Genomic DNA, 71,372 nt, shown 5'->3' with positions numbered 1-71,372 from the left:
TTCTCCGCAAGACGTTGGAGAAGGCCGATCGCCGGGCTTCGTTGGCGGAGAAGGAGGCTGTTGCCGAGTGACAGGGGAAGGAGGCGGCTGAAGCTGAGGTTTTGAAAACCATGGAGGATACCATGGTTTTGATTAACTAAAGTTTTGACTTGGCCGTCCGCCAAGCTGAGGTTCTTTACGGAGGCCCTCCGCCCTCTTGTCAATTTGACCAAGAGATGGAGGTTGTTGATGGCCGCTTGGTGCCTGCTGGGGGCGGTCAGCCTACTGAAGAGACCGATCCTTCTACTGCCATTCTGAACATTGAAGATTAAGGCGGTCGGCTGGTATATGTTTTTGTTCCCCTGGGGCCGGGGTGTGGCCCCCACCTTTCTGATTAATATAAGTGTTGTTTCCAATTGTTTCTGCATTTTCTGGACGAACGAGCCTTTACGAGCCGAGTGGCTTGGAGTAATTAATCTTAAATCGTGGTAAAATTAACTAAGTAAAAAGAACTAAGCAACCGGTCGGCGGATGAAATCAACTAAGTGACTTGTGATAATTAAAATCGACCAAGTGAATGTAACGGACTTCGATCAGTCGGTCGTTCTTTAGCGAATTCGATTTAGACGAGTTTTACTGTTTAGGCGAACTTTGGTTCTTGTCGAACGTTAGGTGTGTGCCGGGAGGGTATGCCGGTTAAGGCTGCGCTCTGACCGAGATTGGTACGGGTTCGGGAGGGTATGCCATTTGGGGCTACATCCTGGCCGAACTGTGTGTGTTACGGGAGGGTATGCCGGTTAAGGCTACATCCTGGCCGAACCGTGTGGGTGACGGGAGGGTATGCCGGTTAGGGCTACATCCTGGCCGAATCGTTCGTGTCATTCGTTGTATATACTTATGTACGAAACGCCTCGTTAAAACCTCTCCGACCGATGGATCGGTCAGGCGAGGAAAGAGTGCGTGTATTTTATTCATGTTTAGCTGAAATAAAACTTTAGGTGCGTGGCATTCCACGTTCTAGGTACAATTTTTTTCGATAGATGTTCCAAGTGATAAGCCCCCCCTTCTCCTACTTCTCAGATACGGAACGATCCTTCCCAATTTGATGAGAACTTGTCGTCCGACTTCCTAGCGTTGCTGCGCATTCTCCAGACGAGGTCGCCTTGTTGAAAGCTTCTGAGCTGGACCTTTGAGTTGTATCTCCTTATCGCTCGGAGCTTGCATGCCGCTTCGCGTATCTTGCTTTTATCCCGGAGCTCATTCAAGAGGTCGAGGCCGACCGCCAGGCTTTCCTTGTTGAGGGATACGTCGAAGAGTTGGCGTCGGATGGATGGCTCCCCGACTTCTACTGGTATCATGGCCTTGGTGCAGTACGGGAGGCTGTAGGGGGTTTCTTGTGTGGTGGATTGTGGGGTGCATCGGTATGCCCACAAGACCTCAGGCAGCTCCTCCGTCCATTTCCCCTTGGCAGTGTCGAGCCTCTTCCTTAGTTCGTTCAACAAGACCTTGTTGGCCGCCTCGGCTTGTCCGTTCGTCTGTGGGTGCTCAACAGAGCTTGTGAGGGATTTGATGTCGAGTTCGTTGTAGAAAGTCATGAGGCCTTGGTCGATGAACTGCTGACCGTTATCGGATATTATCTAGTGTGGTATGCCGAATCGGCACACTATGTTTTTCCACACAAAATTTTGGATGTTTCGGGCGGTGATTGTGGCTAGTGGTTTGGCCTCGATCCACTTGGTGAAGTAATCTACCGCGACTAGCAGGTGTTTCGTCTAGCCTTTGCCTGGTGAGAATGGACCGATGATGTCCATTCCCCACATGGCGAACGGCCAGGGTGAGGTCATGCTGTGCAGTTCTTCTGGTTTTCGGTGGTGGAGGGGGCCAAACTCTTGGCATTTTTGGCATTTCTTAACGTAATTAGCGTTATCTCCATGGACGGTCGGCCAGTAGTATCCTGCGCGGATTATCTTGGCCGCCATCGTTCGGGCTCCGGAGTGGCTCCCGCACGCCCCTTCGTGGATTTCTTGTAGCACGTATTGCGATTGTTCCTTGGTGAGGCACTTTAGGAGTGGCGTTGAGTATCCCCTTCGGTATAGGTCTTGATCGATCATGGTGTATCGTGCGCACTGCCGTCTGATGCTCTTCTCTTCGCCCGGTTGGCATGTTCCGTGCTCCAAGTACTGGGTGATCGGGGTCATCCATGTGTGGGTCTCGGTGATTGTCATGCATTCGGCGTTACCTACGCTCGGCTGTGCTAATCGCAACTGGACGACCGATCGGTGGTGGCTTTGTTTTTTCGAAGATGCCAAGCGTGAGAGTGCATCGACACGCTCGTTTTCCTCCCGTGGTATGTGCTGGACCGCCACCGTGTCGAATTTGGCCATGACGTTACGGACGGTGTGGTAATATCGTTGGAGGAGGGGCTCCTTGACATCGAATTCTCCTTTGATTTGACCGACGACCAGTCGGGAGTCGCTCTTGCATGCGTCCTCCCGCGCGCCTAGGTCATTTGCTAAGTTGAGGCCAGCCAGTATGGCCTCGTATTCCGCTTGGTTGTTCGTTGCTTTGAAGGAGAACTGGAGGGCTTGTTCGATCAGCAAGTCCCCAGGCCCCTCGAGGACGACCCCGGCTCCACAGGCCGTTTTGTTGGACGAGCCGTCCACGTAGAGGACCCATTTGGCCGAGGTTTTTGTGTTTCTGGGGAGCTCGGCTGCGAAATCTGCCAAGCATTAGGATTTAATGACACCTCTTGGTTCGTACTTGATGTCGAATTCGGAAAGTTCGATCGACCACTCTATCATCCGTCCTGCAAGGTCGGGCTTAGACAAAATTTTGTATATAGGATAGTTGGTCCTTACCCTAATTTCGTGGTTCTGGAAGTATGGGCGCATTTTCCTCGTTGTCAGCACCAGGGCTAGTGCCACCTTCTCTATCATTTGGTACCTGGTCTCGGCTGCATGGAGCGTCCGGCTAACGAAGTACACGGGGTGTTCTTCGCGGTCCACTTCTTGGACGAGGGCGGCGCTGACCGCTTCCTCTGATACCGCTAGGTAGACCACTATAGGTAGGTCTAGTCGGGGCTTTTTGATGACGGCCGGCAAAGACAGGAATTCTTTGAGCTGGCCGAAGATTTGTTCGCACTCCTCGTTCCAGCTGAATTTCGAAGTTTTGCGGAGCATTGTGGCTATCGGCCAGATCTGTTCGGCGAGGCGGGGTACAAATCTGGAGAGTGCTGTCAGCCGGCCAAGCAGCTGTTGAATTTCCTTCAAGTTTTTCGGGCTTCTCATTTCTGTTATGGCCTTGCATTTGTCGGGGTTCGCCTCGATCCCTCTGTGGGTCAGCATAAAGCCAAGGAACTTGCCACTTTCAACGCTGAACGCACACTTCTCGGGGTTAAGGCGCATGTTGACCCTTCTTAGGGCATCGAAAACTTCTTGTAGGTCTTTTATGTGTTGGCCGCACGAGTTGGACTTCACCACGATGTCATCCACGTACACCTCTACGCTTCTGCCGATCATCCCTTTGAAAATCTTGTCCATGAGTCTCTGGTAGGTAGCCCCGGCGTTCTTTAGGCCGAACGACATTACCTTGTAAAAGTAGTTTGCGCCATCCGTCGTGAAAGCCGTTTTACCTCTATCGCTATAATGCATGCTGATCTGGTTGTAGCCGGAGTAGGCGTCTAAGAAGCTCAATATTTTGTGACCGGCCGCTCCGTTTACGAGCCGATCGATGTTGGGAAGGGGATATGAGTCTTTGGGGCATGCCTTGTTGAGATCTTTATAATCTACGCACATCCGCCATTTGCCGCTTGACTTTTTGACCATCACGACGTTGGCCAGCCAAGTGGAGTATCGTGCCTCGGCTATAAAGCCGGCTTTTAGGAGCTTCTCGGCCTCACTTCGTGCGGCCAGCCGCTTGTCCTCTCCATGGTTTCTTTTCTTTTGTGCTACCGGGCGGGCTTCTTTATACACCAAGAGGCGATGGGTGATGATGTCCGGATAGACGCCTGGTACGTCGGCCTTCGTCCAGGCAAAGAAGTCTACATTCCTCTTGAGAGTTTGGTGAACGAAGTCCGCATCGACGGCGGCCATTGCCGTGCCTGTGCTCGTGTACCGGTCTTCCCCGTCAAGTTCGGCCCGGCGTAGCTCGTCCTTGGCTTCGAGTCTTGGCTCGATTTCCCTGGGGTCCAGATCTGCCATGGTGATGTCCTTCTTTGGTTGGGGGGGAGTGCCGATGGGGGCTTCTCCCACGGTCGGTGATCTTGCGCTTGGGCGAACGGCTGCCGCTGGGCCTCTGTTGTGTAGGCTCGACTCGTAGGCTTTCGGCGTAGCACTCTCGGGCGACCTTTTGATCTACGTGGATGGTCAGGATGTCGCCTGAGAGGGAAGGGAATTTCATTGCTAGGTGGGGCGTGGAGACGATCGCTCCTAGCTTGTTGAGGGACGACCTGCCGAGGAGGATGTTGTAGGATGTGGTGGCGTTTATGACCAGATATCTGATCTTGAGGGTTTTGCTGGCCCCTTCAAGGCCGAACGTTGTGTACAACTCTATGTAACCCCTCGTCCCTACGCGTTCCCCCGAGAAGCCAACCACGTGGTCGTTGTAGGGCATCATTTCCTCCTCCGGGATTCTCATGGCTTTGAAGGTCTTCCAGTATAATATGTCGACCGAGCTCCCTTGATCCACAAGGGTCTTCTTGATCGTAAAGTTATCGATATCGACCGATATCACCATGGGGTCGTCCTGGGTCGGGTCTATCCCCTTGAAATCTTCATCTGTGAACGTGATCGGTGGCATCCTTGGCCGGGCGGAGACGAGGTTTACTTGGTGGACGGCGCGTAGGTGCTTCTTGCGTGCGCTGTTGGTACTGCCTCCGCCACCGAACCCTCCGACTATGGTGTTAATCACCTCTCGGCCTTTGCGAGTTTCGGCTTGTGGGGGGTCGTCTCTTCGTCCCTGTCGGTCTTCCTGCCTGTCACCTTCTCGTGGGCCTGGGGGGGGGGGGGGGTTCGGTCTCTTCTTTTAGGCGTTTGCTCATTGCATAGGGAGCGACGCGTCTCCCGGGTCCCACGCACAAAGCGTCTGAGGTGCCCGGCTTGAATGAGTTCTTCGATTTTGTCCTTCATTGCTTGGCACTCTTCGGTAGAGTGGCCGGTATTCTTATGGTACCGGCACCTTTTGCTGCGGTCGGCGTTTTCTGGGCTCAAGGCCCTTCGGGGCGGTGGTATTAGCTCGGCGCTCAGGGCCTCTTGCAAAATTTTGCTCCTTTCCGCGTTCAGAGGTGTGTAGCAGGAGAAGCGGGGTCCACGATTGTCCCTTTTCTGGTCCCGACCGGTTCGGGACCTTCCTTATCGCTCCCTATCCTCCTTCTTTTCCCCGCTTGCTTCGGCTCAGGCGTTGTTTCTGAATTCACGAAGTTCCTCCAGCTGCATGAATTTCGCCGCTCGGCGTCTAAGATCGTCGAGGTTGGGAGCCAGCTGCATACACAGGCTATCGGCAAATGGGTCGGGTCTGAGGGCGGTCAGCATGTGGTGCATTGCCACCTCGGGGTTGAGGTTGCGAATGCTCATAGCGGTCTTGTTGAACCGGTCAATGAACGTTCTGAGGGACTCTCCCTTCTCTTGACGAATGCCGACCAGTGCTATGGATGTTAGGTGGTGGGGGCGGCTTGTTGCGAACTGGACGTCGAACTTCGCTATCAGGGTTTCGAAACAATCTATAGAGTGTGCTGGGAGCTTGGTGAACCAGCTTAGAGCGCTGCCCTTTAGAGAGGTTGGGAAGATTCGGCAAAACACTGCGTCATCCGTGGTGTACAGGCTCATGTGGGTCGTGTATGCATCCACGTGCTCATCTGGGTCGGTCGTCCCATCGTACCGATCCCTGTTGAAGCCTTTCCACTTGTCCGGCAGGGGGGTTTCCATGACACGGTCGGTGAAGGGATGGCGCCGGTCCGGACCCGCCGAAGCGGTAGTGTTGATTGTCTTGCTGGGATGGGATTCTCCATCCATTTCCAGAGTGAAGTTGTTCTTGGTGTCTTTCTCGGCCTGGAGGCCGGCCCCGGTGGCGTGGGACCTGCCGGCCTGATTGGTCATGGCGAGGGACGGCACCCCCTCGACCAGCTTCTTCATCCGCTTGTTCTCTTCTTGGAGGCTTTTGATTTCCTCCTCGTTCTTCTTAGTGGCTTCCTCGTGCGCCTTCCTCATCTCTGCTAGTTCCCTCTGAAGGGCCATCATTATTGTTGTTTGATCTGCTTTAGTCATGCTTGCCATGCTGCGGGTTGATACCATCTACTGCTGTGGTCTCTGCTGGCTCTCCTCGGCCCCACGGTGGGCGCCAATTGTTCTCGAACTAGGTTGGGGGTTGGGAGAACTATTGTCTTCGGGTGTCACTCGGTCGGTCGTGTCTCACTTCCTCCTTCGGTCCTTCTCGCTGAACGACTCCTCAGGCTGGTGGGGTACCTGCAGATGGCACTCCAACGCTCAAGTCAGTGGGGTATCGTATTCGGCTGGTTAGAATACTGTAGATAATGACGTACCTTCTTCCTTGGAATGCGTGATATTTATATTACCTTGATGGGCCCTTGTTGTTGGGCCGGATTAGGGGGTTGTTTAGCGATTAGGGTTGGATTAGGTCGTTTCCTAACCGTGGGTTGACCTTTGCTAATTAGGTCAACGGTTTGACTTGAGCACCTTATGTCGGTCGGCCACATATGACACGTGGTCGACCTCATACCTTAAAGTAGGGTCTTAATGCTTGGATTGACCGGGTCCATGGACCGGTCGGTCATCCCGGTACAATATGTTATTAAGGTTTTAGCTACCAATTAATTTAAATTTTATAGTTAACTAGATATCAATTTAAAAACTAGTTTAGAAATTTTATTAATAATAAAAACTACTTTATATATTAACAAATTTTTTAATATCTAAAATAATATATAATTTAATTAATATAGTAGTTAATTATTTTTATAAATGTTTACGAAGATATTTGTATTTGAGATCCTCTTAAACTATTCTATCTGCATGCATGCAGAAATACTCATGCACATATTAAAAGTAAGTTACACTACTTAATTCTACTAATATTTTCAAGCCATTACAAAATCTTTATAACATAGAAAAACATCTTACTTTTATCAATCTTTAAACTATTATCAATCTGTTTTATTAAATTGTTAACTTTTTTTCTTCATTTAACTTTTATCTTTAATATCTGATATAATCACTAACTTTCTCTTTTCAATTTTTATTTTTTAATACTTCACACATTAAAAAGTAAAAAAACTAATTAAAATATATTTTTAAAAAGTTATTTTTTTCATAATTTTTTAATTAAAATATTTAATAATAAGTCGAATTATTTTGGTAATAAAGAAAGGCAATTATAGAAGCAAGTGACAGGCAATAAAAGCACTTTCTTTGATAATAAATGTAGAGATATTTTAGAATTAGAAGAACCATCTATTTCTACACATGAAGATTGTGTGTGAGACAAAACAAGTAACTGTTGGCAGAAATAAGCATTAAGCTACCTTACAACAATAATATGTTTATTGCTACATTAATTTGTAGTTAAAATAAAGAAAAGAATACTCTTTTTCTTTTGTAAAACTACTTGTAAAACTATCCAATGGAATCACACAGAAGGGAAAAACTTGTTGAGATTAAAAGGTAGTGAGTAAAACTCCTCACTCCTGGTATCTGTCTTGAAGGATCGGAATTTGTCCCACCACTGCATGCCTCTGTCTTTTCTACTTTGGTTGTCTTTCTTTCTCAGTGTAACATCCAAGACAAGTGCTAAGGTACCAGCAACAAATGCCTCAGATGCAAATGGCACATTCATCATGTCATTGAACTATCAAAATCAAACCACATTATTTAGTCAAATGTGTATTCATTTTGTTGTGTTGCTCACCAATGTCTTTTTTTCAGTGATTGGTCAAACAAAATGATGCTGCATAAAACTTAGATATTGCTTCAAAATTAGAAGAATGAAGGAGTAAAGCTTGATACCCATCTTGCTCTTGTGTGTACAGGACCGTAGCCTTTGAATGCTGTGTACTCATTGAAGTATTGTGGAATGGAGAAGCCCATGAAAATGGAGAATCCTAAGATGAATTTAGTTCTAAAGCTGTTTAAATTGCAAAATTGAAGGAAGCCTAGTCCTGCTGAGCCTGTGTTGTGGGAACAAACAAAAAAGAGAGTAAATGAATCAAGCTGAATGAATTTATATAATTCAGGTCCTGCTTCTCTATGTTCATTGATACTAATACTTACCTACATAGGCAAAGAAAAGACAATATAAAGCTGCAACTATTGGAGCTGGAATTGAAGCAAAAACGGCTCCAAACTTTCCTACACACCTCATAACAAATAATTAGGCTCAAGTTTATGTTCAAAAGGAAACAAAATCACATCAGAAGAATTTTCAGCCTTAGAAAAATCACCAAGAATTGAGAAGAAGATCATGAAGGCAGCTGATATTTGAACAACTCTTCTACTACCTACACGTGTCAAAGCCAGCAGTCCTGCATTCTCTCTGGGAAATGAAAAGCCAATGATGTTATGTTATACAATTTGCACAAGGAGAATAAAAATGTGTCAAATAACATGGAACTATATTGAATTAGGGTCTTACACAGACACTGACGATCCATTTCCTGTGCCAAATATTCCAGACAACAGAATTCCTACTCCCTGATGCATTCAGATAACCATGATTAACTATCATAAAAAATTAGAAAAGTGAAAACATTAAGGAATGTAGTAGTTCTTAGTATCTGTTTTTTACCTGCCAACCAACACCACGGCTAAGAACTGAAGGTGGAATTGGTGTTGCACTTGCGTACCTTGACACAGCAATGAAGGCGCCAGTTGACTGTTGAACAAGTAAATTTTATGTAAGAGAAAAGTACTTAATCAGTGTGCAACACAACAGAAAAGAGAAAGGACATTGCAATAACAATGCATATGGAAATATACAAATAAACTAACCTCTACTAGTGCAACAAATGAAGCAGTCATCATAGCAAAAGCTTCTCCAGCATCAAATGTAGGAGCTCCCCATTGAAAAGGATATGGGATTCTTATCCTGAAAATATGTTTTGACAAATGGAGACCCCATTATTTTGCTATCATCTAAGACAGTCCAAACATGTAGGTAGCAGTGTACAGTACTATTATTGGAAAAATCAAAAGATGGATACCAAGGTGCACCCCCTATAATTCCAGCACGATCAGTCCTGCAAGTAATTTGAGTTTTAGGAGCTGAATTTCTGTAAGCTCCACCTACTGTAAGAAGATGAGCATAAATCCACACAATTGCCACTGAGAATATAACTGCAAAGCGATCAAAGATAGGTTTTTCTCCTTTCATCATATGAGGAATGTACTGCAAAAAAAAGCATGTCAAATTAGTGAAGAAAGGAAAAAAAAAACATAAAAAGTTAATACAGTTTAATCGGATGTGTGTTTGGCACACTTGGTAGTGTTGAAAAAATGTGTATAATGCTTCAATTAACAGAAAAGAGATTAGCTTCAAGAAAGTTATAAATTTATTAATCACCTGTGAAAAAACTACTAGGATGATGATTTCTGGCAGCCCAATCTCCACACACTTTGCAAGCTGGATTCAAAAGCCTCATTCAACACAGTGGGAATCAAACATTATAATTTTTAAAAAATGTAAAGGAAACAAGAACTAGTCCTTTTTGCAGATATGTATACCACAGGAAAACCCAGTTCATACAGCCCAAAGCCTGATAGAGCAACCAAGGGAACAGCAGAGAGAGGACTCAAAAACCTAAAAAATACATAAAAGTTATTCATGAATATGATTTCAAGAGGCCAAGACAAATCAATAACTTTCAGAATGGATAAAATTGTATCTATAATTATAACTGAAAATGAGGTCAGTCTATGATGCTTTTGAATGAAGTAAAATGAAAAAAGGGTTGTTACTAATTGACAAAATGATTATTATCTCTAATTGAGAAGTGGAGAATAGTATATAAGAATTAGCACTAAGTTAAAAGAAAAGTGTGAGAAAAAGTAGCACTAAGTTCAACTATTTTAGACAGGGCAGGTTGAATAACCTCACTACATTGCGCCAAAGGCCACTGAAGCCAAGAACAATTTGTAGGGTTGAGGCAACAATGAGGGCACCCTGTGTTCCGCGCATTATCCTCTCAAATTTCTGCATGTTTGTTGCAATGCAGGTGAACAAAGATGACGAAATAACGACAAAAGAAAAAGAAAACATAAAGAACAACGAGGTTTGTGATGAACCAACCAACCTCCAGAGGATTCACAATGTCACTGTAGCGACCTGCCAGAATGATTGAAATGGTTGTTGGCACAAAGGTGTAGGATCCTCCAATAACTGCAGGCAAACGAGTCCCAAAGAATGTTTGGAAAAAAGTGTTTATGCCAGCCACAAACAGTAGAGTCTGAATCACTTTCGCTTTCTCTTCCTATGGAAGCAAAATTGCAACATCGATAAGATTTATGAGTTAACAGTAATAAAAGTTCCTCCATCTCTCTTTTTGAAACTTAGTGTGTTTGATTTCTATTGTCAAAATGCAATAAACGATATTGCTCAGACAATAAGAAAAAAGATGGTGGAATTGAGAGAAGGAAGAACATGAGAAAATATCTCCCAGTTGTTTTTACTTTGTGGTTGTAAATTGTAACAACATTTGTTTAGGAAAGCATTTTCAAAACTGAACAGGAAATTCTGGACGAGAGAAAGTGATTAAATTGTTTTAGAAAACAGTTTTTGAAGCTAAGAAGTGAGAAGAGCATCCAACAGGTTCTTACATTTCCTCCTCCCATCTGGGGAACAAGAGAGCTGGGAATCAGAACAGTTGTGCCTAGCATCACCAGGTAATGTTGGAAACCAAGTAGGATTGCCTCCGCTTAATTAACACAAGTTCTAAAACTCAATCAACATGTTGAACATGAATGTAACTTATGAAAACATGAATGCAATGAAATCCATAAATGTTAACGCAATTCCACACCAGAGTGGTTATGTGACAAAAAAGAGCAAAAAAGTGTAAGAAAATGGTTCCAATGTAGCAGTGATCTTACGCCAGGGAGGAGGACTTGTAATGCAGAAAGAAACATTTGGTAATTGATCTTTCACTGGATGTGGTTGATGCTCATCCTGCTTGGGTGGTGGTGCAGCTCCTCCTCCTCCTGCCATTCTACTAATCCTACTTCAATTCACTTAATCAACTTCAATGCACCACAGCAACCAGAATCCAATGGCACAAAAATCAAAACTTGTACATCAACTTCTCAACTCAACCTTGTAGTGAGAAGAAGTTATGTGGTGCAACACTGACAGAAACCAACAAAAGCCGGTGGGAAGAAGCTATCACTGTGGGGTACTTTTCCCAATGAGAAATGTGGAATGATGAAAACAGTGGCAATGAGAAGAAAATGCAGGCACCCTCAAAGAAAAATGAATACTTTCTTCCCTTTTGGGAGCTTCACACAAGGAAATGAACAGAACAAGTCCAAGGGAGACAAAACTTGTGAGCAACGTAATGCAATGCAGCTAATGTTGGATGGTTTCTTAGGGCAAGACCCACATGGAGGGCAAGAAAACATGAAAAGCTAGTGTGAAGATGTGGAAGAAAAGGAAAAGGAGGGAGCCAGCTCCTACTAAAGCAAGAAAGAAACCAAATATACAAAAGAATCTCCCAGTTCAATATTGCTTTACAATATTGTAATCCAATATTTAATGCTGTTAAGACCATGCTTTTCTTTTTAGTTTTTATTCAACACGTAAAGATAAAGTTTGAATAAAAGCATCTTGACCTTCACCTTTATTTACCTCAAGTTTAGGATTTAACTATTACCAATATTTGTTGAAAAAGGTTAAATAATCAGAAACGAAGCTACCAATATCATGAACTGCTAAGAAACCTTGTCTTGCTCCTCAATTTCAGTTTAACACAGCAGAAAGATTACCACTTAAACCTTTTACTTGTACTGAGTACTGTTGGCTGCAATGATGGAAAACACTTATGTTTTTTTTACCTCTATTCAGCCTAAAAATTGAAACTAGTAGCTTGGTTGTTAACTGTGACTTTTACTTTGACCCAAAACAATAGATAGAACAAGGATTTTGTTATATTGTTGCACTTTCTGTGTGATAGAAACCTTCACATTGTTTCTGTCTCACTTCTGTCTACTTGGTTCACCGTTTTGCATGACCCTAGAACACTGTGCTCTCTCTCTTGGACTAGTCCTCTACAATCTGAAAACCTCATTCTTTGACAGTGAAAAGTGCTCACCACCAAAATCAGAACTGTGCATGGCCAAAGCACCATGGTAATGAGACTTGGCTATTGTTTCATATGTCAATGCCAATTGGCATCTTAATCCCAAGAATTATGGATCCTCTTTTATGTGGTCCTAAAGTAATCAAATTATTTAATAATTTAAAGTAAATTACACTATTACTTACACTGCACATGATTTTTACTTTTTTTAATCTTTTCAGCAATAAAGTATAATATTTTTTAGTCTATTAAGGAATTAATATAATGCATACATAATAAGGAGGTAATGTAGGAATAGAAAAGAATAGATATTAAAAAAAAGAATTGACAAAATTTTAAAAGAGTGTCCATATAATTTTTCAAACTATTGAATATTCATCGTTTAGTCTTAAAATGTATTTTAGTGAAATTCAGACATAATTTAATTTTTTTTAATATTTAAGAGAATATTTACTACAAATTTAATAGATTACTTAAGTTAGTTTATTTTATTTTCTAATTTAGGATCTACTTAAGAAGTAACACAGAAGTGTTAGTAACACTTCTTAAACTTATTGGTAAAGTTATTTTTATTTAGCGTTAAAGTATTTTTTTGTCTTTATTTTTATTTGAAATTGTTTTTTTTCTTAAACTTTATACCTTCTAAATATTGTAATAAAAAAAATTATTAAAATAAATATTTATTAGTTTTTTTAAATAAAAAATAAGATATTAAAATATTTTATGCTTTCATTGTTTATATAAATATTATAATAATATAATATAATCTATGTTAAAAGTATTATTAGAATAAATATTTATTAATTTTTTATATGACAAATAAGATATTAAAATATTTTATATTAATTCATTATTTAGGTAAATATTATAATATAATTTATGCTGAAAATTTATTTTGCATGTAACAGAAAAAATTGAATTTATTAAAATAATTTTCTTGTTATAAATATAAAAATATTTAAAATTTTAACGAAAAAAAAATTAATTTTGCATAATACAAGAACAATAAAAATATATTTAACCAATTTATTTATAAATAATGAAAGTTGTATATTCATAAGTACAAAACTCATCATGGTCTTGAACGTACAGTAGGGTATAAGTTTGTTTTTTCAGACCAAAAAGCAAATGTTTGACCAACGATAAAACCAGAAATGGTAAATTTTACTATTTTGATCATGATTTCAACGTTCATTGAATATATTTAAATACTACTTATGATAGTTAAAAAATCAGAGAGAATATGAAAATTTTATTTTACTTTTAAAATAACAGTTTGAATTCATACTTAAACAAAATTGATGTATATAAAAATGGAAATGTTGTAGCATAAGTGTTATATGAGTCTCTCAACAAAGTTTGAAATAATTAGTAAATAGTTATCTTCTTTTAATATGCTCACAGAAATCTGATTTATTAGTTATAAGGAAAAACTCCGTTAATTAATTTTAAAAAAAATTATGAAATAAAAACTAATTTTAGAGAAAAAAATAATTAGTTGTTATAATAACTAAATTAAATATTATTTTATAAATTAAAAAAATTGGTTTCTAAATTAGTTTATATTATTATTAAATAGTTTTAAAATTGGTATCCAATTAGGTACCAAAATTTTAACTACCAATTATTTAGATTATAAATTTAGTAACAAAAGCATTGGTTGCTAATTAGATATTAATTTAGAAATCATTCAACAATAATAGAAATTAATTAAAAAAAATTAGTCATTATAACAACTAATTATTTTTTATCTTAAAATATGTTAACAACTCAACTCGTTCTATATTATAATATTATAATATTATAATTGTTAAAAATAAACAAAAATATATATTTTTTATTAAAATGTAAGAACATAATGAAATAGAAAAGTTTTAAAAATTTGTAAAGATATCTTTCATTATACAATTTAACATTTTTTTTAAAAAAATCTCCTTTTAATTTTCAAAGGGTTAATTATGAAGTGAAATTATTACAGTTTATTGTGACACATTATTGAAATTTGTTTATTGCAATCATATGAGCATCTTTCACCTTTGATTTTGAGGGATTTGTAATGTTTTCTGTGTATAATTAATAAACCATACTTCAAAAATTTCACCACAGAATTTAAAAATAAGAAAGTTCAATTGTTTTTTTTTATCCTTTCCTTTAACATGAGGGTTGTTTCATTGCATCCACACTTTGTTCAACCACAACGATGCTTCATGTTGGTAAATTATTTACTTTATAATTTATGTAAATTAAGTTTAAATAAATGGCATACTCTTAATTTGAAGCATTTTTCTTGAATTCATCATGTAGCTTTCTGGATACAATGTTGTAATGTGAAAAGCACATAACTCTCAGCTGAAAAGGTTTTTGCCCACTGAATCATCATTTTTCTTCCACTACCTACTACTTTTTATATTCATCAAATTTATTAAAGAATTTTTTTAATTAATTATTAAAAAGTTAAAGGCAAAATGCACCAGAACAGTAGCTATCAGATTCATACATTTTAGATTCAGATGGACAATTCCGTTTTAAAATTTTGATTAGTGTAATTAATGATTATAGTTTTCATCTTAACTAGGATAAGATCATATAAACATAAATTTAGTAAACCTATTTAGTAGCATGGTGTGATAATCATACTACCTAACTCATTTATTTATTTTTCAACTATCAAGCACCATGCAATGTCTATATATTATCTTATGTGATTAATATAAGTGATTAAGTGAATATTAAATAAATTATTTTTATATATTTTTTCTTTTTATTTCTTTCACTCATTCCCTCTCTTATTCACATGGTATCATGAGTCAACTTTCTTGACTCGTGACTTTGTCTCCAACTTCTTCTAAAGTTCTTTCCTCCCCTTCCAAAATGGCTTATGCTTCTATTAAGCAATTTACAATCTCTATCAGTCTCAAGTTTGACGAAGATAATTTCATTCTATGACATCATCGAGTTTTTGCCACTATTTGTGGTCTTAAGCTCTTGGATTTCTTGAAGAAAACCAAGTTCCACCTCAGTTCGTTAAATTTGAATCCTCTACTTCTAAAACTTCAAATGGTTTTCTTCAATATAACAACAAGATAAGCTTATCATAGACTTCACTAGTGCAAAAAGAAGAAAAGGATACGCTTTATTTAGTGCGGCTTCTGCGCTACCCGCTTTCGTAAAAAACGCGGTGGCATTTTTTAAATTATTTTGATTTACGAATGCGGTTTTACCTTTAGCCGCATTCGTAAATCCTTTTTTACCCTAAATTTTGAAGCGCGCCACACACAATTTCAAACTTTATTTCTCGTCTTTGCCTTCGTTTAGTGTTCACACTCTGAGTTCGTCTCCTTCTGCTGCATCTGCATTCCATTTGTGCAATGTAAGTTTCTTGAACTCTCTTTCTTACTCTTCATCTTCACAAATATATGCATAAATGTTTTTCGTTTTTCTTATATATGTTTTTTTCCTTGCCTTGGTGGTCTCGAAGCACTGTTTCATTGGCTGACATTCGTTTTTCTTACATTGTTTGGTTTCTCGCATTGCTCAGTACTCTTTCATTGTCTTCGTGGTTTCTTGTGGATTTTTTGGTTTGCTCTGTTGCTGCTTCCCTGTCTGTCGTCGCTTCTGCTACCGCCACCGTTGTTGGCGCTCCCATGACTCTTCATCAACGTTGCCTTCACACAAGATTGACGATGTTTTAAATTTTTAATTTTTTTTAATGATTTGGCATATACAAGTGCAGTTAAAGCAAATAACCGCACTTGTAAATGGTATTTATAAATGCGGCTATATAGCCGCATTTATATTTCTTGATTTACAAGTGCGTGTTGATCAAATGCGGCTATAAAGCCGCATTTATAAATTCGAAATAGCCGCATTTGTTTTATGTTTCTGCACTAATGCTTGTTACTTGCTTCAATGACAACACACAAATTCTTACAAACGTTGTGAGTTTAGATACTTCAACATAAATTTGGAAATGTCTTGAAGAACAGTATGCACATCTTATACTCACGCTCAAGCTCAGAAGATAAAGTTTTTGCTAAAGACTCCCAAGAATGATAAAATTGGTTTTGCCTATCTTCATGATATTAAGAAAGTTGTCAACATGCTTGATGCAATTGGTGTCCTAGTGACTACTGAAGATCACATTGAAAGAATTCTTGAAGAGTTACCAGAAGATTACAATGTATTTATAGTTCTTGTCACATCCATTTCTATATCAATGAAATTTTCTCCTCCTTGCCTAAGAAGAACAGTTTCATAGGTATAAACTTAACTAAACCTTGTTTCAAGCTAATGCTACTTCTGTTCAGTCTCAGTATCATAAAACCACACCTTTTCGTTCGTCTTTCAATCAATACTCTTGTATTGTTTTCAGCATAAACACATAAGTCAATATTCAATCTAATGGACACAACCTTTTCAACGTGATTCTTGGAACTCATCTCCTTTTGCATCCTAGAAACTATACAAACTTCGTTGTCAATTATGCTCAAAATATGGACATACTGCCTTTTAATGTTGGCACTAGACTGGTAGGCAAACTCCTCCCACGATAACCACCAATACGACCCAATTTTTACTCTCTCCACTGATGATGGTGAACCTTCCATTCTTGGCACACCCCCCACTATAGAGGACCCTTTTTGGTATCCGAACAGTGGGACATCTCATCATATGACACATGATGAAACCTATTTCATTGATAATTAAACATATAAAGGTTATGTAAATGTTAAGCTTGGTAATGGTCCAGTATGACCATTTCTCACATTGGTCCTGCATCTTGTGTTTCTCTTGTCATCTTTCTTTACACAATATTCTGCATGTTTCTGTGATAAATAAAAACTTGTTAAGTGTTTCCAAATTTGCTCGTGATAACAACATTTTCTTTAAGTTATATCTTAATTCTTGTTATATGAAACATTAGGTGACCAAACAGGTTCTGTTTCAAGGCACTATTAAAGATGGTTTATATTTTTTTTTCTACTCTAAGATCATCACCATTTTGTGCTAAATACACTTATTTTATATCTGAAAAAAAATCTTATCTTGTAAGACTTGTTTGTAATAGTGTTATGTAGAACACTTCAACCATTAAACACGATTGAAACATATACATAATTAAATTAATTTCGACCATATTATTTGTTGTGGTAGAGAAAAAAATCATCTTATAACTGGTCACATTTATAAGTTGAAAATTTTCTTCCTACACCTCCATAGTTTTTTTTTTTTTCATTTCAATAATTATTGTAATTTCAAAAAACTCTTATAAGTTTGTATTTTAAATTTTTTTGTAGAATTCGAAATAATGAATTTCTTTCGAACTACAAATTTAGTTTCCAAATTTTACAATTCAAAAGTCTTTAACTCACTATTTGCTAACCTCACGTCAAACACAACAAAAACGTAAAAAGTTACACTTAATCACTTCTAGCAAGACCACGTCCTTTGATCAAAGATGCAAGTCCTAACATGCATTTAATGCATGTTTGTTTTACCATTTAGTTGCCATTATTGGATTGAAATTATTGCAATTATTATAACTACAAACACGATTTTAATAGCTTAAAAAGTAATATTTAATCTTTATTATCTTTCTAAATAGTTTAGTAACATCTCTTTCTCTAAATTACTTTAGATTTAATATATATTTTTAAAACGATTGAAATTGAGTAACGTTTTCATTTTAATTAAATGTTAATTTTTTCATTTGTTCTAAAACAAATTATATCAAATTTATAACCATACATTTATTGAAAAAGTGGAATTGTTATATGTCATTAATTTTAATCAGTGAAAAAAAAAATCTTGAATTAAAATTAGTTTAGGAAGAAGTATATTAAGTGGGTTTAAATGTAACTTTGTATGTGAAACTTCAATTGTTTTAAAATTATTTTCCAATGTGTTTGATGATAAAAAAAAGAACACTTAACATAACTTCCTATTCATATTGTGTTTATGATCTCACATTTAAGTTTCAATCTAATGTTCCAATTGGTTGAAGAAATAGAGAAAAATAATGAAAAAGAAAGGAAGAGAAAGATACAAGAAATGAATAGAATTGATTTAAATAATAATTTTAATTGTTTATTGTTGTTGTTATTATTATGGAAGGAGAATTTTGAAAATCCAAAAGTTGATAGGTAGAGGTTAAAAATCATGAATGATGAGGTGAGATGCATAAAGCAATTGTCCCCTTACTTTCTTCTCTTTTCTTCACACATCACATAACCAAACCACCATTCATTGTCCATTTCTCTTTTCATCTACAAATCAAACTACCACCAAACTTCAATCCACCACCACCACTATTACCACCAAAAACACAACGTAACAACACTCTTAACAAAGGAAGAACCAACTTTCAAATAAAATAGTAAAGGTAGAAAGGGTACTTTAACAGGTTCTTACATCAGTTCAACTTTCTGGGAATTGACAATTTTTTTTATAATGTTACCATATCTTAATATAATTTATAAAAATCTTTTCTTTCACAATTTTTGTGTCCAACGTGCTGTTATTTAAAAGGATTACACATCCAAAAAATTATCATTTATTATTCAAAAGATCACACACAAACTATTATTTATTTTCATGGTATTTGTGCTGCATTTCCTTAATGTGAATAACAAATGGCATAGCATAATAATGAGAATCAAATCTATTTGTGGTAACTCTCTACAATAACACCATTAGTATAAGAAAATTTGCTGCAATGATCTAACCATCAAAGATTTGCTTCAATATTCATAATCAAATATCTTATAGGATCACATTCATCAAGCCTATAAAAGCACAAAAATATCAACAGAACAATTCTAACCCAGAAATAGGAGTTTATTGAAAATCATCCAAATAAACCTCCTAGCCTAAGTATGGTAATCAGAAGTGATTGGTTGTTCTTATTTTTTTTCTATCAAACATTCTTGTAGTTAGGAATAACACTTAAAAACTACTTGTTGATGTTATAATTGATATCAAGAGATACTAAAGCTTTTCCAAGAATGACATCATATACTCATAAAATAAAAGAAACAAAGAAGAATACTTATTTGTAGTCTAAACCCTAAATCCTAAACCCTAAACAAAGAAGAATCTTTAAGTGTTTATTAAATAAGAACTGAACATAACCCAACAACTAGGTGTGGAATGTAAAGAATGGAGAAGCAGGGAAAGTTGATTTGTGGTTCTTTTATTGCAATAGGCCATAACATGCCCAAGAGAAATGTTGGAAGTTGCATGGTAAGTTGGTAACCCTCCCAATTGTTATTTGGGGAGGAAAGAGAAGGAGAAGCGTATGAAAAGGAACATCTTTGGAAAGTGCATACGGAAGAAACAAAATGAAGAAAAAGAAAAATCTTCTAACTTGTCTTAACCTACTAGCCTCAAGTCAAGAAGAGATAAAAAGAAGGACACCCTTTTTCCACTAGTCTTGAGAAATCATCAGGTATGCTTCTACTTTCTTTTGGATTTAATATCTTAAGAGAGAATTCAATATCATTGGAGCTTAAACCATACTATGATCTCTTTATCTAAACACTTCCATATAAAGAATATTTTGAAAATCAACACCTATCAACTCTTGAACTAACTATAACTATAACTATAACCAACCATGTTACTAATTCTTTCTCAACAAATTCAACTGTAATCTTGATTCCCCCTTGGATTCCCCAAGATGGAAGGTACATACCAGCACTTCCAACTAACTTGGGAGTAATAAAAAAGATCTACTTGGGCAAGAGGCTTAACCACTTGGTACAAGTTACACTAAACGCTATCAAGAACAAATGGGGTGAGACTTTCACACTCAGACAAAAACAAAACAAAAAATATCAATGCCTAATCATCCATTGCAGAAGCCCACATCTAACCACCATGGATAGAAGCTTCCAAGAAAAACACCTTTGATTGCAAACCCACCCTTTAAAAAAGGAACTAAAACTGTCTTCATTGAGGACTAAAAGTCCAACACCAAACTCTGAACACAGCTTTAAAACCAAAAATAATAGAGATCATGCTTAAAATAACCAAAAGAGGCCTTTCACTAATCCTGGAAATAACCAAAAGAGGCCTTTCACTAATCCTGAAGAAATTCAACTTCACCTTCCTATGCCATGTTCACTGCACCACTGAGGATAATACAATACAAAGAGTCTTGTAAGACACCACTCTTCTAAAAAAATCCTATTCGCAACTCGAGTTCCCCTATTAGAACCAATTGGAATAGCTTGGCCTTTGGCCCTTAGCAATGATGACAACTTTTTTAGATGACAGAAGAAGCAGTAGGAAGTGATGAGGCATGCACCAAGTGCAGTAATAAGTATTGATCAAACCAAAACACCAGCAACATGCATGCTTGTAATACCATTTACAACTATAAAGATGATGCATCAAACAAGCACTTGAAGTAGACCAAAACAATATTAATTAGACCTTCATTAAATGATGTTACATTACAAAGTCACAAAATGGAACAGCAAATTAGACCAATGATAACAGTTCATGAAATAACTCTTTTGTCAATCAAGCAATCCCCAGATATCATTAGCCCGAACAATACTACCAAGTAAAGAAATCAAGAGCACAAATAGTGCTAGCTTCACTGAAGCACTGATAAAAGAAAAATGACATCTTAAGCGGAGGATTTTCTGCATCAAATTTCAAGACTGAGAATTTTGTGAAACATGGAGGTGGTGATGTGGCAGACAAGATTAAAACTGCTATCCATATCCATATCTGAGCCATTGTAGGATTGTGATCAGAAAAAAGCAAGGATAACATGTTGCCAAAAATGGGGAAAACAACAAGAACAGATTGAAGAATGACAATAAATTTTGATCACCCTTGTGCCTCTTCCAAAATTGCATTTGATCAAATATGACTGACCTAAACTGGAAAATGCAAAAACTGGAACATTCAAAGGCTCAAACAAAATCTTCAAGAAACAAAGCACTAAGATCCAAGAAACAACCACGATCTCAATGAAAATAAAAAAATTCTCATTGCTGAATCAGAGAAAAAATCCATTGAAGAGTCTGAGCTAAAACCACATCAATATCAGAATCTTGAGTTTTGGAGAAGCGGGGAGGGAAGCGCAATTGTAGTGAAGTGAGGAAGAGAGGACGAAACTGAGCTCATGGAAAGCTCTATGCAGCATAATGAAATCTTCCTTTCCAGTAGATGCCAACACTCTGATTCCAGGTTGGGAGACATAATAGAGCCCAAATGGAGAAGAAAATATTTGTTGAATGAAAAAATGAGGAAAACAATACAATTAGGCATAGATGGGCATCAGATAGAACTAGAGAATCAGCACCTGTCAACTAACTCCAAGTTACCAACCAATTTGAGCTAGTATTTGAAATTGAAACAAAGAACAAAGACCAGACACATCTGGAACAGAGCAGAACCTTCAGGGCGCAAAAGACAACTAAGGCTCCAATCACACCTAAACTCAGGGTGACATCAATTCAAAGACAGTAAAGACACAGTGCAGAAAATGAAGACTGGAACCTCCATATCTAGACGTAGAGGACAAATTCAGAACAAGACAAAGAAAGGTGCAAAACATGAAGTCAAGAATGTATTTCTTATTTGATTAATTTCTATTTGAGGCCCTTCTCAAAAGAAATTGGAAAGCATACTACAAATACCCTGCCCCAAAAAACAGAACAAAATATTTTCCAAGCCTTGTCTCTTTCTTAATGTTTTCCCCTTTGACCCCAAAGTGCAATCAAATATTGCCAAAGATCCATCCAAAGAAGATTAAAATCCAAAAAACAATAGCAATCAAACCTTATCATAGTGGGGACAACCAAATAAAAAAATTAAACAACAAATTTTTAGAAACAAGAAATAAACAAAACTAGAAAGCTTCAGGTAGGAATATCAGCTTGATTTATCCAAAGCATTTGCATTATTAGATAAGGAGCAAATTAGAGTCATTTTGAGTTCATGGTAGCCCGTTGTAATTGGTTAAACTTTCCAACAGCAAACTGACAAATTATATAAACCCAGTCACCTGTTCGGGTTCCAAGTGTAACACACCATACATCATACGCTTCAGCATTCACTCTTAAGAAGAATCCGGAGGAAGTACCTCAAATGAACTCCATAAGCAAGACAGAACTTGAGAGCTCAAGACAGCAGATAATCAAAAGATATCTGAAGTCAGGAATATGCCTTGGAAAACCCTCTTGTATAGGGTTTGTTAAAAGCAACATACCCATCATGTTTACTCCTTGGTGGCACTTTCCTGACCATAAAAGGATGCAAATGTGAAGCTTTACTGACCACCAGAACCGCGAAGTTGCAACCTCTTCCTCTCAAACTCAAGCTACAAACGAGGAAAATGTAAAGTCAATATCACCCAAGTTTTGCATTAAAAAGACTATTACGGTAAATTATTACCAAGAAATAAATTGTATTATTTTCCGTAAACAGTCATTATTAGAAATCACTGAAAGTTGAATGGATGAAATTTAAACTGCACAGTGCAACTGCAATTGAAAACCTTGTTGCCTGTACTTGTCCTAAATTTCTTGCAATTTTTCTATACAGAATACAAACATAGCTTCAACAGTGTGACCACAACCACAATTGAAAATCATGAATTGAGATTTAAACCAATAACCATGTTAGGTAACCCCCAATAACAATGTTAGGCCCATTGAGGACGGGTTTATGTTAGTAGACAAGCAGCTGTCTATAAATAGGAAGAGGGATTGGGAGGGATTCCATCTTGTCATTTGGGAGGATTACTTTGGCATTAGAAGGTGCAGAACCTCAAAGTTCTGCAATCATACTGTAATCTGGGGAATCTTCCCATTTGTCTCCATAAATCTGATCCAGTTCCTACCAACTGGTAATTGAGATCAAATCTAAGAGCTGTGGGGGGAAGTTGTCAAGAAAATGGCTTCAAGATTGATTCCTAAATCTGATGAAAGGAAGATTGGCGGCTGATCAAGGTTGAGCAATATTGAGGCCAAGCAAGTTCATGAAGATATGAAACCATTGTGGGTTGTGGGCATTGGAAGGAGGGGCTCTCGTGCTGGGTGGAGAACAACCAGAATGCAAAAGGTGGACTTTCAGAAAGCAATCTTCAAGAACTGCAACCACGGCAGCAAGATCTAGAAGAAAGAAAGAAACATGAAAAGGTGGAAGAAACCACAGGTAGGAAAGCAAGAAAATGGGCTTAACATTCTGAATCAAGAACCTGAAGACAGAAACAAAGATAAACATTTGAAGGTGGAAAGCATGAACCACTTTGGAGAAGAGGCAAAATTCAGCAAAGAACTATGATAGGTCTCATCAGCCATCACATGCAATAGTTCAGGTTGTGTTATATTTATAGAAATAAGAAACCGATAGTATATAATCAGGAATATTGTTAATTATAGAAATAACAAGTTGATCCTATATAATCAGGAATATCTAGATTATATATGTATTATTAGGAACATGTTTATTTATTCCTATAACATTTTTATATAAAATCTCCTCTATTTCCTTTTTTCTTAATATTAATAAAATACCCATGTCTTCTAGAGTTTAACATGTTATTGGACCTCTCCCAAAACCATGTTGGCCTAGTAGATCCAATGTGTCCAAAGGATTTTTTTTTTCCTATTCTTGTGAACCCTTCTCCCATGTTAGATTTCATTGTTACAGCACCCTCTGCTTAGGGTTTTTTCCTCTAGCCTTTAAGAAAAATGTCTTCCAACACCACATCAACCTCCAATAGATTCTCCCATCTTTTCTAACCATATTGTTAGTGTTGAGAAGATGGACCAATCCAACTGTTCCACTTCCACTGCTAAGTCACCTATTGCTCCTACATAACTAGTTGATCCATCTCTAACAACATTTGAAGGCTTTATCAATTGGTGTGTGATAGATATGTCAATCCACTAGTAACATTGCTTCAGTGCCATACACTAGTCATTCATCTGCTTGTCTCAAAATCAGCTTCTCTTGGTCCCTAAGTTATTGACTCTAGTGCAACTAATCACATATGGTAACCGTTCTCTTTACTATTCCTTTACTAAAGTTGTCAATTTCCTGTTTACAATTGTTGCAGCATTTTTATTACCCAACCCCTCCCGCCACTTACTGTTGATTTTATTCTTCATATCCCGAATTGCCCTTTAAATCTATTGTTCGTTAATCAATTGACCTAATCTCATCATATTATCCTCATCTTCACTGAAAATAATGTTAACTTACAGATCGTATATTGGGTTAGACGATTGACGTCAAATGTGAGTCACATGGCCTTTACTATCTCATCGAGATTGATATGCGCATTGACGATCTCTCAAATGATGATTCATGCTCAATTAGGAAATCTTGCTTAACAAAATTGAAAAGCATGGTGTCAAGTTTAAAACATTTGTCTACTTTGAATTGTGAATCATGTCAATTAGGAAAACATGTTCGTCAGTCTTTCCCTGATAGTCTTAATAAATGAGCTTTATCTTCTTTTTCTTTAGTTCATTTTGATATGTGGGGTCTTTCTCATATTGTTACCTTTATTGATGATTACTCGACATGTACTTGGATCTAGTTAATGAAGAATCGACCAGAAGTGTTTTTTTATATTACAGCCGTTTTATAATGAAATCAAAACACAATTTGGTATACCCATATGCGCTTTTCGCAGTGACAATGTCTATGAATATTTGTCTAACCAATTTCATGAGTTCATGACATCCAATGGTCCAAGCGTGAGCTACGGCGAGAGGCAGCAATTTGTTTTCATGGGTATGCTTCTCAGGTTGGTTTTGGGGGTCTAATTTGCTTACAAACCCTAGCATAAAAGCAAGCACACGTATTGGGCCTTCAGAACCAAGCACCACATAAGGTAGGGTTTCTTTTTTGTACAAAAAAGGCCCTTCAGAAGACGAGTAAACAAATCGAGACGACCCAACGATCCTTCCATTATGCAAATGGCACGCATACTCGCTTTGATCTGAACGGTTCACGATCTGCCATGCGAGTCACCTTGCTTTCTCCTCCAAACTCGTTTAATTGTATGAGTATGCAAGTATACTCATGATTTTCACAACACGCCAAATACTGTTTTAGTTGTAGAAATAACAAGATAATCCTAAATAATCAAGAATATCTAGATTATACGTCTTATTCAGTGCCATAAATAATCAGTTATGGCGACGACATGGCAGAAACTGGTGGCAAATTTCCTGATCGCCGCCACAACATGGCGGTGGCAATGCAGAATTTTCGTGACAGCAGCTTTTTGCATGACGAGATGCTAGAGGTAAATGGAGATAGCGGAAAAAATGAGAGAAGGAGGTTGAGCGGCAACACAAGGCGCGATGAGAGGCGGTGTGCAACGGCAATAGGAATCTTAAGCAATTATTAGGGTTTAGTCACATCAATTGACTATTGTTATTAGGTTAGCACTATAGCATTTTATTTGGGTCAGGTATGGTATGACCCAATTCTTAGATTCTTTTTTGTTGCAGTTTGTTTTTTCGCATACCATCTAAGTCATGATGCCTATTGTTTGAGTTATTGATAATATTTCAGCCATGGGCCGCCATGTTGTGGTGGCAATCAGGAAAGTCACTACCAATTTTCGCCATGGCACCGCCATAAACGAATATTGATAACACTGAGAAAACCCTAATTAAATTAGGCCATGTCATACCCGACCCAATTAAAATATTATAAGTTAACCTAGTAATATTCTAGACATAATAGTATTATTAGTTATGATTATCTCTTTCATTATTTTTGCATTACAATTATATTTCTGTTTTTTTTTTAAATTATCTATATGTATATATTAAAAAATTTTACCGCAATGTTTTTGCCATAACCCGTTATGGTTTTCGTTATAACTTTATAAAGGATTTTTAGAGTCCCTGATATTGTCCGTTATCCGATATTTTGATAACACTGGTCTTATTAGGAACATTATTTATTCTCGTATCGTATCTTTGCTATTAGAGTCTCAGTTCATTGTATTAATTCATTTTTCTCAATATAAGTAAAGCGCTCATATAGGTTCAGCTCAATGTTTCTCTTCCCTAGAGTTTCAGACTCTACAATAGACATGGGACCTTTTCAGCATACTACAGAGTTTCCAATGCACTATTTGGCCAAAAATACTGCAGAAAACAGTGTAGCCATATCAACCATAGGACCATTTTTGTGTTTGACCCATGTGGGGCCATATCAACCAACAGCTATTCACCTTGAGGACAAGGTGAATGTGTTAGGAGGCCTTTTGTTAGGCAGCCCCCATTAGTAGCAAGTTAGTTATGATAGTCTAAGAAATACAAGGGGTTATATTAAGGGGCCTGCTACTGATTAAACCAGTAGCGATATATAAAAATATATGAAGAGGGATTTTATCATGTCATTTTTTAGGATTGGGGCCTTTGGGCATTGGGAGGTGCAGACCTTTGAAGTTCTTCATTTTTTCTCCAAAAATCTGATCCGGTTTCTATCAAACTACCCAAATCCCTCAGCGCAAGTCATTTCAAATTAATGGTAGTAACACTACTAAAAATAGCTTCTTTTAGAAAAATCAAATGTAATGAACGAAAAAGGGAAACAAAGTTCTCTTGATAAGTTTTCGTTTTGCACTTGCTAATGTTGCTTAAATAAAAATGAACCATAAATGCCAACAGCCAAGAACCTCTAGTGCACATAATTCAATACCAATCTACACGATATTTTACATGCCACTAATACATACATTTAGGCACACTAAAAAATAGCAAAAGCACGATATTTACCACTTTCTTCACCCGTTCATTTGCAGCAGGAGTACCTCCAACAACTGATTCTGGGTGATAAGGACTGCCGACGCGCACATCATTCATCACAACTATGACTGTCTTGTCCCAGCGAACTGGAAGCCTGAGTACATTCTAATGTCATCAGTTGAAAAGGAAAATTAACCTACTGAGAAAAATATACAAAAGCAAGAAATAAGGAAATCCTAAGGCAGAGGCACTCTTAAGGCAAGTGGGGACCGGGGTTATAATGCTCTCAGGCAAGCATCAAAAAGTGATCCAGAATAGATCTCAACATGAGGTATCAAGTGATATCCCCTTTTTCTAAATTTGAATACAACTAAAAATTCACTACAAAATAAATAAAAATTAGACAGATACTATTCCTCTAAAGAATGGCTGTTATCCAACATAAACACTGCAATTTCAAATGTGACATTATCACAAAATAATTAACTAAAATATTCATACAAACTGGGAGAAGGACTAAAACAATTTCAAGAATATACAATATATGTAATAATTATATACTTGGGTTTGAGAACAGCCTTCATAGTCAGAAATCATACTAAAGTTCAAGTACTGCATTAATATCCACAACTTACAGATAATGACTGCAGTTTCACATCACAATTTAAATCCTAGGAACAAGAGAGGAAAGAAATCTTCAAGAAAACAAAGGTATATCAATTTTCTAGCATATCTATTCTAAAATAAGCATACACAAAAAAAATGATCAGGTATTTTCCTTTCTCTTTATAGCCCCACAAAAAAAAGGATAAAAGAAGGAAACTCCCATTCCCTTCATATTTTTTCTCTGGACATTCTGGTGATGAAAGTTGGGAACATTTAACATAAATATAATGCTACTTTTCAGTTTTAAGATAAAAAACAATCAAACATAAGAAACCTTAACAAGGCAAGGGGTATTTTATTTTGTGTAGTATAAGAAACCCATACAAGGCAATGGTCTTCCCCTTAAAATCATACAGTCACCCTCTCCGAAGCATGGGTATTTTATTTTGTGATCCAATCAAGTACAGGTACATGTAGAGGGTACATTTAAGCATGATAGTTGAATTGGTATACAAATTGTGAATTGGAAGATTCATTTTCTGAATCATGAATCAAGTTGTATTGTGAGTAGTAAGATTTGTGATCATAATAAAACATAACATTTATATGCATAAAAGCACAAATTCATGATCAATAACTAAGCATTTTTATTTTAGTTTCTAAAATATCTAATTTGGAAAATATATCTATTTAGATTTAATTAAAATATAAAACTTGATTATAGTGCATCTAAATTCGAATTTTTATATTTTCCAAGTGTAGATTAAAAGAGATAAGAAAGTCTTATATGAATAAGGTCCAAAATTAAAATTAGAAGTCCAAAAAACAATGTTCAAACTGACAGTCCACGCCCAAACACAATTAGTCTGGTCCTAGAACTAAAAGAAAGAAGTTGTTAAAAGTACAAAAAAAAAAAAACACAGTACTGTGCCATGACTCCAAACAACCTTGAAAATTTTCCATATATATGTCTCACACGACCATTTTTTATTTGTCCTGTCTTGTGAGGTCACACATCCATCTATCATTTTCATTTTTGCTACTCATTTTTCTTGTTGTCGATGGCAGAAAGCCAATAATCTGTTATATCATATAGCAGATAGGCATATAGCAAAAGTTACATAACAGTCTAAAATATATATATATATATACACACATAACAACTAGCATTATATCAACTCAAAAGTTTAATTGGCTGAAGAGTTGAAAGAAATGACAAGAGCATGCAGGACGAATGTTGCAACCTCAACATTGATAGGGACCACAATAGTAGACAGAGTTGCAATTCCGAATGTGAGAAACTCCACTATGCAACAGTGCTATAGAGCCACTAGAGTGGCTTTTAACAACACTGCTTGTTGTCCCTTTAAAACCTAGCATTTAATACCATATAATATAGGCATATGTAGCAGTACGACAAAACTTCCCTGTGAGCTTGCTACATAATTGCCAATCTCAAATAACCTCCAATGCCTTTCTCCATTTTCACAGTCCTACTGTGCAATGTCTACACTAATTTCCTCCTCATTTTGTAATATTGGTCCAAAATATTTAAATTTAGAAACTTGCAATATGACACCTTCCATTTTTACATGCAATCACAAAATAAATAATGTATATGCTACACATAGAGAGAGTCAAAGAAACCCATGATAAATAATAAGGTCAGTTTATGCACAAATCACCATCAATCTAGGAGCAACAAGAGCATGGCAATGAAGTCAAAATATGAAAGACGATACTGGAATTAATGTAAGAAAAAAAACGCGACAAATATTAGTTAAACGTGAACTTGGAAGGAAGATGTAAGAAAGAGACACAAGGAGGGAAAAGGTAGTCCTGTTAAGTATGAGGAATAGAAGTCAAAACAGAGTTAACTTTAAGTGAAACGGTCAAGATAGTTTTCAAATCAAATTACTTTTGTGAAGCAACAAATGCATTAGAAATGAGAGCAGGAAAAACAATTTTACTCAAAATACCCTAAACAACATTGTTTTAGGGGTAAGAACGGATTATGGAATATAGCAGGGAAAAAGTCCGGGTTAAAAACCACTCTGCTATTTTAAATCCCGTAGCAACCAGGCTGCTTTACTCTACTACACCACTATAACACGATATTGACGTCCAATATGTCTCGCTACAGCACACCACTATAATGCTGCAAAAGACCACTACTCAAATACACACTGATATGCTAAATTTGTAGAACCCCAAGGCCACTCCACACCACTAAACACATATAGCATGCCATCAACAACTGCATGAGACTTTGAGCATGGCTTATGTATTTGCTAGATCAGTCAGTTTACCTATTTTTGTTTCTCTACTCAATTACTATATCCCTCCTTACTTCACAGGGCAAAGATGCGAACTTATTAATTTCTTTTATCATACACATTTCCACAACAATCTACAAATATTTTATTATATAAATACCATGCTCTGAAGTCTATTTGCTTCAAAACATAATCAAAGACAAAATCCCTAGACAATACACGCCAGGAGACAAACATACAAAAGCTAAAATCCCGATCCACACCACAGTGGTTAGTTCAACACTATATTTCACTCACACAGCACTTACGTTTTGGACAAAGCATCAAAGATGCTCTGCGCCTCGCTGGTAACACCAACCCCGATCCTCTCAGCATCAGCCTCTGCTTGTCTACACCCAAAAATCATTTGAAGCCACGCATGAATTTCGTAGAAAAACACATTTAAAGAAAACTAGAAAAAAACAAAAAGTTGAAGAATTGCACGAGAATACCTAATGGCAACTTCTTCCCTAGCTTGGAGAGCGGCGAGGTCAAGGAAGCAGTTGGTGGGATCAAGAGGGTCTTCGGCCTGGCCAAGAAAGGTGAAGTCTTTGATGTAATTAGCCTTGAGCAACCGAATGTTTCGACGAGGGCCATGTTTGGAAGGTTCCTGGAGTACGAGGATGTTGGAGGGGCGATCGAAGGTGACAACCTGGCCTTCGAATTCGTCGCCCAACGTTGTCCTGATCGAAAGCAAACACCCCACCGCCAAGTCCTCGGGGTTGCTGATGTTGTTGCTGTTGCCACCCTCCATTGTCGTGCTTTCTGCTCCTTCCTACACTTCCCTCCTACTTTACCCTTCCTTCCACCAAACAAGACTTGTCTCTTTCTTGCACACAATATTCAACTGGGAACCTGTTTAGGGCTTGGGATACCTTCCTTCTGCATTGTTCTAGGTTCTTGCTTTCCGCACCCCCACTTTTGAACCTCCACTCATCACGTAAGGAAATGATAGAAATGCCCTTAAGGATTTATAATTAAAAACATTTAATTTCCTTCTTCTCGTATCCTTCTGAGTTGCATTATTCCATTTGTATTGTGGTTGCACTTTTTCACTCCTTGTGTTTTGATTACTTGGTTGCTGCTTTCCATTCATCTCGAATGGGGTTCTATTGGTGATTGGCAACATTCTTATACAACGAATATTTTTTGCTTGATGAAAAGGTTGATCCCAAAATAATATTGAACTTTGAATTTCGGAATAGGGGAAGTGTGTCTTAGCGGATAACTTCTGAAATAAGTTTTCCAGTACATATTTTTATAATAAGTTTTATGAGATAACTTTCTCAAATATGTTTTTTTGACAATTTTCCAAGAAATATGTTTCTAGAAACATATCTTGGAAAGAGAAGTAACTTATTTAGAAATATGTTTTTTTTATAACTTATGTTTAGCTATCAAATATTAATTTTGTTTACATATATGCAAAGAAACATTTAAGAATTAGATGAGGAGGTTTTTAGACGGATCATGCACACCCAACTATGTCGATTAGACAAAGAGAGCAGGGTGGTGCTAGTACCATTGTTGAAGGTGACAAATGTGAAGAAAATGTGGTAGTTGAAGAGGCTCATGAAGTGGAGGATGATGAAGCCTATCTTGGAGGGCCCGTGGATAGGTTATTACTTTCTAGTTTTGAGGACCATGTGACTAGACAATTACGAAATGGAGTGGTAAGTAATAATGTTAATATACATGCATTGAACTTAATGTGTTATTTATTAGACTCCAATGCTCAAATGAAATTCACTGGTTGTTGTAGGATTGCGGTTAACTAAAATTTGCGCATTGCACAAAAAATGAATAAGTTAGGAACGCCACAAGAATGGATAGAAGTTGTGGTTGAGTTGTTGAGTTTAATCATTTTGGTTCATGCTAGCTACAACACTGCAAAACAAAGGATTGTTGTCTGCCTTTGTAATAAGGTGACATCTAGATACAAATTCTTTTATCTACCATTTGGGGAATTGAGCATCACATTGGATAATGGGTCAAATTAGTTGCTCCTACCCATTATGGGGCAATTCTACACGTACCCTACCTTAGATGCAGTTGGGGCTAGGAAGTTGTTGGTAAAGATGCATTGTGTTGATTGTGCTACTTAAGGATAGCATTGCGGGGTGGGCCAAAAGCGGGACGGGCAAATGCGGCAAGTATGCATTGCCATCCCTAGTACTACTGCAGCTTCAAAGACTAGGCAATGCAGGGGTGTTCATATGCGACTCAATTAGTTGAGAGAGGTATATGAGAAGGCATGCGACAATAGACAATGGACAGATGCTACTTAAACCTATTTGTTGCACCTAGTTGGTTGCACGATTTTCGCATGTAAGAGTGTGACTTTAGTGAGTGTTTCATACTTGGGGTTATTAGTTAATTAAAGCTTGCACATTTTTAATTGTTATTATGATGTAATAAGTTAGTAACATGCATAATAGACAAGTGGCACAAAAACTAAAAAATTAATTAAAGTACATTAAAGTAAGCAACTTACATACAAAAATACTTGATTTAGAAGTAGATGACGATGAAGATTGTCCATGCTTACGCTTTTGAACATTAGATGATGTTGCCAAACCTTTGTTAAAATATTCAGCAAAAAGTTTGTATAATTTTTTCTTGATTTTTTCCAATTTCAGCTCCTAAGTAAGTGAATCAATTTTTCAAAGCAAAAACCTAATATTTCTAACTTCATCCTTGGGTCTAAAATTGCACCAAATGCAAGCACAACACTATATTCATCCCAATATTTCTCAAATTTGACTATCATCAATTCAATCATATTCTTAATTAGTGCATCCTTATCTTTCACATTTTCCATCAACAAACATTAAATTTTCCAAACATGTAAAAATATAAGTTGAAAGTAGGATAACTTGTGGCAGAAATCAAGGTAGTGATATCATAAAAGGGTAAGAAGAACTTACGAAATTTGTCCATTCTCTCCCACTTTTCCTCCAAAGAGCAATATTTATAAGATTCATCAACTAAGTGCAAGCTTCCAAAAGCATGTTGATATTTAAGAGCACTTTTAAGCATCAAATAAGTTGAGTTCCATCTTGTAGGGACATCAAGACATAACCCACATGATGCATCAATATCATTAAATCTTTCAAGACATTGTTTGAATTTCACCATTTTACTCTCTAAACCCCTCACATATTTGATGTCATTTCTAATTTAGTCTAAAACATCACCAAGCACATTTAATCATTCTTGAACAATTAATTTAAAGATGTGTGCACAACAACAAATATGAAAGAATATCAAACCATTTAGTAAAATAAGTTGACTTTTTAAAGTATTTTGGAGAACATAATTAGTATAAGCCTTATCCTAAGTAATACAAAATACTTTTTTCTCTAGTCCCTAATCTTGTAAAAAAATCATTAATTTTCTTAAACAATTCAAAATTTGTGTGAGGGAGATGCATGTAACAAAAGTTGAGGAACTTGCTATTTAACTTCCAATTCATGCCAAAAATTAGATAATCAATGATTTGAAACTCTCAATATTAATAGATGTCAATAAATTTGAAGTTAAGCAAATCTTATTAGGAATGGAAGCAAGCAATTCCTTAAGCATTGTCTTTTCTTTCATATACATTCCCCTAATATCAGCCTTAATAGTGTTTCTAGAAACCATAATTGCATCAAGACACAAGTAGTTTATCTAACTTCTTAGTTCAAGATACTCAACAAATTCGTAAGGCAAATTATGGCTAATAATTATATTAGACAATAATTCACGATGTAAAACTTGATTTATCTTTTTTTCTTCAACTTGTAAGACTTGAAGACTACACTGAGTCATATTTGATGCATCCAAACTCTCATGAAGATTAAAAATTGATCATTTCATTAAGATGAAGATTATGGTTGTGTTAGGTTGTGTATTGAGTTGATTTCGTTGTATTTTCTTTATTGTTCTCTTCCCAAAACTTATTGATCCAAGAAAAATCTCCAAGAAATGACTTTCAAATTGCTTTGGAACTTGTTAAATTTGTTAAGGGGATTTTAATAAGTTGATTAATATATTAGTCTGTTAATATGTGTTTTAAGTGAAGTCTGTGTGAATTAAAGTGGATATTTTAAATGGTTGATTTATAGAATTAATTGATTAAAATTACTTAAAATATTATGAAATTCAAGGAAATATTTTTATTAAGAGTAAAATGTTCTCAAAAACTTAAAATTTGTTTTAGAGAAGAATGTTGACTTTGAAACCGTGACTTAAATTCATTGTTTTCATTCTTAACTAAAATCAACATATTATTTCAAAGTTTTAATATGTTAAAACTATCATATTCAATTTTAGATAATTTTTTTTTTACAATTTAAATATAGTTTACAAAAAAAGGTTTTAAAGAAGGAGAACTGATAGATTTTCATACTTCTTTGAGCAAGAAAAGTATTTTACTAAGCTTTTTAAATCTTGGAGAAAACAATTTAACTTTCTTGGATCATCTTGTATTGGAGAAGTTTTTTTTTTTTAGTTTTACCATAATCTGAAAGCTTTTTCTGCATAAACTCAAGTGTATTCATTCTAAACTAAAAAACATCAAGTGTGTTGTTATACAAAATTAGATAGGGCATTAAACTAAAAAACACCAAGTGTGTTGTTATACAAAATTAGATAGGCCTTTAAGTTTCGTAGTGAGTCTTGTTGTGTGTGTTTAGAAAAAAGATATTGTAGGGTTCAAGAGTTGTTTTCTTGAGTGTCTTGATTTGCATTAATCTTTGGTTTAGTGAATTCCCAGTTGGTGTACATAGGGACTGAATGTAGCTCTTAAGAAAGAGTGAATCAATATAAAATTCGTGTGTGATTCTCTTTCTCTATCTCTTGACATTTTTGCATTCAAATTTCTTGTATTATTTCTTGAACACCCAGAAATTCAATTGTTTGATTAATTAATCTGACAAAATTTAACTGATTAAATTTTTATGATTTCTTCTGGTTAACTACATTTGAAATATATTCAATATTCTAATCAATTTATTTTGTAAAAATATTATTCTAACTCAATTTTTTGCGAAAAACTTTGAAAGTTCAATGCACCCCCTCTTAAACTCGGCCAACGTTTCTAACACAACTTTCCTTGTCTATCTAAAATCATTTAACCCACATCTTCAATTTTTCTTTTATCACATTTTATAACATGACGATTTAAATGAGAAGTACCATATATTTCTTCTACCAATTATATATATTTTGTTGCAATTGCCCTTTCTTATCCATCCTTACCCACCTCAATCTTACTAAAAATACCTTTACCAATTAGATGTGTTAGCTTTATCCTTTTTTTTTCAGGTTCAATAGTTTCATATTATTTTTCAATATTATGTTCCTCAATTTTATGTTCACAAAGGGGCATATTAATACCTTTCTCGTCCATCCAATTTCCAAATTAAGATTCTGATTAATAACATCAAATAAAAGATAGTAAGTAAATTAGAAAAGTTGCATTTTAGAAGATAATATATATTTTTATGAAATTTATAGGGAAATAAATTAGGTTTAAGGAGAACGTATGCCAACCTCAATTATTTCTGAAACCAATTTTAGAGAAAAAAATAATTTGTCACTATATTGACTAAGTTATATATTATTTTAGAGACTAAAAAAATTATTAGAATATAAAATAGTTTCTAAATTGGTATCTAATTAGTTTCTAAGGTTTTTGCTATCAACTATTTTAAATTCTAAAATTAGTAGTTAAAATCTTGATGGATAATTAAATCATATCATCACCACTATGTTGATAACATGAAAAATTAATAAAATACAAATGCACAATGTTTACATGAAAAACATATACTTAATCGAGGATTATGTTAGAATATATGACCTTAAACGATAGGGGGGTGAATTGTTTAAGAGGGATTTTCGTAAACTTTTAAGTCTAGAATAAAAATACTTCAAGAAAACCTTGATTAAGAAATCAGTTTTTCAAAACATAAAGCAAAGGCACAATACTGGAAAAACAATCGGTTGTTTTACCGAAACAATCGGTTGTTTATACCAGTTATCAAATAACAAAACTGAATTTTAAAGAGTTAGGGATAGAGAAAATGTACACAGATATTTATACTGGTTCACTCCAAACCCAGAGCTACATCCAGTCTTCTCAGAAACCCTGAGGAAATCCACTAAGCAATCACAACTTGATCACTTACACAACAACCAAGAGAATGACCTTGAACACCTCAAGACACACACTCTCCTTGGCCAACACACTAACACTAAGATTGTTGATCTTGATCCCCTCAAGAACACACAACCAATCTTAGCAAACACAGAAACGAAACTTGTTTAACAGAGTACAAGGATTACACTTGTTACAAAAGATAATCTGAAATAAATACAAGCAGAATCCTATTCCACAAACTTTGATCAATCACAAACTCTTAGCAATCTCAGCTCTTTGAAAAACTCAAAAACTCTTAGCAAAAACTTGTCAAAGATTGTTACTCAAATATGTTATTCTGAGTTTATTCAAAGATGTAGTTTGTTATCAAATCTTAACGAACTCTTAAATTGCATTAAAAGATTGGTCAAAGCATTTAATGACTGGAGCGTAAGCAGTTAAATCATTTAAAGTTCAGTCAAAGATAAAACAGTTTTTCTGTTATGGTCCCAAAACAAACAATCGGTTGTTTCTCGAATCAATCGGTTGTTTTGGTTCTTAACAGTTCAACCATTTGAAAAATAGTTTTCAATCTTTTTCTCAAAACACTTAAGTATAAACAATCGGTTGTTTCGACAAAACAATCGGTTGTTTTAACTTAGTTTGAAAACATTTTAATTTCATAAAAATTGAGAATGCCTATGCTTTAGATTTAATCAAAGGGTGGATTACAACACTCAAACTACCCCAGAACTAAACTAAACCAGCACAGCAACACCAAGCACAGCCAAGGCTTCAACATCCTTCAAAGGGTTTGGATTCTTCAAAGCTTGACCACCACATGGTTCAACAGATTATGCTATTGTAAACCAAGGATTTTATTCCAATCATAAGACATTATAATGTGAACAATTATTGTATTTACACTAAGAATTAGAGGATACAATCCTAACACTTTCCATGCTTCTAATCAATTTCAATTTCAATTTCTTTTAATCAATTTCAATTCTTATGCTTCTAAAGAACCCTTGAGCATTTGATCTTTCATACTCTCCACATCATTGGATTCCTCCATGACAACTACAATGAGATGAAAATTCTGAATCAAAGTGTGCATGATCTTAAAATGAAAGAGGGCTTTCATCTGCACATTCCATCTTTCCCAATTACTGTCATAAAAAATAGGTAGATTTCCAAGAAATCCTCCATTGCCAACTAGGTTGCAAGAACAGAGAACATGGTCTTCACACTCAATTTCTCAATTAACTCTATAACATACTTTGAATGCCAATTTGTTGGAAGAAGAAAACACACTTCAAAAAATATTACAGAAAACTACATTGCTTATTAATATATTTAAATTAACATAATATATGTTAGTTAATAACTTGTTAACTACATTACAAACTTTTACAAAAAGGTTTTCTTTACTGAGTTATGCGAGCTTTGAGATGATACCATCAAAATTATAGAAGTATTTCTGACGTGATTTCTTACTCAAGTTATTTATTAATAAAAAGAATATTTTATTATAATCCACAAACATGAATTATTTTAAATGAAGAGTGTTTTTTTTTATATATAAAAGCATCTCTCATGAAATTTGTTTATGGGTAAAAATATTATTTTACTATAGATTCCATCTTAATTTTTAAGCAACTAATTATATTTATGAAATTCATTTTAAAATAATGTCTTGTAAATCGTGAAAAAGTTTTGTAAAACAATGGAAAACGAGTGAAAATATCTTTAGTATGCTAAAAAGAAGGCCAAAAAGTTAAAAGCTTTGTTGTGTTCATACTCGTTTGAGCAGTGAGGGTGAGCATCAGAAAAGAAAGCTTTAAGAAAGAAAGAGGAAAGGTAAGGGAAAATGGCTAGAATTTCATCAAACCAAATCAAAGAACAATCTATCTCCCTCACCAAGAGAACCAGAATTGCATTACACATGGAAGGTCTGACATGGGTTATCTTTATTGGAGGTGGAAGCCTAGTGAGTGTCATCTTCCAAGGTTTGACCCTCTTGCTTTTCTCACCCTTGTGAGAAACAAGCACTTGGCTTTTGTTGGAGACTCCATGGCTAGGAATCAGCTGGAGTCTTTTCTTTGCATGTTAGCCACTGCTTCTAGTTCAACCCTTTTGTACAACAATGACAACAACAAGTTTCTCAGGCAACACTTCCCTTCTCATAATGTATCTGTTTCTCTGTATTGGTCCCCCTTTCTTGTAAAGGGTGTTGAGAAATCAAACAGTGGACCAGATCATAATGAATTGTATTTGGATCATGTTGATGAGAGGTGGGGTGGGGACATGGGTCAAATGTCCTTGATTGTGCTATCAATTGAACACTGGTTTTTGCATCCTACTGCTTATTAAGAGGGTGGTTTGGTTTTGGGGTGCCATTATTGTCCTGGTTTGAATCACACTGGAATTGGATTTTATGATGTGTTGAGAAAGGCTTTGAGAACTACCCTCAATGGCATAGTTGACAGGAGAGGTGGTAAAGGCAGTGATGGGGTTGGTGTTAATTTGACCATATTTTCACCTGCTCATTTTGAGGGTGAATGGGATAAGGTTGGTGCTTGTCCAAAGACTGGGCCTTATAGGAAGGAGGAGAAGAAGCTTGAGGGAATGGAAGCTGAAATGAGAGAGATTGAGATGGAGGAAGAGGAAGCAACAAAGGTGAAAGTGAAGGGAATTGGAGGGTTTAGGTTGGAGGCTTTAGATGTGACTAAATTATCCTTTTTGAGACCAGATGGCCACCCTGGCCCTTACATGTATCCTTTCCCCTTTGCCAATGGGGCTCAAGAGCGTGTGTTGAATGACTGTGTTCATTGGTGCTTGCCAGGGCCTATAGACACATGGAATGAGATTTTTCTGAAGATTTTGAAGAAGTGGGAGGAACAACTTAGGATTGAAGAATGAGGTTTACGTATATATTTTTACTGTTTAACATTTGTTTACACAAGTGATGGATATGAATATAGTTGCAGTGGTGAAAAGGGATTTTAATTGGGGTTGATTGTTTTGTTATATTGGGCTTTTCTCTTCCATAGTGGAAAAGGAAATTACTGAATACAATATGAGAGTGACACATGAAGGGTAGTGAATAGTGGATTCAATGATATTTTTGGAATGCATGTAAATTGGTGAGTTTAAGAATGTTGAAGATGGTTTAATTGTGAACAAATTAAGGAGTTCTATTCATTACAGATTATCAAGGATTTCTCTCTTACTTGATATGGTAGCCATCAATTTTGTCTAGTAGGATACTAAATAGGAAACTTCCTCTTGCTTTAAATGTTTTTTGTATATGCAAGGGTGTTCCTATGTCCCAGATTTCATGTTTATACTTTCATTTTCTTCTCTTTGTTCCTTAAAATAAGAATCTACAACTCCATTATGAACTGATACCAGTCATTTCTAAAGGCCAAAACAAGATGCACTCTGTGTTGTTCATCTAAAAGGGGAAATTGACAACACAATTTTCATTTTTTCCAGGTTGATGTGTTCCTGAATCATGACTCAAGTGTTGGCTGACACATGTAGTAATTATTCCATGATCCCAAACTATGTTTAGTATTAGATTATCTCATTCATTATTCATACTATGATAATTTTTCCGTCTTTAATAACTCTTTCATACATCTTTCATATAGGACTCAACGCAGGTCACTTAAAAATCAAATCGAGAAAAAATGTTTAAGTTTAAAAAATGCGAGCAGTGTGCTGCCGACAAGAACCACCACATCATCCCCGAAGACCTTGTGGTTGGTGGGCCTGCGACGATGGAGGTCATCGTTATCCATGCAAGGTAGATTGTTGTGGATGAGCGACATGGTATGGATCATCTCGGCGGCGCAGGCGACGGGGATGGCAGTGGCCTTGTCACCACTGACGAGCTCGCAGGCAGCGTTGTAGAGGATGAGGCAGAGCTTCTTACCGTCGTGTAGTGCAGTGCATGGCTGCGTCTAAGGATTTTTTCAGTGTGTGGGCCTTGTGGAGCATGTAAAATTTGAAATAAAAGTTTGGGGTATCTTCCATTTTTGCAATTCTCACAATGGTGTCTACCTTAGTGAGCATAGTAGGAACTGGAAGAGAGTGAAAAGAAGAAGAGGATAGTTTCAACGTTGGTGCTTTTGTGGTACTGGGAAGCATGAGAGTGTGGAAAAGAGGAGTGAAAAACACATGTGAAGGTGTGTTAAACATGGAGGAATTAGGACAAACATAAAGAGAAACCATATTTGGTGCAAAGAGAGAGATGTGAAATGGTGTTGTGTTATCAAAGTTTATGTTAGGAAGGCTTGGTTGGTTTATTGCGTCTTCTATTATCCGGTTGCTATCAAATTCAAATGTGAGGTTGAAGAAGTTTGAATTTATTAATATAAACAAAATCGATTTGTATGATGATTGTTGTCACATTTATATATTATAAATTGATCTTATCTATAGTCAATAGTTAGTTATATGAAAAATGTCCTTAATGAAAAATATGTATCCTTTAATGTGAATGTTATCCTAAGAGTTTTTTACCTATATTTCTTTCTTTTTCCTTTTTTTCCTTTTTTTTTCCTTTCTCATGTATCTTTCTTCCTTTTTCTTTCAAAATGCCTTTGTTTTCTGTTTTGAATTCTCACTCCATTTCACATCTTTAGAAATCAGGTTTTGTCGTGCAATAGTTGATGTGGTTTAAAACTTTTATATTTGAACAAATTTCAATTTGAAGTGAGTCCATTTTTACCATAAGATAGCTTAATTTTCTATTATACAACGTTAAGGTAAAAGTCCAACATCTTAAGGTTTTAATTAGTGGTTCAAAACAACTAACTATAAAACATGATCAAACTTCACCAATAAGAAACAATATATCATATAAGAAGCAAATGTTTCATTTGATAAACAATATAATACTATGCTGGTTTTCTCAAAGTCTGGTAAGGTGATATTACTCAACTTAACAAGAAGCTGACCACGAGCCTAAAGGACTATTCAAGACTAGGTCAAAAATCTCAGGCGAAGACATAAGACCACACCATTCATTAGAAGATCCTCAAGAGAAGAACTATCGGGCATGGGCCAGAGTATCAATCATTTTTCCTTATAGTCTTTTTAAGACAAGTTTAATTTGTAATCATTTAGGTTCACATTGACCCAATTAGAAGAAGAAGAATAAACTATCTTAGTTTCTAGAAGATCACCCATGTGCCACCCATGTGCTCATCTTTGACCTAGATTATAGAAGACTCCCCCATGTGTTCACACTTGACCTAATTTCTAGAAGCTTGTAGTTATTTACACTCCTACCCTTCCTTTCTTTCTCTTTAGACACTCATATATATAAATAGGGTGTCTCCCCTATTGTAAATCACATTGAGATTGAAGTAAAGAAACTCTGTTAGAGTGATTCCTTGTGTGGTTTTCAAACTGTTTTTGAGTCTTATCTTGAGTAGAGAATACTTCAAGTTGCGACTCCTCCTCACTTCATCATTTTCTTCATGCTAGATGCTTGATATGAAAATGTTGACTTCTATGTAATCTTCACGTCTTTAAACTGTATTTGAATTTCAAATATTATCTCCATTTATATGAACTGTATCCGTTGAGCTTTAATTTTCTCTGGACTTGGATATTTCCAATTATGTGTTGTTCCCTCTTCTCTTTTGTGTCAGACACGGAGATAGGAAACTTTAGGTGTGTGTGTCTTAAATGCAATTTCTTCTTTTGTTAAATGTCCAAAATGCTTTGCATATTGTTTTCCTTTGCTTAAATCCTCTTGATGTTGCTTGAAACTTGATTGGCACAATTCTCGCTTGTCAACTCCATTATTCTTCTATAAAACGCTAAGAATGGAAGTTTTTTCTTTTGAATATATGTGTGTCTTTAGTTCTCTTTGTCTTTAGTTTCCTTTGATAGTATTTGTAAACAAAATAAGTTTCAATGAACAATATAATTTATAATTTAAATTATGAGTATCATTGAAATAATATCTTTTAATATATGTGAATTATTTAAACTTTTTGTTCTCATATATGATGACTTTTTACAGCAAGTGCACCGCGTTGTCAGAAATAATTATGTGTCCCTAAGAACGGATATCGAACCCACAAGGAACAGTTGGATATTCAAGTAGAAGATTCAGTAAATATAAAACAAAATAATAAAAGTTTGTTGGAATTTGTTGTGATGATAATGATTAACAAGAAAACAAAACAAAGACTTGTTGCTTCAATTGGAAAAATAGGGATTGAGTTTCATTTTTCTCACTTTTTTCTATTTTGATTCGCATGGTAACATTATGTCCTTTGATTGATATTGATGCCCGTATAAAATTCATGTATATCAATTCCTCGCATATAAATTATTAAGATTTTCCCTAAATATCGATTCCTTGCATATTTATAAAAACAACTTAGTATTCATATCAGACGTTGATAGCAATTAATATTTCAAGTCTATTCCTAGCACTCAAATATGTTAAGTATTATTTATTAGGTCAGAACCCTAAAAATACTTTCCAGTCAAATTTAAGATTGTACATCAAGAATTAGGAGCAACACAATAATATCAATAATCAATCAAGAACATAATATTATATTCAGAGAGATCACCTCAATACATAAGAGTTTGAACAAATTACTCACAATCCTAAAGGGTAGAATTAGCCACACATCTTCTAACATCTTCTATTTTTCCAATTGGGTTACAAGTCACTCGATGATGTTTTTCTCTCGATTTTGCACACCAGGGTTGTGCCTCAAGCCCCCTATTTAACCTAATTTGCTTGGGCTTAAGTGACTTCTCGCTTGAGCGCTAATGGGCTCGCTCTTGGACGAGTAAAACATAAAAAGGCCCAGTGTTACTAGTGTTATCTCGCTTAAGTGAGATTCTTGACTTTTTGCGAATTTGGACAACTTTGGTGAGTAATGATGTATTCCAATTTTCTCTTTTTAGCTTTGTATATTTTCCTTTTGCTCAATTATTATATCCATTATTCCCTAAAATCCTGAAATTAACACAAATTTGGGAATAAATCGTTCTTATTCAAAGATACAATTGTTACTTCTCACTAACTGAAGCTTTGGAACGTGAGCCAACTAAATGCAACATTTATCCAAACACCCTTTGTGTAAATCATGGAGCTTCTTGAATCTTGACCTGTAATGTTGAACATTATGTTCTTCCAAAAGATAATATTGAAAAGACCTATTAACAAAATACTCTTTTAACACATCAATAATTTAACTTTTTAACATAATAAAAAAAAGCAAATAGAAAATCACAATAATAAATTATAATAATACATTAGGACTAAATAAGATCGAACTACATAAATGATTGAATTATATATAAATTTATAAAAACTCAACTTATTAAAGTGGAAACACTTTTTAAGGGAGTTAATTTCTTCAAATAATTTGAGTTTCCAGTAAAACATTTTCTGGGGTCAATGAGAGCAAAAGTTACATGATTTCAAACTCACTTCTTGATTTCAGAGTTTTCACAAGTTTTATGAGTTTTTTCAATGAATAGTTAACTCATTTTTCCTACCTAGAATTGTAAGAGTTTAAGAGTTAAGTTAAAAGTTTGACAACCATAGTTGTAATGTGCATTTTACATTTCCGAGGACTAGAAATTTTGACTGTGGACTAGGGGAAATCCGATAGTGAGTGACACTAAGTCTAACAAACTTGATTAGAATAAACTCTAAATGACTCTAATATCAGCTTAAGAAAGTGAAATTTAAGCCACACACAATTGTCTTGTAAAGTCAGGCTTGCACTCACTTATATATTATAATTTGGTCTTATGTGGGCTCTTTAACACCTTTCTTTAACACCTTCTCTCATGTTAAGGACTAAATATCTCGAGCGTGGGATTATGGGAGAACTTGATAGCAGGTGACATGAGGTTCAACAAATTTGACTAGGATAAACTCCTAATGACTCTGATACCATTTTAAGAAAGTGAAATTTAAGTCTAATTTAACCTCACTAGACCAACTTTATAAGATGAGATTTGCACGTACTTATAATTATAATTTGGTTATATCTCTATTATCTAGTTCACATGGAATCTTAAACATATACGTAATGAATAACTATATACTTTCTCCCCTTAGCTTTTATTTTTGGTTCAAGTGAGGACTGACCACATAGGTGTGCAATGGAGGAATTCCATAGGGGCATGGGAAGGGGATGAACTGCGTTACAGGGTTTGAACCCATGGTATGTGTCCTACTGCTATACCTGTGTCATTGGGACACTCCCCATAGCTATGCTTCTGATAATTTTTACTTATAATAATTGTCTTTGTTATGCAGACATCTAAGAAAGTTGAACCCAAATTATTGTTACTGTTGCTGTGAGACTCTAGTAGTACTTTTCACAATAATCAATTAAAGATGCTAATAGTTGTAAAATACTGTTTATGGTTGATCAGATGAAGTGAGAGAATACTGTTGTTCGTAGTTAAGTTTTATTGGTGAAACTCTGATTACATTCCCTTTATCAGCTGAGCATGGAAATGGTTGTGGATGAATTATGGCTTAAATTACTGGGTAAGTAGTTCTCAAAGTGAAATGCACTAGATTAATTTGAAGTTGGTGATATATTGCATTGATGCAATTTTAGTGAATTGTTTCTGAAATTGAAGAAAGGAAGCAAACTGGCCTTTAGGCACTTGAAAATATACAGGGAAGTGATTCTTTAACTATCCCAATATGAGGTTGATTAATTTGATTATTTTTTACCAGATATATTGATATTGATGAATTTTAGTCAAATGCCTCTGAAACTGAAGAAAGAAAGCAAAGTGGCTTTTAATCACAAACATCTTACGGATAAATGATTCTTTATGTATCACAATCTGGATAAATGAAGCTTTTCAACCCCCAAATTTATTAGTGTTTGACACATGATAAGCCCCTTGATAGGAGTTATGCCTCAACTAGTATTTTGGATGAACTCTAGATATAAACAAAATTCCCTGAAATTTTAAGCAAGAGATAACAAATATAACTAAAACTTTTGCTTCATGGTTGCAAGAAGCAGAATAAAATAGTGTTAAAAATGAAAATAAGGGTTAAGGACTCACTTAACTAGCCTCTTTAGGAAGTGAGCTTACCTCACAAAATTGGCTCTGGCTTGCGAGGCGAGGTTTGAACCCTACTTATATAATCTAATTTAATCTTATCTTTGGTTGATCTGAGATCTTTGACACATTCCTTCATGTCAAGGAATGAATATCTCCAGTATGAGATTACATATTTGTAGTTGTGCACAAAAGTCTTTCTTAATGACTGATAACATGTTTCACACACGTTCCTAGGACCGAACGTATGTTTCGTGAAGATGTGTGCTCTATATCATTCCTTACCTATTTTATGTTTGTGAAGATGTGTTCTACATTATTGGTGAAGCTTGCATTTGGGAATATGAAATAAAAAATATTGAAATTGTCTGAAATTCTAACAATATTTCCATTTACCAAACAAATATCCATGTATGAAATTTCCAGGGTTTTTGACCATGATGGGGTTATTTTTTTTTGTTTTTACCAAAATGGGGTCCGTTTAAAAAAATTACAAATTTAGGCAAGTCGTGCCAATTTGACACGACTTCATATGCACAAATCGTTCCAATTGGACACGACTCTACCATGTCATACTGAAGTCGTGCCAACTTGGTACGACTTTTGTCCTGTCATACTGAAGTTGTGCCAACTTGACACGACTTCTGCAACGTCATAATTTTTTTAAAAAAATTTATTGTTTATATATTGGGCAGTAAGTTATGTAATGTTAAAAATTAATTTGATACATAATTTTCTAAGAGTGTTAGTTTTAACGAACAAACTAATCAGTTTTTCTTATTTCAAACTAATCAGTTTTTCTTATTTCTTACTAAAGCAAGGAATAAAGTTTGTACCCTGAGTCCATTATACTTTCAGCACAAAGTTATGTCCTTCAACCCTTGCTAACAGTAAATGGGTTAAAGCAAAGCAAACAAAGGTTAACGGACAATATTAAAAAGATTCCATAATTAATTATGGTTCTGCATGTTATAGGCGCAAAAAGCTAGTTTTGTTTTATTAATTAATTGTAGTTACCACCCATTCTAATGTTATGCAGAAAAGTCTTCTGTGAAAGTGTGCAGGCTGCAACTTGATGCTTTTTTTTCCATTAAAAAATAACAGGGAAAAGTCGCTTGAATTTTTGCAATTTGAAGGCCCATTGCCGATCAAGTTATATACTTCGAAGATGGAAAAAAATAAAGATACAATAATCTGAACATTTTTAACTAGTTACAACAATTTTTTCCTACAGTTATAGAGAAACTTTTTCTTTTTCTCCAAAGCCTAAAGTACTTAGAATTGATTTCTTTCTGTAACTATGTTTCACTAAAGTCACCTTTGAAACAAGTTGCAGATAATTTAAGGTAAGCCTGGTAACTAGACAATATAGTTAATGATTGTAAGTCTCAAGCACTTACTGTGGATATGGCAGCAGAAAAATCAGTTAAGTCGGTTTTCTTTTTCCCATCTGTCAACCATGGAGAATACTCCTCACCAAATTTCAATATTATCCAGTCTATGTAGGTCAATCTTGAAATTCAATGACATCCAATTCATTCTTGAAAAATAAAATCAAACAAAACCAAACCAAATTCTGATTCAAAACATTTGGTGTTTGATTAAAGGATAATAAGAAAAAAATTCCAGTTGCAACACAAGGGTCTAGTTAAACTGGGAATTTTCTTATATTCGACATATATGGTGAAAAATACAGAGAATATCATATGTACAGCTTGCCCTTTTTTTCTCTATAGGTTATCCTGCTCTAAACCATTCCTCCTTTTATTTGTACAAACTATAGTTGAAACCATGAAATTTTAGAGATTCATTTTATCAATGAAACTCAATACAATCATGATGGAAACAGCCCTGAAAGTGGAGCATGTTTAAAATGGTGTTGACAATGGTTTGGGGTATCAAAGTAGCATCAACTTTAAGTATTCCTTCACAGTGATCAACCTGGAGCAAATCTATCTGAGATTGCAGAAGTGATGCAGGCATATAATGTTTTCCTTCTGCAGCTCTGGCCTTAACTCGAACACTCAGCACTTCAGCAGGAGCATCCAACAAAATGAAGTTAACAGGACTTGCATAAGTCCCCAATTTATAAGCAGGGTAACCTGATCTAAGCATTTCTCTATATTGATTCTTCAAAGCAGAACAACCAAGAATCAGACCCTTTTTGTTATCCAAGTACTCATTTATGACATCACGCAGTGCTTTAAGCCACGGCATCCTGTCTTCATCTGTCAGTGGGATTCCCATTCGCATCTTTTCTGTTGTATTGGAAGAAATGAGATCAAAACAAAACAAAATGAGAAAAAAACAATAACAAAACAGATAGAATCAGTCCTTGTGCATAACCATACACACACACCTTTGTTTAATTCAGAGTGAAAATCATCAGCATCAAGGTACTTATATTGCATCTCTTTTTCCAGCCTCCGACCTATTGTTCTGCGAATAAATAAGAAATGTTAACCCAAACAGCCATGCTCAACAACGATCATCCTCTTTCTATATTCATGTATACAAACATTTTAAAGCCTTTTGATTGATGCTGACTTTCACTTCTAATGTCAATTTATTTCTTATTCTCAAAGATTTATAAAAAAACCAAAAAAAATTGTTCACTGAATCTCGTGCAAATATACGAAAACAACAAACAGATTGAATTTTTCTTTTAATGTAATCTAAAAGTTAATACTGAATAGGAAACCACCACCACCATAATAACAACATGTGAAAAGAAAAAAGCTTACGTCTTTCCGGCGCCACTGACACCCATGACAACGATAACTGCACCTGTTTTGGGTCCCAGATATGAATTCAGAGTGTGCAAATAAGAAAGCACAGAAATTGAAGACGAGAAAAAAATGGTGAATCATTACCATCGTTTGAAGCCATGTTGATGTATCTGGGTTTGGTAATGAGAGATATGAAAAGAATTGTTGAGAAGTTGTGTGTATATAAAACAATTTAGACGTGAAAAACAGAGAGAACCTGCAAAACTTATATATAATAATATTCAGGAAGGTCGTAATCACATTCAATTTTGGCGAAGTCAAATATAAAAAAAAAGATAGAAGGTGTGGTTAAGTACAAGTCTGTAACAAGGTTGTACCTGTTGAAGTGAGATTGAGGTTGTCTACGTGTGAGAGTGCGTAGGATCAGAGTCATTGCATTGCTTCATCTCAATCCAATGCATCTGCAACTCACTTTCACATACCAATCTTTTTCCAGACACCTATGTTCTGATTTTGACAACAACCAAATCAAACTTAATAATTTTCTTTATTTTGATAACTCAACATATAGTGAAGTACATTTATAATTATGATGTGATATAGTATAATTTTTAAAATTATTTCATCTCTTTATATAAAGTTAGAACTAAAAACAATTATTTCTTGCATAATTATAGTCTAATATACAATTGTAATCTATTGTAGAATTTATCAACATTTTTTTCTAATTTTCTTATTCTTTCACTTGTTCCTATTCAACTATGTATTACTATTACTATGGTTTGTTATCTCAATCAATCTAATAACACTTTTGTAACATTATATAGTATTTTAATTGATAAAAATATACCTTAATATTACATTTTACTACTCAATTATCATATATTTTTCTTTTTTATTTTATTTTGATGTTTGTTTTATCCCGTTTTGTCATTAATTTTTTAATTTGTATATTTTATCACATTTTTATATGTTTTATCTTTTTCTTTACATTATGTTAATAATAAATCATGAGGTTTTTAATGTTGTAAAGACTTTCATGGAGACACGTCCATATCTTGGGACACACTTAAGACTTAATAATTTAATAAAATGTGTCTTGTATTAAAGTCTGTGATAAAAATACGTGTTGCATTGAAGAGGTACACTCAGACTTTTTGACACATTAATAAATCAAAGGAAAAAATTTAAAAAGTCAATAATAGAATATGAAAACAATTGTGATAAAATATGTGAAATGACGACAATCAGTGACAGAATATCTCATTAATTTAATTTAATAATTATTATTATATTTTATTTTAAAGTATTATTTTATAATTTTTAAGTTTTTCATTAGTCTTTTATTTCTTTAAGGGTATTTTTTTGTCTAAATGAAACATTTTTAATGAGTTTTTCTAAATATACACATCCTTGTAAATAGTATTTTAAGCATTGTTTTGGTATGCATGATTTATTATATTGTGTGTGGAGATTGATTCACGAGGATTGTGTATATTTGCTGAAGATGATTTTTTACAATTTGTGATGAAAAATTTTAAATTGTCAAAATTTAAATTTGGAAGATTCATTTTCTGAATCATGAATCAAGTTGTATCGTGAGTAGTAAGATTTGTGATCAATAATAAAACATCACATTAATATGCATAAAAACACAAAATTCATGATCAATAACTAAGCATTTTTTATTTTAGTTTCTAAAATATCAAATTAGGAAAATATATCTATTTAAATTTAATTAAAATATAAAACTTGATTATAGTGCATCTAAATTCTAAATTTTATATTTTCCAAGTGTAGATTAAAAGAGATAAGAAAGTCTTATATGAATAAGGTCCAAAATTAAAATTAGAAGTCCAAAAAACAATGTTAAAACTGACAGTCCCCGCCCAAACACAATTAGTCTTGTCCTGTGCCGTGTCTCCAAACTACCTTGAAAATTTGCCATATATATCTGTCTCACAACCATTTTTTATTTGTCCTGTCTTGTGAGGTCACACATCCATCTAAAATTTCCATTTTTGCTACTCACTATTTTTCTTGTTGTCAATGGCAGAAAGCCAATAATCTGCTATATTGTATAGCAGATAGTGTAATGGGCATATGGCAAAAGTTACATAACAGTCTTTTTTTTTCTGCAAAATATATATATATATATATATATATATATATATATATATATATATCAACTAGCATTATATCAACTCAAAAAATTAATTGGCTGAAGAGTTCAAAGAAATGACAAGAGCATGCAGGACGAATGCTGCAACCTCAACATTGATAGGGACCACAATAGTAGACACAGTTGAAATTTGGAATGTGAGAAATTCCACTATGCAATAGTGCTATAGAGGCACTAGAGTGGCTATTTAACAACACTGCTTGTTGTCCTTCTAAAACCTAGCATTTAATACCATATAATATAGGCATATGTAGAATTATGATAAAACTTCCCTGTGAGCTTGCTACGTAATTGACAATCTCAAATAACCTCCAATGCCTTTCTCCATTTTAACAGTCCTACTTATATCCTATGTGCAATGTCTTCACAAATTTCCTCATCATTTTGTAATATTGGTCCATATTTAAATTTTGAAAGTTAAAATGTGACACCTTCCATTTTTACTTGCAATCACAAAATAAATAATGTATATGCTACAAATATAGATAGTCAAAAAACAAAAAAGAAACCCAGAATAAAGAAAACCATGATAAATAATATGGTCAGTTTATGCACAAATAATGTATATGCTACACATATAGATAGTAAAAAAAAAAAAAGAAACCCATGATAAATAATAAGGTCAGTTTATGCACAAATCACCATCACTCTAGGAGCAACAAGAGCATGGCAATGAAGTCAAAATATGAAAGACATACTGGAATTAATGTAAGAAAAAAAAGCGCCAACAAATATCAGTTAAATGTGAACTTGGAAGGAAGAAGTAAGGGACACGAGGAGGGAAAAGGTAGTCCTGTAAAGTATGAGGAATAGAAGTCCAAACAGAGTTAACTTTTAAGTGAAACTCACTATAGCACACCACTACAACGCTGCAAAAAACCACTACTTAAATACACACTGATATGCTAAATTTGTAGAACCCCAAGGCCACTCCACACCACTAAACACATATAGCATGCCATTAACAACTGCATGAGACTTTGAGCATGGCTATGTTTGCCTTATGTATTTGCTAGATCAGTCAGTTTGCCTATTTTTGTTTCTCTACTCAATTACTATATCCCTCCTTACTTCACAGGGCCAAGATGCGAGCTTATTAATTTCTTTTATCATACACATTTCCACAACAATCTACAAATATTTTAGTCTATAAACACCATGCTCTGAAGTCTATTTGCTTCAAAACATAATCAAAGACAAAATCCCTAGACAATACACGCCAGGAAACAAACATACAAAGGCTAAAATCCCGATCCACACCACAGTGGTTAGTTCAACACTATATTTCACTCACACAGCACTTACGTTTTGGACAAAGCATCAAAGATGCTCTGCGCCTCGCTGGTAACACCAACCCCGATCCTCTCAGCATCAGCCTCTGCTTGTCTACACCCAAAAATCATTTGAAGCCACGCATGAATTTCGTAGAAAAACACATTTAAAGAAAACTAGAAAAAACAAAAAGTTGAAGAATTGCACGAGAATACCTAATGGCAACTTCTTCCCTAGCTTGGAGAGCGGCGAGGTCAAGGAAGCAGTTGGTGGGATCAAGTGGGTCTTCGACCTGGCCAAGAAAGGTGAAGTCTTTGATGTAATTAGGCTTGAGAAACCGAATGTTTCGACGAGGGCCATGTTTGGAAGGTTCCTGGATTACGGGGATGTTGGAGGGGCGATCGAAGGTGACAACCTGGCCTTCGAATTCGTCGCCCAACATTGTGCTGATCGAAAGCAAACACCCCACGGCCAATTCCTCGGGGTTGTTGTTGTTGCTGTTGCCACCCTCCATTATCGTGCTTTCTGCTCCTTCCTACACTTCCCTCCTACTTTACCTTCCCTTCCACCAAATAAGGACTCTTTCTTCCTACACTTCCATACTTTCTTGTGTCACCCCATACTAAATATGAAAATACCGTTTTATCCTTTTTTGTGTCACCCTATACATAATCTGGAAGATATGTTTGGATCCGGAAGTGTTCTTTAGATTTATAAAATCTGAAATTCTTTTTTAATTTGAAATAAGCCTATGAACCGAATTACATAATCCCAAAGTTAATCTCATATTTTAAAAACTTTCAAATTATGTAATCCGAAAGTTAATCACACATCTGAAAAAAAAAATTCCAGATTACATAATTCAGAAGTTAATCTTATGTATAGAAAAGACTTCTGGATTATGTAAACTGGAAGCTAATCACAAAAGGCTTCCAAATTACATAATCTAAAAACTAATTTTGAATCTAGAAAAAAGACTTCCAAATTATGTAATCAGAATATTAAAAAATGCTATTTTTTTAATAAAAAAAACAACTTAGCACAAGAAGGTATGGAAGTGCAGGTCCAAACAAGACTTGGCTCTTTCTTCCACACAATATTCAATTGGCAATTGCTTCCTGCACCATATCACTGCACCCGATTCCAGTGGAAAAGATGCACCCGATTCCAGTGGAAAAGACGAAACTGTCCTTAAAAAAATTTCTGAAATATGTGTTCTGGATTTTTTTTTTCGAAACAAAATTTTATATTATGGATTTTTTTTATCCAGAATGGGTTTTTCATTTTTCTGGACTTTTATTTCTGAAATACAATAATTTTTTTCTGGATTTTTTTTCCGGAATGTACCCTCCTTCTTCATTGTTCAAGGTTTGTGCTTTCTGAACCCCCAATTTTGAACCCCCACCCCCATTTTTGAACCTCCACTCATCACGTAAGAAAATTATAGAAATGCCCTTAAAGATTTATAATTTAAAAGCATTTTTTTCCTCCTTCTCGTATCCTCCTCAGTTGCATTATTCCATTTGCATTGTGGTTGCACTTTTTCTCTCCTTGTGCTTTGGTTACTTGGTTCGTGCTTTCCATTCATCTCCAATGGGATTCTATTGGATTGGCAACATTCTTATACAAAGAACATCGTTAAAGAATTATAGGTGCAATATTTTTGCTTTATGGCAATATTTGAATTCCCGAACAGGGGAGGTGTGTCTTAATGGATGATTTCTCAAATAACTTTTCCGCCACATATTTCTATAATAAGTTTCTTGAAATAACTTTCTCAAATATGTTTTTAGAAAACTTTTCGAAATATTTTTTGAAAAGCTTAGTCTGAAAACATATTCTAGTAAGACGATTCTAGAAAGCTACAATGGGAAGTTTATTTAAAAATATATTTTCTTTTGTAGAGTTGTGTTTAACTATTAAATATTAATTTTATTTACGTATATGTAAAAAAAACATATAAAATTAGTGAATGATGTTCTTAGAAAGATCATGTACAACCAACTATGTCCATTAGACGAATAAAGTCGAGTGGTGCTACTAACATTGTTGAAGGTGACGAATATGAAGAAAATGTGATAGTTGAGGAGACTCATGTAGTGGAGGATGATGAAGCCTATCTTTGAGGGTCCATGGATAGATTCTTACTTGCTAGTTTTGAGGAGCATGTGAATAGACAATTACGAATTGAAGTGGTAAGTAATAATGTTTATATACATGCATTGAAATTAATGTGTTATTTATTAGACTTCAATTCTCAAATGAAATTCATTGGTTGTTGTACGATCGTGGTGAACTAAAATTTGTGTCTCATTGCTCAAAAATTGAATAAGTTGGGAACGTTACAGGAATGGATAGAAGTTGTGTTTGAGTTGTCGAGTTTAGTCATTTTGGTTCATGCTAGATATAACATTGCAGACAAAAGATTGTTGTTTGCCTTTGTAGTGAGGTGGCATCTAGATACAAATTCTTTTCATCTACCATTTGGGGAATTAAGCATCACATTCGATAATAGGTCAAATTAGTTGCACCTACCCATTACGTGGAATTTCTACACGTACCCTACCTTAGATGCAGTTGGGGCTACGAAGTTGTTGGTAAAGACACATTGTGTTGATCGTGCTACTTAAGGATGGCATTGTGGGACGGGTTGACCTGCGGCTCGATAATAAAAAAATGTGGCGCGAGCTACCTATTTTAACTTGGGATTAGGTCTGCCTCACATAACCTGCAACTCGCATGAGCCAAGTTCGAGACAGGACATCCTCCATAATTCTCACATATTAAAATTATGGAAATTTCTTTTTGTACCCCCCATAATTTCTTCTTGCACCCTCATACTCTCAAAAATTTCAAAATTATTCATCTAATATTATACAATCCAAAATACAAATTTGTATTTGGTATTGTACAATCCATAATACAAAATTGTATTATGAATTCTATAATCTAAATCAAAAATATGATTTTTGTAACCTAGAAAGTCTCAAGATTCCACATTCTGGAATTAAAGAAAAAACATTCAATAAAAAAAGGCAAAGAATAATTTCAATACTTTATGAAGTATAAGGTGCAAAAAGAAACTTCTCTTAATTCCTAATTCATAACACGTTCACAAAATTCGGTAAGACTTATTTATATATATATATATATATATATATTTATTTATTTATTTAATTAATAGTGTGTTTTTGTCTTTATGAAATGCATAAATTTTTTAGAATTTCAATACTCCTCCAATGTAGTAGTCGGACCTAAGTCATTTTTATAATAAAATTTAAATATAGTGTTATATATATATATCATATTATTTTATATTATTATTCAATTGAAATAGTAATCATGTATATACATATATTACCTTAAAAAGGAGTATATATTTTATTAGTCAATTTAATAGTATAATCAAAATTCAAATTTCATTGAAAATCTGAATATCATAATAATTTATTTTACCCATATCTTATTACGCATGTGTCGTCATAATAATATTAATATTGTGAGACCATTTACATAATTCATCTAAATAAGAAAAAAAAGTAATAAACAAAAAAAAAATATTCAAATTTTATATTTGAAATTTTATTTTTCATTAATATCTAGAAAAACAACATTTCTTATGTGGGTTGGCGCACAAGCCCGTGGGCCATCTTATGTGAGATGAACCAATAAAATCAACCCACATTTCCTATGTGGGACAGGAAAATGCGGCGAGCTCGCATTGTCATCCTTAGTACTACTACAACTTCAAAGACTAGGCAATTAGTTAGTTGAGAGAGGTATATAAGAAGGCATGCGACAACAAACAATAGACAGTTGTTACTCAAGCTTATTTGTTGCACCTAGTTGGTTGCATGATTTTCACATATAAGAGTGTGATTTTTTTATAAGTGTTCATAATTGGGGTTATTAGCTAATGGAAGCTTGCACATTTTTTAATTGATATTATGATGTAATAAGTTAGTAACGTGCATAATAGACAAGTGACACAAAAACTAAAAAATTAGTTAAAGTACATTAAAGTAAACAACTTACACAAAAAAAAGGCTTGATTTAGAAGTAGATGACGATGAAGATTGTACATGCTTATGCTTTTGAACATTAGATGATCTTATCAAACCTTTGTTAAAATATTCAGTAAAAAAATTCTATAATTTTTCCTTGATTTTGGTCCAATTTTAGCTCCTAGGTAAGTGAATCAATATTTCCAAAGTAAAAACCTAATATTTTTAACTTCATCATTGGGTCTAAAATTGCACCAAATGCAAGCACCACACTATAGTCATCCAAATATTTCTCAAACTTTATGAATATAGAACTTATTGGAAGTGCTTCCTAATAAAGAATTTTGTTTGTGATGTTAAACTTTAGTAGACATAATTAATACACCTATTCCTTTTGTACATCCACACTTAAATGTTGTAATAGGACTAACCTGCTAACAATTGATGGTAGATGGGACATTTAGATCCAACTGGAACTAAGTCAAAATACAACAATAACAATTCAAAGACACAAAAACTTTCCCTACAGCATGGACCACTTTATATGACTAACAAAGACAATTTCAATGTCTACAAAACAACCTTACTTTCATGTTGTCGTATGTCAAGGCTGCCAGATATTCCATCCATGGCAGCCGATGCAGATACATTCTAATGCTACAATCTAAGTATCGCTTATTTGAAATAATTGATGGGACATAAACCTCGCACATAAGCATCTTTTGGAATAGGAAAAGAATTAGGACATATTTGGATAAACTTCTCCATAAACACTTCTAGCTGGACAAAGAAAATAATATTTCATTTTTCCTTCTCATTCTTTTCCTCCTAGAGCTACTTAGAGGAGAAATTTATCCAAACAAATCCTTACATTATATTCAGAAACCATGTAGTCTTCTGTGTCCTTTTTTTGTACATTAGACCTTTGAACAGAACTTCATCTATGAGCAGATGTATGTGGCATGGGGTATGGCACAGGACCCAAGTTCATTGGGGCTCCAGGAACAACTGTCACAGGAACCGGGCCACCAAGACCATATGCCATGTGTGCCGATGTAGGAAGGTTCACTGGGGTGCCAACTGCAGATACAAGGGGTCCTCCTACAGGTTGTCCAATGGTTGGAGCAGCATATATTCCTACACTTGGGGCAGCAGTTGGGGTGGGAGGGGCTGGTTTGGTAGATTTTCCAGAGTTTGCTGCAGAACCATTTGTTTGGCCAGTAATTGGTCCTTGAGGTGCTGAAACTTCCCCGTTGTTGACACTGGTGATATCATGTATGCTGGATCGCCTTCTATCTTTATTCATCGAGTTCAAACGAATGAAGTATTTTTGGGCATGGCTTGCAACTTGTGTAGGTGTTCTTGTCACTACAAAGTTCCTTGATATGCTTCGCCAGTCACCTTTTCCATACTTTTCCAAGCCAAGAAGAAATAACCTGTTCAAGCAAAGAAATATGTAATTGTTAAAAACGAAAATTGTAATTGGAAGCATGTCAAGATACCAGAAGAAAAAGTACCAATGAAATGTACATTATTATTCATAAAATTATCAAATCCACATGCAACAGAGATCCTTAGTTTTTAACTTAACAGAAGAAAAAAATCTATAATGATCAAGGATGTGTTAGTACATGAAAGGTGAAAGTACATTCAATACTGTTGGCCCTATGTATCAAACTAATTAGACTATTGATTCTGATCACATGACTCCATCTCCTATTCTTTTCAATTCGTATGTCAAAATGACTACAGACTAACTCATTGCAGTTGCAAATGATGATACTGTACCGAAATGCGGATCTAGAAATATAACTTTAGAATAGTCTATTGTATTAAAGAATATTTTATATGTCCATAACAGGTCTAGAGTCTTATCTCTGTACAAAAACTTACAAAAGATTTAACTATTCAATAACTTTTTTTCTCTTCTTTTTGAGTATTTCATTCATGACCTTGCCACAAGAAAAATTATTTTAATTGCCAAGGACCAGATTGTAGCCACATTACATCTAGCACATAATTGTTCTTCTACCTCTCAATGGAAACTCAGTTTCACTCTTATAGTTTCATTCATCTTCAAAATTTTCTTCTTGAAGATTTTATTCTTCAAGCAATCTTTTACTAGGACCTTTAGCTTGACATTTGTTCTAGTCCGATCTTGGTAACTAATCAAATTTCATATCCTAACTTATCAGTACTCTCTTCATCTTCAAGTTATATATTTTTTATCCTTTGGAGTTACTGTAGTACCCCAAGAAAAATTCCAACTACTTATGAGCAAGTTTTTCTCTTATTACTTCAAGAATAAGAGGATAACATATGCTTCCAACAAAAATTAGATGATCCATAGAGGATTTTCTTTCATACCAAACATCAAAAGCTATTTTTTAAAGCTTTGGTGGGCAAAATATTTAGTTGATACATTAAGGTATTAACTTCCCTAAGCCAAAAAAAATTTGAAAGTCCTTTCTCAAACAAAGAACATTTGGCCATCTCCATCACAATTTTATTAAAGAGAATAGTATTGTGGGTCATATGGTTTGTGCATCCACCATCTATTGACCATGCTTCCTTTGCTCTTGTTAGCTAATACAATGTAGCATAAATAGTTGTTCCTCCTTCTGTTGATGACATTCAACAACTTGAGCTAAGTACCCTTATTGGTTTGGTTTATTCTGTAGATATTCTTCAGGTGGCCAAGCTGATTACAAGCCCTACATTTAACTCCTGGCTTGGACCAATAGAAGATTTTGTATGGTTGTTCATCTTTGTTAGACCAAAGATGGTTACAGACCCTTAATTTTGATGGTAACAAACAATTAAATATGTATAAGGCTTTGGAGAAAAGTTTGTCTGATCAAATGAGGCTTTAGTCTACTAGTGCCCAACAATGAAACTTGCACGACTTCTGATGAACCTGTACGAGTAGTTAACACTCTATAATATATTAATAATATTCTTCAAGCATACTATGATGTTTTTCACATGTTTAAAAAACTTTATGGGATAAGTTCTACGACTGAGACTATAAAAATAAACTGCCATATAGAACACAAGTATGACTAAAGGAGAAAAATTTACAGCACAAGTCCCATTCACTAGCTGTGTCTATGATTTCAAAATGTAAAGGGATAAAAGGGGTTTAAAAGAAGAAAACAAAACAGGGAACCCACAACTTCTATCAGCAAAAGACAAAATAGAAAATGAAATAATTGATTAACTTGTGAGGACTCAAACTCAGAAGTTTAACTATTCCATTAAATACTGTATCTTTTGTAAGTCCACAACTTAAGACTAGTGTCACTATGGATGGACTACATTCTAGTTCTACTTTGGAATAAGCAGCAGAAGTGTGTTTAATAGCTTAACCATCCAACAGCCAAGATGATGATTCTATAGCGTTATTAACTCAGTAAGCTTCACACCAGACGGGATTAAACTACCTCAGATATAAAATCAAAACAAATGTAAGAGAAATGAATAATTTTTTACTGCAGAATGACCTTCCTAAAGAGAAGTCACCTTAAGTAATAGAGCATCATTGACTACAGTGACTTGGGGCATGTTTTTTTGGCTCAGGCAAGAGACTGTTTTAGGCTTTTAACAATTCTGCATTATACTTAAATATTTTCATTTCAGAAGTCCTTGACTTCACAAAATTGTTTGATGATTAATCGATCATCTAAACATTTCTTCTTAGTGTATTCTCTCGCGTACACATCCAGAAACTATCATCAGGCATATCACTTGAAAATTAGATACTATTATTGCTCCAATGAAGCATTAATACAATAAAAAATAATTAAAATTTCAACTTCATATTCATTCCAAGCAATAGCAGAACTATGAGTTTGACTTGCTCTTCCTCTAAACAGAAACCTAATCTGAATACCTTTTCACCATCTCCAGATTATAAATACCGTTCAAGTTTGTGGTCAACAAAACAAATAATATGGAGTTAACATACAATTTGGTTCTTGAAAGTAACAGCTTGTAATATTTTATTTATTTATTTTCTGAAAGAGCATGCCTATTGAATTGGTTCTTTAAAATTTTCAACTTGCTAGCATGTTTATCCAACTAAGTATCAACTTGAAAAGAACTCTATCCATCCAAGGACAAACTTTCAGACACCAATGGAACACAGGTGCCACTCCTATGGACCATAGTATGTGCTAACACAATAATATGTATAAAACCATCTCAGTTTTAATCCCATGCCCCAGATGCTCAATTTAACATAATCATTTGTTGCTAGCTAGCTGCACAGCATTAATCTAGATAAAAACTACTAGAAGAGCATTTTTTTATGGAAATCATGGAGCATGACAACAAAAGAAGTAACAAGTAGGCTTCCTGTCAGAATAGGGTCTCTTCCACAGTAAGATCAAAACTAATATTTCTGAAAGGATCGAAACTAAAATACTCTTATAAACACAAACCAGTGGCGCAATCCAAACAGATGACTAAAGTCATCGAGGAGCAAGTATGGTTTAGTAAAATATTCTTGTAAAACAATTAAAGTCGTGCATTTGAGACTGAATGAAAAATAAGCTGACAAAGATCAGAAGAAACAATTAGTTAACGCACACAAGGATCAACTATATAATCAGATTCAAGTTCCAACTACCAAAAAACCTTTTGGTTAAAAAAACAAACTTGAGATAACAAATTCAAACAATGTCAAAATTAATAATAAGCAACCTGCCTCTGCTTACCATGCCATATACTAGGATATATAGGCTTTCTAAATATTTAAGCAAAGAGAAACTAACTTGTGTTCATCCTCTGTCCATGCAATACCCTTTCGTCGTTCCTGATCTGATCTTGAAGCCTTATTTCCATGATTTGATTCGTTGTTACTATTCCATGAACTGCCTCCCTTCTTGCCGGCTCCTTCATCACTAGCATGGCCTGCTGAGCCCTCTGAAGAATAATTATAAGATGGCAAAGGTACGCAACCAGATTCAATCTGATTAACATCTTCAACCAAGAGCTCGTAGTGGTGCTTAATCTCTTCCAAGGTTTTCCCTGGTACATCAGCCGCAATCTTCTTCCATCTGTCCGAAGCATCTTCAGGATGAATTGCCAAGGCATTTTCAAATGCTTTATCCTGTTCTTTGCTCCACTCGGAGCTACTCCCGACTTCATCCACAGTCATCTAGTCTTGTTTAAATCAACTACTGAGATTTGTTTCAAAAGGAGAGGAAAGGTTTCTATTTAATAGTTCAACAATCTACGTCAAGCGCACACCTTAAATTCCACAAACACACTGGTTTGTTTCATGGGAATAATGGATCTAGTTTATTTCTTTGAAGAGTACCTTAATATTACTTTGATCTTATGCTAAACTATTGGAGCAGATATGTTGGAATAAGTTCCAGTCCTGGAGTAGAATCAACAGAGACAGAAAATGCCACGAAGCAGAACAGAGTTCAATACCAACTCAATCCCAAACACTGAGGTATGTAAAATTTCAGTGGTGATTTTGCTTCAGAATTGAAAAACTGGACTCTTGTGAATTGTTTACCTATTAATGAATGAAAAGGCAACAAAGTACAGTTAGGGCATGAGAAAAATCTGATAATCATTAATACAAAGATGCAATACTTGGCATTTTAAGGGAAGTGAAAATATGGACATTGATGTGATGTCAGTCAATGAGATGGTAATTAGGGCTCTGGATTTCTAATATACGAAAGAGACAATTCATAAATAAACAAAGTAGAAAAACCGAGAAATCTATAATTGATAATAACAAAAGCATTTAAATTACTATATTTCATATGCAAAAAGGAAAAATAGATTATCCATAGCTCTACTGATAAGAACAGTTTTAACAGCACAGGACCACAGAAATATATCTTTCCACCACCATAACTAAAACCTATAACCGATGTAAATCTCACATTCACTGAACACATTCAATGCCCTCGTATTTTGTTTTTTATTCTTGCTACATCACTTTAAGTTCAAAGCCTACCCTGAAGACCAAATCAAGGTCCAACCTGCATCTTTAAGTACTTGTCTGGATTACCGTTTCAGAGTCTTCAAACAAAGCTTCTCACTTTCCTATGCACTAAACGTACAAGTCTTTTGTTTCATTGAGATGGAAATGAGTTTCTTTTAATGTAACGGTTGCACAAACACTCTAAGCATTCTAAAGTTGAAGTTTCAGAAAGACCAAAGGGTTATTTATAAGAACATTATAGTGATTATCAAATGAGTTTAGGTCTTTATTTCCATCTTGGCTATCAATAAAAAACCTTGCAAGAGTAAGCAAAACAACTTCAATCTCAACATTTTGATAAAAAAACCTAGTAACCCAATTCAACTTACCTTGGAACAGTAACATAAACGGTTGATTCCCTTCAGTTGAGGTATTGCTATGCTTTTTTTTATGAGCTAAAAGTGATTAGTAGTAACTAATCCCTCAACAGCATAGTTGGCCAAAGGTACAGCGAGCATTCTCAGGCTTCTGACTCTCTAACTAACCAACCTAAGTCTGTCTTTAACACCATTTAACTGATATAATTGACAGTCAAGTAAAAAGTTAAAAACCTATTTCTGATTGTGAAAGACTCTGTCCCTTGTTTCTTCAAATTTTTTGGTGGAAAAGAAAATTCATATAATTTTCAAAAATATTTCATTTTGATTTTAGAATTAACTTTAGCCTATTTAAAAAATAAAATGAAATTGACAATTATCCCAACAAAGGAAGATAAAGATAATATAGATATTAAGAAGAAAAAAAAAGGAAAAGCAGAAGAGAACCAGATTTAAGATTAAAAGCCTTAACTGGGTAAGAATCTGTTAAGGGCAGAACTAGGAAATCATTAATGACATTGAGGGTTATCCTTAGATACCAGAAAGAGATGGAAGAAGGGTCACAATTGGTCCCATCTCAACAACAGCTTTGCCACAAATAGGACAGCGGGGATTGAAAAAGCCAGAACCCAAGTTGCAACCCACAGGAATCTGCAGGGCGCATTAATATCTGACAGATGATGATACAAGATGAAGAGAGAGAAAGAAAAGATTGAGGAATAAACCAAAAGGAAAGTTAGAGAGAGAAAGAATGAATCTTTTTTAACCCCTTTTGCTTTATTTTTCACATTCCAACAAGAATAAAAAATTGGAAATGATGAGGCAAAGTAACAATCATAGCATAACATAGGATACGAGAGCATAATAAGCAGCAGAAAAAGATTTAAATTGATTGCAATGAATTAGGAGAGTTTGTGAAAAATAATGAAGCCAAGGTATTACCTTTATCTTCCTTCTTGGAGTGCTTGCTTGCTTCAATCCTTTTTATGCTAACTACCTTCAGCTCAGAAAGACTGTTACACACAGAAAAGAGTCAAATAAAGCTGTATGGGTCTATATATAGGTACTGAACTGGATCAGTGAAATGCTTCTCTCTCATGAACCCTTTTTTTTGGAGCTATGCAAATTCTTTCTTTCTGTTTATCTTATCAGAACAGTAAGTGCATACATTCCAGATAAACTAACAATAAAAGTGTGATGGTTTAAGAGAAGTAATCATGAAGGATTGAATGTAATTTTTTTAGCATATTATATTATTATACAAATTGAATAATAAATAATTAATTAAAGGATGTTCCTTTTTTTGGGTGTTTTGGATAAAGACCTAGTTATGCACCCAAGTTGCAACAACACCTTGTGGTGAATCAATCATTGCAAACCACATCAGATGAAAGTCAAATTTTGCCGGCTAAAACGAAAGCCACCCGAGTCTGCACATGGTATGGGACATTCAATAATTATGTCTCTTTACGTTTCACAAGGTTGTAATATTTTTTCCATTCCAAAAAACATGCTTGTATAAAACGTGTCATCTTGTTATTTGAATGTGCATATGAGATTATAAATTTTAATATTAAAATGAAATAATTTTAAAATTAGATTTTATCCTATCAAAATTATTAATTGATAATTTTGTTCACTATCTAATTGTTAAATTAATATTTTTTAAATGTTTAATTATAGGCTAAAAATATTAATACCTTTAAATAATACTATATGAATAATTTACACGAACAAGTTAACTTCTTTTCTTTTGATACTTGAAGCTAATTTTGAGTTAATTCTTAGATTGGGAATGTTGTGTAATACTGGGTTTTGTTGAATCTTTTGTAATTATTATTATGTTTGTACAAATAGATCCTATTATGTGGATTATATGCTGCTTGCTTAATAGATAGCTTGTTGGATTATGTAACTTTGTTCAATAATTCAAATTATTTTTAATTTTATGATATAAATGATGGAAAAAAACTCACGCGGAAGCAACATACAATCACGAATCAACTGTAGAAAATAAACAACACAACATTTAACGTGGTTCAGTTCCCAACTGCAATAAATAACTATTAGGTTTTCATTTTTGTCCTGTTGCACACCAATTACAAGTACAATGATATCTTTAAATAGAGATTATAAAAGAGACACAATGATTAAACCGCTCACTAAACATGATGTATAGTCAGTTCAACCCAATTGGTCCGGGTTTCGTAGCCAACCATAAATAGTTATTTTTTGACTTACATAAAAAAAATTTGGTTCGTTTGGATCTCTTTAATGACTTCACTTGGTTTCTATATTTGATTTTTTTTTTAATTTGAACTTTATCAATTTTCAACGGTTATGACTAATTTTTCAAAGTACTAAAATATATGAAAAAATTGAATACGACACAATACGTATGTATGTTTTTTTTTCCTGATAAAAAAAATATAAATTAATATGAGATCATATAAAAGAGTTTTCATCCTTTGGGATTTGATCTATGAGATTAATATTGAGGGTTTTGTGTGCTTTTTCTTACATGTGTCTAGATTTTATCCATTTCGAATTATTTTTTTCTGTTTATTGTTGAATTGAGTCCTTCTATTTATGCTTTAATTTTGGTTTCTCCTCTCTAAATTGAATTGTTCTAGTAATTGTTAATCCTCCAAATTGAGTCATGTTGTAGATGTCTATTTTTTTTTAATACGTGTTTGATCCTTATAAAATTACTTGAAAGAGGTTCAGTGTTTTTGTGAATATTAAAAGGTTCAAGGACTTATTAGCAATATAAAAGATTAAAAGGCAAAAAATACTGGGCAAAAGTTGAAAAAAAATAGTATAAAGGTTACAGTACATATATGAAAAGTTTAGAGGTCAAAGTGTAAAATGGTTAAAAAATAATAAAAAGTTATGGCTTAGATATGTTTTTTCTTCCGAATAAATTATTAGATTTTATTTTTTTAAATATTTTCTCTTCTTAATAAATTTTGTATTTTGTTTTTTGTCTAAAAAAGGGTATAGATGGTATTTTGAACAATAAAAAAAATTATATAGCTTTAGAAACTAAAACTAAAATAAAATCATTATTAAGGATGAAAACGTTCACAGAATTTATTAGGGACAAAATGTAAAATAATCATTTATCAAACATAAACACATATTTAATTTAACTCGAAAAGTAAATTTGATATTAAAAAAAAGGAAATCACGCGCTTTTTGATTTTGTCATTCTTCTCTCTCTTCAGTCTTGTTTTTCCGTGACACTCTTCTAATTCAATAATTTTTTTCATTTATTTTACCTTTTATTATTTATCTTTTAAAAGAGTTATTTTTAAAAAACAATTGCTTATTGAACTCTTGAGTTAAGATTTATTACATATTTCACTTTAAATACAAATTATTGATAATTTGATTAATATGTTTTCTAATATCTAAATAAAAATATGAAAAAAAGTGATATTCAATTATAGTTGAGAAAATTCTTAATTATACCAACTCAAATTCCATCAATTAACATTACTGTTGGTAATTATAACATTTCGAAGCTAATTTTTTTTGTTGTTGTTGTGTAATTTGGTTGTTGGTAACATTACTTGGATATCTGCCTATGAAATTCAGAAATTTCTCTTAAATGACATGTCGGTGTCGGATACACGTATTGAATATCGACACTCGTAGGATACGTATTCGTAAAGTGTTCAATTTAAAAAAATATAAACCAGCAATTCTCTCTATTGAAAAGAAGAAGGAACATGACAAAATTGAACAACAACAAATGTGCAACCTGCAACCCTATATTTGATGGGCATTATGATCATTGGGAAAAACTCATGGAGAACTTTCTTCGCTCTAAGGAGTATTGACATTTGGTAGAGAATGGGATCTCGGTTGTTACAAATAAAACAACTACGTCAGAAGCTAGAAGCTGAACTCAAGGCCATGGAAGAACAAAAGCCGAAAGACTTGAAGATAAAGAACTATCTGTATCAAGCCATCGATCGTGAAATTTTAGATACTATCCTCAATGATGATACATCCAAAGACATTTGGGACTCTGAGAAAAAAATTTCAAGGGTCCACAAGGGTGAAAAGAGCACAATTGCAAGCTTTGCTTCGAGAATTTGAACAAATGAAGGAAGATGAAACGGTGAATGAATACTTTGCCCGCACCTTGAAATTTCTAAAAGTATGAAGGCGTGTGGAGAATGCATGCCAGAGGAAATTATTGGTGCAAAAATATTACGGTCCATGACCCTGAAATTTAATTATGTTGGGTGCTCAATTGAAGAATCCAACAATTTGGACACTATGACAATCGATGAACTGTAGAGTAGTCTTTTAGTTAATGAGCAAAGGATGGTTTTTCATGTAGAGGAGGAACTAGCACTACAGATTACATATGAAGATAGGGGAGGAAGAGGAAGAGGTTCTTTTCGTGGCAGAGGAAGAGGGAGACAATCAACAAAGCTGAAATTGAATGTTTCAAGTGTCACAAACATGGACATTTCCAATATGAATGTCCTACCTGGGAGAAAAAATAAATTATGTTGAGGTGGAAGATAAGATAGATCAAGAGTATGAACTCTTGCTAATGACTTCTCTTGATTTTAAGCAAGGGAAAACAAAGGAATGGTTTCTTGACTCTAGGTGCAGTAACCACATGAGTGGTAACAAAAATTGGTTCTCAGAAATAGATGAGAACTTTAGACATGCAGTAAAACTTGGCAATGACACTCAAATATTTGTAATGGGGAAAGGAAGTGTTCGGTTGAATGTTGATGGAGTCACACATGTAATCTCACATGTATACTACGTTCCAGAACTGACGAAGCATTTGCTAAGCATATGACAACTCCAAGAGAAATGCTTGTTTATACTAATTCAGAACGGGAAGTGTAAAGTCTCTCACTCGGAAAGAGGACAAATTTTGAAAATAGATATGAAAGGAAATATGATGTTTGCACTAACAGCTACCCAGGCACCTTTGAATTCAAAATGTTTTCAAATGGAACTAGAGGAAGGATCACAGCTTTGGCACAACCAATTTGGTCATTTAAGCTACAGTGGTTTGAAGACACTTTCCTCCAAACAAATGGTGAATGGACTGCCTACTATCACCGTTTCAAGAGAGATCTGTACGCATTGTTTGGCTGGGAAACAACACCAAAAGTCTATGCCTAAGAAAAGTATATGGAGAGCATCAAACAAACTTCAACTTGTGCATGCAAACATATGTGGACCTATCAACCCAATGTCAAGCAGCAACAAGAGGTAAATTCTGAGTTTCATAGATGATTACTCTTCGAAAATTTGGCTTTATTTCTTGAATAAAAAATCAGAAAATTTTTCATTCTTTAAAAGGTTCAAGGTGCTGGCTGAAAAGGAAGCAGGTGTCAGCATTGGAAGTTTGAGGACAAATAAAGGAGGTGAATTCACTTCAAATGAATTTGGTGAATTTTGTAAAATTCATGGCATACATAGGCAGTTGATGGTACCCTACACATCTCAGAAAAATGGAGTTGTTGAGAGGAAGAACATAACGATTATGAACATGGTGCGCTCTATGCTGATTGAAAAACAAGTGCCTAAAATATTTTGGGCTGAAGCTACAAGGTGGTATGTTCATATTCTCAATAGAAGTCCTACAGTAGCTGTACAAAACAAAACTCCTGAAGAAGTATGGAGTGGAGTGAAGCCTAATGTTGATTACTTTCGAGTATTTAGATGTTTGGCTCATGTTCATGTATCATATCAACATAAAGTAAAACTGGATGATAAAAGCAAGAAATGTGTTCTCCTAGGAGTAAGTGATGAATCAAAGGCATATTGATTGTTTGATCCCATCAATAACAAGGTTTTAATCAGCAAAGATGTGATCTTTTAGGAATAAAAGGGTTGGAATTGGAAACAGAATACAAAAGAACATCAATAAGATATTCTAAAGTTGGAAGATAATGAAGAGTATGTGAGTGATTCTGAAGAGCAGTCTGAAGAAAACGTTGTGGAAAGTATTGATGCTCAAGAAATCGAGGATAGAAATGAAGATGTTGAGAATAGTTCTGCAAGTACTGATACTTATTCTAATGACTCTCATATTATTAATTATGAGACTCTAGTTGAAGTGAGGGTTAGAAGGAGTAGGGCAGAACCAGTTTGGATGAAAGATTACGAAAGAGGAAAAGGTTTATCAGATGATAATGGCCTAAATGTAATGATGGTAATTGAGAATGATCCAATCTCATTTGAGGAAGCTGTTAAGAGTGAGAAGTGGAGAAATGCAATGATGAAAGGGATGGAATCAATAGAGAAAAACATGACTTGGGAGCTAACTGATCTGTCAAAAGGAGTAAATCCAATTGGAGTCAAATGGATCTTCAAAACTAATTTTAAAGAGACTGGAGCAATTGACAAGTTCAAAGCCAGGTTAGTAGCTAAAGGGTATGTGCAACAATATGGAGTGGATTACACATAGTTATTTGCCCTGGTGGCTAGACTTGACACAATTCACTTAATACTTGCTATAGCAGCACAATATAGCTGGAATGTGTTTCAGCTAGATGTGAAGAGTGCCTTTCTTCATGGTAACCTTAAAGAGGATATCTATGTGCAACAACCAAATGGTTTTGTGAGAAAGGGTGAAGAAGAGAAAGTGTACAAATTAAAAAAGGCACTTTATGGCCTTAAACAAGCACCGAGAGCTTAGTACAACAAAATAGAAGCTTATTTTGTTCAAAATGGATTTGATAGATGCCTTTGTGAACATACACTGTTCACAAAATCAAAGGAGGGAGGTAAAATTCTAATTGTAAGTCTTTATGTTGATGACTTAATATACATTGGAAATGATGGAAGTATGTGAGATGAGTTTAGAAGATCCATGATGACAAATTTTGATATGTCAGATTTAGGCAAAATGAGGTACTTTCTTGGTATTGAAGTTATGTAGAATTCAAATGGAATCTTCATATGTCAGAAGAAATATGCTCACGAAGTATTGACACGATTTGACATGGAAAATTGTAATGCAGTCAAGAATCCAATTGTTCCTGGCACAAGATTGTCAAAAAATGATGCAGGAACCAAGGTTGATGCAACTTTGTTCAAATAAGTAGTATTGACACGGTTTGACATGGAAAACTGTAATGCAGTCAAGAATCCAATTGTTCCTGGCACAAGATTGTCAAAAAATGATGCAGGAACCAAGGTTGATGCAACTTTGTTCAAACAAGTAGTTGGTAGTCTTATGTATTTGAATGCAACTCGGCCTGATTTAATGTATGGAGTAAGTTTGATTAGCAGGTTTATGTCTAGTCCCACTGAATCTCACTGGTTTGCAGCCAAAACAATATTAAGGTACTTGAAAGGAACAACTGAACTAGGTATTTACTACAAGAAAGGGGAAAACGCAAAGATTGTAGCATATTCTGACAGTGAATTTTGCTGGAGATATAGATGATAGAAGAAACACCTCTAGATTTGTATTTTGATTTGGCTCTAGAGCAGTCTCGTGGTCCTCAAAGAAACAACCAGTGGTCACATTATCCACCACAGAAGTAGAGTATATAACTGCTGCATCTTGTACGTGTTAATGTATTTGGATTAAAAGGGTGTTGGAGAAGTTGGGCCTTGAAGAACAGAAAAACATATTGATTTTCTATGACAACAATTCCACGATACAATTATCAAAGAATCCAATGTTTCATGGGAGGAGCAAACATATAGATATTAAATTCCATTTTATAAGAGACTTAGTGAAAGATGGAACTATCAAATTAAATTACTGCAGTTCACAGACTCAGGTTGCTGATATAATGACCAAGCCACTCAAGTTAGAACAATTCTCAAAGCTGCGTAGGATGTTGGGTATGTTGGAAGCTTCAGACATAAACTAAATGTCACTGCATCTAGTTTAAGGGAGGGAATTGTTAGCAAATAAATGTATTTTTCTGTTTTGTTTAGCGGTTACCTATTATTTAGGGATCATGTGTCATGCATTTAGGAAACCACCTATTATTTGGGAATTAGGTGTCATGCATTTAAGAAACCACCCACAAATTCATATGTGGAGTTAGTGGGTGTAGAATCAATTTTTCCCATCTTTAATTGTATGGCTATAAAGCTTAGATTTTGCACTTTGAATTAAATAACACGAGATTTCACAAAAATAGAGAAAATCTTACCTTTGTGTTCACACTTTCAGAACATAAATTTTGATTTTTAGATAGAACATTATGGAACAATGAAATGTTTCAAAAGACCATTTTGGAAACCTTCTAGAACAGTATTTTAAGAGCAAGAACATCGTACGCCATTATGAAGCAAGTAGTATTCTGGATTACATGTTTTGTAACATATTTCTGAATTAGTCATTTCAAAACATTTTTCCTAAATGTCCAATCTAAAATGCTACAACTCACCACACCTCCTCTTTTCATAATGACTAATATGGGAAATTTCTAGAATAATGAATCTGAAAAGTAAAAAAAAAAATCAACAGTAGCATTATTAAAAAATCATTAAATAACAATTAAATTTAAAAATAAAAAATAATTAATCATTATATTAACTAAATTAGATAATATTTTAGAGATTAAAAAATTGTTGATATTTAAAATGATTTCTATTATTAATAAAAATTTATAAAATAGCTTCTAAATTGGTATCTACATTTAGCTATTAAGATTTTAGCTACTAATATTTTAAATTTTAAATTAGTTTCTAAAAAATTAATAGAAACTAATTAAAAATATAAAGTAGTAAGTGTAAGAAATTATGTAAATTAATTTTTATAAAGTGACTCACATGACTTAGTTTGGGTTTTGGGCCAGAATATGATTTAATAATAATAATAATCGAATTAGAGGGTCCGTTGGTTAACGTGAGAATAAATATCTAATGATACCTAATGAAAACCTACATCTAATGGAGATTGGGAATTAAGAGCAATAGGGTTCTGTCTCTGCAAAAAAACGTTGTCTCACTTTTAGCCATCAAGAACGTGTGTGACAATAACATAATTGCCAAGAGATAGATTGGGACGAAGGAGATAAAGTAATTGCTCAAGTAGGATCACTCATGGATCAAGGTAAGTGTCTATTCCTTCTTGATTGTATGAATATGTGTGAGAATCATGATATGATAAGATTTATATGTGAACATGAATGTATGCATTCATAATCATGTTTTAATTTACATGTGGTATTAGAGCCTTGTTGCTCATTTTGTAATTCTCCATTAATGTTTTTCCATAATTTTAAGAACCTTAGTTCTGTTCCTAATTTAATTAATCCCAAAGAAGAACCCTAATTTAAAATTAGGGTTTATGGATCAAAGTTTCCATTCCTCAATAACAAAACCCTAATCTTCCTGCACCCAACGCCACTAACGGTGTCAACACCCTGTGAACCCAAATGCGTGAACATCGTTGTCAGCCCGCGCATCTTCGTCACAACCCATATATGAAGCCAACGACGCAGGTGGTCGCAGCGTTAAGGAGCGCGGTGGTTCGCGTAGTGGGTTCTATTCGTGCGGTGGTTCGGGTAGCGTTTGCGTGATGGGTATTCGCGTGCGGTGGTTCCTGGATGGCGTTCGCGTAGTGGGTTCTCTTCGCGCGGTGGTCCATGGCTGACGACACGGTGGTTCTGGGCTGACAATAGTTGTGTGCGGAGCGCTAGTGGCGACAACGATGAGTGGCCATGAGCGAGTACGGAACGAAAGGGACATGTT

General features: G+C 34.8%; 5 protein-coding genes and 1 pseudogene across 14 annotated transcripts; 1 reads left to right on the top strand and 5 right to left on the bottom strand.

Annotated features, from left to right (window-relative positions):
* Positions 1 to 7,419: 7,419 nt before the first annotated feature.
* Positions 7,420 to 11,709, bottom strand: LOC137806491 (nucleobase-ascorbate transporter 6-like). 2 transcript variants are annotated; one of them, XM_068606640.1, is made up of 14 exons: positions 11,073 to 11,709; positions 10,800 to 10,897; positions 10,277 to 10,453; positions 10,076 to 10,176; positions 9,708 to 9,783; positions 9,547 to 9,606; positions 9,188 to 9,372; positions 8,976 to 9,072; positions 8,773 to 8,859; positions 8,620 to 8,678; positions 8,429 to 8,520; positions 8,259 to 8,336; positions 7,995 to 8,155; positions 7,420 to 7,836 (listed from the first exon to the last, which is right to left on the bottom strand). In XM_068606640.1, the coding sequence occupies exons 1-14, from the start codon at positions 11,185 to 11,187 to the stop codon at positions 7,618 to 7,620; spliced, it is 1,605 nt and encodes a 534-aa protein (XP_068462741.1). In that variant the 5' UTR covers positions 11,188 to 11,709; the 3' UTR covers positions 7,420 to 7,617. The 2 variants fall into 2 exon arrangements, with proteins under 2 accessions (XP_068462741.1, XP_068462742.1); XM_068606641.1 differs by having other exon boundaries at positions 10,800 to 10,914; positions 11,073 to 11,201.
* A 10,465-nt stretch (positions 11,710 to 22,174) lies between these two features.
* On the bottom strand, positions 22,175 to 30,825 carry LOC137806490 (uncharacterized). Its single transcript, XM_068606639.1, has 4 exons — positions 30,389 to 30,825; positions 30,206 to 30,286; positions 27,046 to 27,169; positions 22,175 to 22,613 (listed from the first exon to the last, which is right to left on the bottom strand). The coding sequence occupies exons 1-4, from the start codon at positions 30,688 to 30,690 to the stop codon at positions 22,563 to 22,565; spliced, it is 558 nt and encodes a 185-aa protein (XP_068462740.1). The 5' UTR covers positions 30,691 to 30,825; the 3' UTR covers positions 22,175 to 22,562.
* Positions 30,826 to 31,420: 595 nt separating this feature from the next.
* LOC137839023 (xyloglucan O-acetyltransferase 1-like) lies at positions 31,421 to 39,589 on the top strand (annotated as a pseudogene).
* A 7,206-nt stretch (positions 39,590 to 46,795) lies between these two features.
* On the bottom strand, positions 46,796 to 51,447 carry LOC137806489 (gluconokinase-like). 3 transcript variants are annotated; one of them, XM_068606636.1, is made up of 6 exons: positions 51,367 to 51,447; positions 48,257 to 48,386; positions 48,024 to 48,049; positions 47,895 to 47,937; positions 47,510 to 47,589; positions 46,796 to 47,408 (listed from the first exon to the last, which is right to left on the bottom strand). In XM_068606636.1, exons 2-6 carry the CDS (start codon positions 48,310 to 48,312, stop codon positions 46,966 to 46,968), a joined length of 648 nt encoding a protein of 215 aa, XP_068462737.1. In that variant the 5' UTR covers positions 48,313 to 48,386; positions 51,367 to 51,447; the 3' UTR covers positions 46,796 to 46,965. The 3 variants fall into 3 exon arrangements, with proteins under 3 accessions (XP_068462737.1, XP_068462739.1, XP_068462738.1); XM_068606638.1 differs by lacking the exon at positions 51,367 to 51,447 and having other exon boundaries at positions 48,024 to 48,143; XM_068606637.1 differs by lacking the exon at positions 51,367 to 51,447 and having other exon boundaries at positions 48,024 to 48,135.
* LOC137839022 (uncharacterized) lies at positions 51,209 to 51,847 on the bottom strand. The gene is made up of 3 exons (XM_068648150.1): positions 51,549 to 51,847; positions 51,367 to 51,447; positions 51,209 to 51,266 (listed from the first exon to the last, which is right to left on the bottom strand). The coding sequence occupies exons 1-3, from the start codon at positions 51,845 to 51,847 to the stop codon at positions 51,209 to 51,211; spliced, it is 438 nt and encodes a 145-aa protein (XP_068504251.1).
* Positions 51,848 to 55,855: 4,008 nt separating this feature from the next.
* LOC137806488 (transcription factor SRM1-like) lies at positions 55,856 to 63,123 on the bottom strand. Of its 7 annotated transcripts, none has more exons than XM_068606634.1 (4): positions 62,607 to 62,838; positions 62,137 to 62,334; positions 60,113 to 60,867; positions 55,856 to 56,773 (listed from the first exon to the last, which is right to left on the bottom strand). In XM_068606634.1, the coding sequence occupies exons 3-4, from the start codon at positions 60,496 to 60,498 to the stop codon at positions 56,275 to 56,277; spliced, it is 885 nt and encodes a 294-aa protein (XP_068462735.1). In that variant the 5' UTR covers positions 60,499 to 60,867; positions 62,137 to 62,334; positions 62,607 to 62,838; the 3' UTR covers positions 55,856 to 56,274. The 7 variants fall into 7 exon arrangements, with proteins under 7 accessions (XP_068462735.1, XP_068462736.1, XP_068462731.1 ...); XM_068606635.1 differs by having other exon boundaries at positions 62,137 to 62,315; XM_068606630.1 differs by lacking the exon at positions 62,137 to 62,334 and having other exon boundaries at positions 62,607 to 63,123.
* Positions 63,124 to 71,372: the final 8,249 nt, after the last annotated feature.

This window comes from Phaseolus vulgaris, chromosome 3, assembly GCF_000499845.2.
Source record: "Phaseolus vulgaris cultivar G19833 chromosome 3, P. vulgaris v2.0, whole genome shotgun sequence".
NCBI lineage: Eukaryota > Viridiplantae > Streptophyta > Magnoliopsida > Fabales > Fabaceae > Phaseolus > Phaseolus vulgaris.
This window is presented reverse-complemented; position numbering and strand designations above follow the sequence as displayed.

Bases quoted from the DNA above. Each gene is read 5' to 3' on its own strand.
- LOC137806489 (XM_068606636.1), bottom strand. From the start codon at position 48,312: ATGACTCTGATCCTACGCACTCTCACACGTAGACAACCTCAATCTCAC. The intron at 47,938-48,023 runs GTAATGATTCAC...GACCCAAAACAG, and splicing joins CAACATGGCTTCAAACGATG to GTGCAGTTATCGTTGTCATG. The intron at 47,409-47,509 runs GTGTGTGTGTAT...CCAATACAACAG, and splicing joins TCACTCTGAATTAAACAAAG to AAAAGATGCGAATGGGAATC.
- LOC137839022 (XM_068648150.1), bottom strand. From the start codon at position 51,847: ATGGAGGGTGGCAACAGCAACAACAACAACCCCGAGGAATTGGCCGTG. The intron at 51,448-51,548 runs GTATTCTCGTGC...TTTTGGGTGTAG, and splicing joins AGGGAAGAAGTTGCCATTAG to ACAAGCAGAGGCTGATGCTG. The intron at 51,267-51,366 runs GTAAGTGCTGTG...TGTATTGTCTAG, and splicing joins TTTGATGCTTTGTCCAAAAC to GGATTTTGTCTTTGATTATG.
- LOC137806491 (XM_068606640.1), bottom strand. From the start codon at position 11,187: ATGGCAGGAGGAGGAGGAGCTGCACCACCACCCAAGCAGGATGAGCAT. The intron at 9,607-9,707 runs GTATACATATCT...TTTTGAATCCAG, and splicing joins ATGAACTGGGTTTTCCTGTG to CTTGCAAAGTGTGTGGAGAT. The intron at 8,521-8,619 runs GTAAGACCCTAA...TTCATTTCCCAG, and splicing joins AATGGATCGTCAGTGTCTGT to AGAGAATGCAGGACTGCTGG.
- LOC137806488 (XM_068606630.1), bottom strand. From the start codon at position 60,498: ATGACTGTGGATGAAGTCGGGAGTAGCTCCGAGTGGAGCAAAGAACAG. The intron at 56,774-60,112 runs GTTAGTTTCTCT...TTGCTTGAACAG, and splicing joins TGGACAGAGGATGAACACAA to GTTATTTCTTCTTGGCTTGG.
- LOC137806490 (XM_068606639.1), bottom strand. From the start codon at position 30,690: ATGGAGGGTGGCAACAGCAACAACATCAGCAACCCCGAGGACTTGGCG. The intron at 27,170-30,205 runs GTAAGTGCTGTG...GAATGTACTCAG, and splicing joins TTTGATGCTTTGTCCAAAAC to GCTTCCAGTTCGCTGGGACA. The intron at 22,614-27,045 runs GTAAATATCGTG...CCTCGTTTGTAG, and splicing joins ATGAACGGGTGAAGAAAGTG to CTTGAGTTTGAGAGGAAGAG.